Raw genomic sequence first — 72089 nt, forward strand, 5'->3', positions numbered from 1 at the left:
GAACCGCAAAGTTCGCAGCAGGCCCCATTGACTTCAATGGCAGGCAAACCTTAAAAACCTACAGGTCATATTTTCAGCCACAAAATACTTACTAGCTGTGCACACATAGTCCCACCACATGGCCACTGACATAACAAATGTATGAAGTGAATCTGAGATCGACAGCGACAAGCATTCTTTATTTATCTGTGAAATTTTGACAATTCAGGACTCAGTAGCACATGAAGGCAATAGAGGAGAGGAAAGGTCAGGGTAGGCTATGAAGAGGGTGCAGGAGATGATCACCAGCACCGTGATAGAGAGCACTGACACCAGCACCATGATATAGAGCACTGACACCAGCACCGAGAGAGAGAGAGCACTGACACCAGCACCGTGATACAGTGCGCTGACACCAACACCGTGATATAGAGCACTGACACCAGCACCGTGATAGAGAGCACTGACACCAGCACCGAGATAGAGAGCACTGAAATCAGCGCTGTGATATAGAGCACTGACACCAGCACCGTGATATAGAGCACTGCCACCAGCATCATGATATAGAGCACTGACACCAGCACCGTGAAAGAGAGCACTGACCCCAGCACCAAGATAGAGAGCACTGACACCAGCCCCGAGATAGAGAGCACTGACACCACCACCGTGATATAGAGCACTGACACCAGCACTGTGATAGAAAGCACTGACACCAGCACCGAGATAGAGAGCACCGGCACCAGCACCATGATAGAGTGCACTGACACCAGCACCGAGATAGAGAGCACTGACACCAGCACCGTGATATAGAGCACTTACGCCAGCACCGTGATATAGAGCACTGACACCAGAACCGAGATAGAGAGCATTGACACCAGCACCGTGATATAGAGCACTGACACCAGCACAGTGATAGAGAGCACTGACACCAGCACCGAGATCGAAAGCACTGACACCACACCAGCACCGAGATAGAGAGAGAGCACTGACACCAGCACCGAGATAAAGAGCACTGACAGCAGCACTGATACCAGCAACTCGCTGCTGGGCCCCAAAAATATGACACCGCTCAACCTCTTCAAACAGGAGGGTATGGGCATATAGTACGGTGTGCTTTTTTTGTACAAGGAAGTGAGCGAGAGGTAGAAAAAAGGTCTGTGTGCTCGATTAAATAAATCGTTTATAGAGATATACATGGTCTACTGGTCACATGTGTTGGATTCCCCCGAGATCCATGCCTCATTCATTTTTAGAAATGTGAGGTAGTCAACACTATCGTGAGCTAGGCGAGTGCGCTTATCGGTCATTGTGACAGAACCGATCCCACACTCTGCTTGAGTGCTTCCGTCTATATACCTCTTCCTAAGTCCTGGAAAACAAGTCCACTGGATCTGGCTATAGGAACCCCCAAGAGACTAGACGACACCAGTCTTGGAGGACATCAGGAATGACCTTTATTTGAGATCTCACACAAAATATATACAGCGGGTGACTAAAACCTAACTTAATTAGCATGAGCTAATTATCTAAATCAACACTCAGATTAGTTGACTGAGGGATAAGACTTTTCGGCTCCCGTCGAATTCAATTGCAGGTTAATTAGCACAAACAACAAAACAACAATAGGTAAAATACTCTTTAGAATCTGTGTCAAGCCAGACTAGACTCATTTACATTATACAATACAGACAGTCAGGATGGCTGGAGGTGATGATATTAGCATCTAAGAGTTTGTGTCCCAATAGTGTGATTTAGTCTATTGCTAACATGGCATTTACATATCAAGAGTCTGTATGTCTTGGGGGGGTGGGGGGGGGGGGGCCCGGACCTGAATCCAAGTAACACCACCTCAGGGGTCCCCAGGCATATAGCTCACAAAGAGCACTGTTCCCCCAAATGCGAGGGCCCATAATCACAAGGCAAGAGGCTCGCATTCAGTCCCCTCCAAGAGCCTCGATCCCAGCTAGGTCTGTCACATTTCTCCCCTTTCGGCAGGAGACTAACACAGGAGGAGACCCCAGACGGGTTGACTCCGAAGTTAGTCAGGGGATCCAGTCCTCTAATGCCGGTATCCACACAGTACCCCAGATAAAGTGTCCCAAACAGAGTATTCCTCACCCAGCCAACCTCTGCCTCTCTCAGAGAACATGCCTGACGCTGGGGAGAGGTGGGGACCGGTCCTTCCCCCTGGAGTCCCTTTAGCCGCAGGAGAGAAGACAGGGTGGTTGGGCTCAGTCCATCATACTGTTAGGCATCTGGGCCTACTGCCCAGAATCCCTGGGGTATACAGGTGGAGACTGAAGTCCACCCACCTTTACAGGAAATCTGTCCACTGTTTGTTGTGGGCAGAGGCCAGCAGCTCTCTGTTCCATTGCCAGCAGTTCAGCTGGGCGTAGGAGCTTCCCTACAACATCTGCTCCAGCTAACAGTTGGGGGGAGAGGCTGACTGCCCCAGCTCCCTGGAACTCCAAAGTTGTTGCCGGTGCTGGGCAGAGGTTGGTAGCACTCTGCCTGGTTTCCAGCACTTCTGCTGGTGTTCTGTTAGTGGAGACCACAGGCCCATTCACCGACACCAGATCAAGCTGCAGTTGTGAGGTGACGACTGCATCCTCTCCTTGGATCCTGATCTGCAGCTCGTGATAGACTGCCACCTCCTCACCCTGGGTCTCCTGAATTGCGGCAGGAGTGGGGCAGAGGTCTTGGACCCTTTGTCCAGTTGCCAGCACTTCTGCTGGGGGTTTGCAAGGTGGTTCCTCCTCTACAGAAACTTCTATTAACCACTACAATACAGGGCACTTTCGCCCCCTTCCTTCCCAGCCCAATTTTCAGCTTTCATCGCTCTAGCGCTTTCAGTGACAATTGCGTGGTCATGCTACACTGTACCCAAATACATTTTTTATCATTTTGTTCGCACAAATAGAGCTTTATTTTGGTGGTATTTATTCACGACTCTGTTTTTTATTTTATGCGATATAAGCGCAAAAAAATCGGAAATTTGGAAAAAAACTATATTTTCTTTTTTCTATTTTAAAGAAATCCAATAAAATCTAATTTTGTCATAAATTTAAGCCAAAATGTATTCTGCTACATGTTTTTGGTAAAAAAAATTCCGTTAAGTGTATAATAATTGGTTTGTGTGATCACAGACATATGTACGCAAATGATCATGTACATATGTGTGCAGGTGATCACGTACATATGTGTGCAGATAATCATTGAGACATGTGATTTTAGTGGGACATATGTGGGGGACATGTTTTTATTATTAGGGACATGTGTTTTTATTATTTGGGGACATGTATGTTTTGGGGACATGTGTGTTTTGTGGACATATGTGGGGACTGTGTTTATACTGTGTGGTGTGATGTGTGGTTACACTATGCTGGTGATCAGTGATTAAAAAGCTGTAAAAAACAGCTCATACTCACTGATCATCAGCTGGCTGCAGCGATCTGCTCTCCTCTCCTCAGCGATGACTTTTGTGTGAGGAGAGGAGCCGATTGCCTAGCAACCGGCTGTTTGTTTACATCACATGACGGACGTGTCCAATCACGGCCAATCACAGAGCCCTCCTGCTGATCTGAGATGCGCCGTGTCCGGGTGACACGAGCACATCGGGATCGCGCCGCTGCGCGGGCACGCGTGCGCGATCCCGCTCCTTCTGAAGTGGACGGCTCCCACCCAGCCGTATATATGTGCATTGGCCAGGTGGGAAGTGGTTAAATCCCCAGTCTCTGGAATTGCTAAAAGTGTGGGACAGAGGTCTTGGACCCTCTGTTCAGTTACCAGATCCTCAGCTGGAGAAGTTTGTTGTAACTCCATAGATGCTGCTGGCAGAAAATCACATGTCCCTGTCAGTGTTGTGGGAGATAGGCCGACTACCTCTTCTCTCAAGAAGGCCGAAGCCACTGTTGGTGCTGGGCAGAAGTTAGCAGAACAATCTCCGGAGTTTCCACTGCCGATTCTCTGGCATGCTGCTGAAAGTGTTCTAGCAGTTTCCTGTATGCCCTTTCCAGATGCTGTTCCTTCCTTAACAAATGGGCCAGATCAGGTTTAAGCTCTGAGACCCCTGCAAGACCGAGCATAGCCTCTCTATATTCTCACAGGTTCTCAAGGGTAGATTCCCCTTCATCGCCAAACACAAAACGATCTGTAAGGCTCTCCCACAGCAATCCAGGGCCTCCAAAGTCATAGCCCTCCGGAGAGCATTCTGTTGTCTCCCCTAAATATCCCTGCTCTGCGTGCCATTGCAGAGCCCGATAATGATTGTCCAGCTCTATCTCCTGCTGGACCAGCCTGTCCAACTCAGTCACCCATTGCTCCTGGGGCCGCTCTCCCAGGAATGCTATCCGCAATGCCAGTTAGTCACTGGCCCGTTGCTCTTGGGTTGGAAAGCACTTGCCCTGTTTTATACCAGCGAGCTGGAGGGCTCCAATCCATAGCTCCACCCAAATCCGCTGCCTGAGCTCCAGGTATTCATCCTCCGACACAGTCCTGGTGTATGCTGAAAGGACGATCCGCAGCAGCCCCGGGAACTCTGATGCCAGGTCCATATCTCCGCTGGGGTGACTTAAGTCTGCTATCCTGATCTTGGATCCCAGTGGAGGTTTGGATGTCCTAGACTGCAGGAAGCAACCCACTGCTTGCCACCAATGTGAAGGAACCGATCCCACACTCCGCTTGAGTGCTTCCGTCTATATACCACTTCCTAAGTCCTGGAACATAAGTCCACTGGATCTGGCTATAGGAACCCCCAAGAGACTAGACAACACCAGTCTTGGAGGACATCAGGAATGACCTTTATTTGAGATCTCACACAAAATATATACAGCGGGGTGACTAAAACCTAACTTAATTAGCATGAGCTAATGATCTAAATCAACACTCAGATTAGTTGACTGAGGGATAAGACTTCAATTGCAGGTTAATTAGCACATTGGCCTCTTCTTGCAGGCGCTGTTGTATTGGTGTCATGGTTATGCAATAGAGTTCATCTGCTTACCTGTCTCCATGTGTTCATTTCTAGAGACCAGCCAACCCTCACCTGACTGCTTTTATAATCCATCCTCTGGCATGGCTCCACCCTAGCTCCTATCAGAGAACCCTATATTAACCTGTGCACTGCAAGCCAATCCCGCTGATCAACCTTTGTGTTTTAGCTTCCTGTTACCTGCCGTGTGCTCTTCTACTGTTTTCCGTTACCGACTTTGGCGTGTCTTTGACTATCCCTGTTTGCCTGTGATCCTGACCTTTTGGCGTGTCCTCGACTATTCTTGTCTGCTTGTGGTCCCGACCTTGGCTTTGTCCCTCACCATCCCTATCCTCCTGTTGCCTACTGTGGGTGTGAGCTGGGGGACCCTGGGGGTCGCGACCTGGAGCCAGTTGCAACCAAGCCCATCCTCACCACTCGAGGCTCTGGTGAACACCTGCTGGCTCTAAGGCCGCGTACACACGCGCGGACTGTTCGCCCAACAGTTTCGGCAAACAGTCCGCTCAAAATTAGCATGGACGGACATGCCCACACACGACGAACGAACAGTTTGCTGAAACCGTGCGCGATGACGTGAACGGCACGTACGACGGGACGAAAAATACGACGTCCTATACACTGCATTATAGCTTTCGGCGTGAAAATCCTTTCTGAGCATGCGCGCAACTTTGTTTGACGAACAAGCCTACACACGGGCGGACTGTTCGCTCAAACAAGGTTTCAGCGGACAGTTTTTCGGAATTTCCGAAAAACCTTGTCCGTCCAACTGTCCGCTGAAACTGTCCACTGAAAGCCCACACACGAGCGGACTGTCCGCCCAAACACTGTTCAGCGGACAAAGTTGGGCGAACAGTCCGCGCGTGTGTACGCGGCCTTAGACTCCGCGTCCCAGGGAATCTTACGCTCTAACCCCGGTGGGATCCATCTTGGTGTTCTGGCGGCCCTGTCCCTATCCCCTTGATCCCTGTCCGCTGCAGTCAGCCGTAGGGTCCACAACCTTGCGGTGCACTCCTAATCCATACGGTGTGCATCTGTCACCTGGGCTCTAGGTGACCTGACAGTTTGATCAGCCATGGACCCGGCTGACGTGCAGCTTCCTGCAGTCGATCCTTTGCAGGGCATAGTTCGGAGACTTGAAACCCAGGAATCTAATCAGACTCAGGTGATGCGATTCCTTCAAGATCTGGCTTCCCGCATCGAGCAGCTACAGGCTTCCTTGGGGACCCCGAACCTGCAGCCTCAAGTACAGTTTGCGACTGCACCTTTCGCACCAGTCGCATCCACGCATTCATTAGTACTGCCAGCTCCGTCCCGTTTCTCTGGGGACTCCAAGGCCTGCAGGGGCTTCCTCAGCCAATGCACCATTCATTTTGAGCTCCAGCCTCAAAACTTTCTGTCTGATCGGGCAAAGGTAGCCTATATAATTTCCCTCCTCTCCGGTGAAGCTTTAGCCTGGGCTGCTCCCCTGTGGGAGAAAAATGATCCAGTGGTTTCCAGCCTGTCCAACTTCTTGAAGCTCTTTCTTAATATCTTCGAGGAGCCAGCTCCGGTTTCTTCTGCGGCTAGTGCCCTTTTACGCCTTCGCCAAGAATCTTGTTCAGTGGGACAATATGCACTTCAGTTCTGTATCCTTACAGCGGAATTGAGCTGGAACAATGAGGCCCTGGTCGCAACCTTTTTACATGGCCTCTCTGACCGAGTGATGAATTAGCAGGAAGAGCTATCCCCGCCGGTCTGGACGATGTAATTTCCTTATGCAATCAGATTGACATTCGCTTCCAGGAGAGGTCCTTCGAAAAAAGACGCCAGCACCCCCTAGGTCCTAGTCAGCCTGAGCTTTTTTCCCGTCACCCTGTGGAGCATCCTCTGTCTGCTGAGGAACCCATGCAGCTGGGCCGGACCAGACTAACCCCCGAAGAATGTGCTAGACGCAGAACTTTGGGCTTGTGTCTTTATTGTGGGGGCAAGGGTCATTTTCGTGACTCCTGCTCGCTTCGTCCGGGAAACGCTCGAGTCTAATACATTTGGAAGGTGGAGTATTGGACCCAGAAACATCACCTTCTCGTCTTCTTCTTCTGGTGTTCCTCCATGTAGGCACTTCTCCCCAATCGGTCCTAGTATATCTGGACTCCAGGGTTGCCGGCAATTTTATGCACTGGAGAACTGCTTCTTCTATGAAGCTTACCCTTTCTCCCCTCGCTACTCCACTGGTAGTCTCGGCAATTGATGGCACTGTGCTCCCAGGGGGCCCTATCCATTTCCAGACGCTACCTATTAGGATGTCGGTAGGGATACTCCACCAGGAGTGGATCTCCTTCCTCATCCTACCCAAGGCCTCTACTCCATTGTATTGGGCCTTCCTTGGCTACAGCTCCACTCGCCACATGTGGACTGGGTCTCTGGGCAGATCCTGGCTTGGGGTCCTTCGTGTTTCTCATCCTGTCTTCCCAAGGTGACCCCTAAGAGGAAACTTCCCATTGCTACCAAATCTGTATCGTCTGATCTTCCCGCGGCATACAGCGATTTCCGAGATGTGTTCTGCAAGAAGTCTGCTGAAGTGCTTCCTCCCCACAGATCTTTTGACTGTGCTATTGACCTTGTCCCTGGAGCAACCCTGCCCAGGGGTCGTACCTACCCTTTGTCCATTCCAGAGACCCATGCCATGTCTGAGTATGTCGCCGAGAATCTAGAGAGAGGTTTCATCCGGAAATCCTCATCGTCTGCAGGAGCAGGGTTCTTTTTCGTTGCCAAAAAGGATGGTACCCTCAGACCCTGCATCGACTATAGAGGTTTAAACGCTGTGACTATTAAAAACCGATACCCCTTACCTCTAATATCTGAGCTATTTGACAGGCTGAATGGGGGCTTCCATTTTCACTAAGTTGGATCTCAGAGGTGCATACAATCTCATTCGAATATGGGAAGGTGACGAATTGAAGACCGCGTTTAACACTAGGGACGGGCATTACGAATACCTGGTTATGCCTTTTGGTTTGTGTAATGCTCCAGCTGTGTTCCAGAACTTTGTCAATGAAATATTCAGGGATCTACTGTACCAGTTTGTTGTCATCTATCTGGATGATATTCTCACCTTTTCCAAAAATCTGTCTGCTCACAGAAACCATGTACGCACCGTACTTCAGCGCCTTAGAGAGAACAATCTCTATGCCAAGCTGGAGAAATGTTCCTTTGAATGTTCCGAGGTCCTGTTTCTGGGATGTTTTGTTTCTAGTGCGGGTCTTCGCATGGATCCCGGAAAGGTCTCAGCCATTACCAACTGGCCCCTTCCCGCTAGCCTCAAGGCCACACAGCTCTTTCTTGGCTTCACAAATTATTATAGGCAGTTCATAAGGAATTACTCTTCCATTGCTGCGCCTATTATCGCTTTGACCAAGAAGGGTGCGAATGCCAAGGACTGGCCTCCCGAGGCTGTCTCTGCGTTTCACGATCTGAAACAGGCCTTTGTCTCTGGACTCCTCTTGAGGAGACCAAATCCTGAGGACCCATTTTTTATTGAAGTAGACGCTTCTTCGATGGGGGTGGGAGCTGTGCTTCTTCAGGACTTTGAGAAGAAATGTCAACCATGTGCGTTCTTCTCCAAAAAAAATTCTCAGGCAGAGAGAAATTATGCCATTGGTGATCGGGAACTTCTCACAATTAAATTGGCGTTGGAGGAGTGGCGTCATCTCTTGGAAGGTTCCCCTCACTCCATAACGATCTTTACTGATCATAAGAATCTACAGTACCTACAGAATGCTAAACGTCTGAACCCCAGACAGGCCAGGTGGAGTCTCTTCTTTTCCCGTTTTAAATTCACGATTACCTACAAACCTGGTTCCTGCAACGGTCGAGCTGATGCGCTCTCTAGGTCATTTGACACTTTGGACGAGGAGTCCAACCCTGATCCTGAGCCGATCATTCCTACCTCATGCATTGTTGCCCATTCTACCACCCTGGAATCAAAAATTCCTCCTGGTAAGACCTTTGTTCCCACGGAGCTAAGAACTAAGATTCTTCGTTGGGGACATGATTCCAAGGTGGCAGGTCATGCTGGGTTCCTCCGAACCTACCTGCTCATCAGTCGTCACTACTGGTGGCCTAATCTCCGCTCGGATGTTAAAGACTATGTTAAGGCTTGTCACGTCTGTGCTCAGTCTAAATCTTCCACTCAAGCCCCTGCTGGTCTTCTCATGCCCTTGCCCATTCCTAAGGAGCCCTGGTCCCATATCGCCATGGATTTTATCACTGATCTTCCACTGTCGGAGAATAATACGGCCATTTGGGTAGTAATCGTTTGGTTCTCCAAGATGGCTCATTTTGTTCCTCTTCTTGGTCTCCCTTCTGCCCCTGCCTTGGTTCCCATTTTTGTACGAGAGATTTTCCGCCTTCATGGTGTTCCTTCTCATGTCGTTTCGGACAGGGGTGTGCAGTTTACTTCTCGTTTTTGGAGAGCCTTTTGAAAATCCCTCGACATTCCCTTGGATTTTACCTCTTCTTACCATCCCCAATCCAATGTCCAGACTGAGAGAGTTAATCAGGAGTTGGAGGTCTTTCTCCGTACCTTGGTCTCTGCCCATCATGATGATTGGGCATCACTATTACCGTGGGCTGAGTTCTCCCACAATAATCATGTCAACGTCAGTTCTCAGAAAACACCCTTTGTCACTGTTTATGGAAGACATCCTCAGCTTCCTCTTCCTATGACTTGTTCTTCTGACATTCCAGCTTTGCCTACTGTTCAGGAATCATTCAATTCCATGTGGGCTGACGTTCATGATTCCTTCCAGAAAGCTGCCAACAAATTCAAGAGTTTTGCTGACCGTCGCAGGCGTGAGCCACCTTCTCTTCAGCCAGGAGACAAAGTCTGGCTCTGCACCAGGAACATCAAACTCCAGGTTCCTTCTCTCAAATTTGCCCCAAGATTCATAGGTCCGTACACCATAATTTCTAAACTGAATCCAGTTTGTTTCAAGCTCCAGATTCCCAAAAGCCTCAAAATCTCTAATGCCTTGTACACACGATCAAACAATCGGGTGGAAAAGTCCGGCAAACTCAAGTCCGCCGGACAATCCCCCCGTGTGTAGCCTCCGGCATACTTTTTTCACCCCAAAGTACGGCGGACTTAGAAAGTAGTTTTGCACTCCAATCTTCCCGCCAGTCTCGCATTTCGCGGACAATCCGGCCGTGTGTATGCCAGTCCGCCGTACTTTTGAAATGAACGGACTTTTCCCGCCCTTTCATTTGAAGTTCCCCTCTAAACCTGGTCCCAGGCGGGGAAGGGGGAAGCCTCGTAAGGGGGGGTACTGTCATGGTTATGCAATAGAGTTCGTCTGCTTACCCGTCTCCATGTGTTCATTTCTAGAGACCAGCCGACCCTCACCTGACTGCTTTTATAATCCATCCTCTGGCATGGCTCCACCCTAGCTCCTATCAGAGAACCCTATATTAACCTGTGCACTGCAAGCCAATCCTGCTGATCAACCTTTGTATGTTAGCTTCCTGTTACCTGCCGTGTGCTCTTCTACTGTTTTCCGTTACCGACTTTGGCGTGTCTTTGACTATCCCTGTTTGCCTGTGATCCTGACCTTTTGGCGTGTCCCCGACTATTCTTGTCTGCTTGTGGCCCCGACCTTGGCTTTGTCCCTCACCATCCCTATCCTCCTGTTGCCTACTGTGGATGTGAGCTGGGGGACCCTGGGGGTCGCGACCTGTAGCCAGTTGCAGCCAAGCCCATCATCACCACTCGAGGCTCTGGTGAACACCTGCTGGCTCTTAGACCCCGCGTCCCAGGGAATCTTACGCTCTAACCCCAGTGAGATCCATCTTGGTGTTCTGGCAGCCCTGCCTCCCTATCCCCTTGATCCCCATCCGCAGAAGTCATCCGTAGGGTCCACAACCTTGCGGTGCACTCCTAATCCCTACGGTGTGCATCTGTCACCTGGGCTCTAGGTGACCTGACAATTGGTAGCCGCAACTCTTTCTCTGGGAGTGGGAATTCCTCCTCTGCCAGCGCACGCAAAAGCAGAATGCAGCATTTCTCTAAGCAAGGCCTGGAAGTGCTCCATTTTGACAGCCCTCTGTGACAGTGGTAACATTTCCGCCATTTTGTGTTTGCACCAAGGGTCTAAGTACATTGCCACCCAGTACTGGTCCTTGACCCTTATGCTTTTTATACGGGGGTCCCTGTTAAAACACTGGAGCATGAAGGCCCCCATTTGCACTAAACTGGAAGCAGTGTGGTGGCCTGGCTCCTGCTCATCATCCAGGATAATGTCGTCCTCCTCGTTCTCCTCTCCCCATCAATGCACAACCACAGGGATCCCAGAAATGTTTAAAGCATGCTCTTCTTGCTCCTTCTCATCTGCCCTGGCACCATCCTCCTCTGACTCCTCTTCAGACTCCTGTTGTTGACTTGTCTCAGATAGAGTAGCCCCCCTGGGAATTCATCCAGCATTGCGACTTCCGTATCTTCCTGCTCCTGCTCCTCTATGGCTTGATCAATGACACGACGCAATGCACGCTCCATAAAGAAGGCATAAGGTACAATGTCACTGATGGCGCCATGGCTGCGACTGACCAGTTTGGTGATCTCATCAAATGGGCGCAGAAGTCTGCATGCATCGCGCATGAGCAGCCATTGGCGCGGTGAAAAAAACCAAGCTCCCCAGAACCTGTTCTGCCGCAAAGTTCATGCAGGTAGATGTTAACTGCACGTTTCTGCTGGAGCAGCCTATCAAGCATATAGAAGGTTGAGTTCCATCGCATCGGGCAATCGCAAATAAGATGTATGACCGGCAGATTGTGTCGCTGCTGAATTTCAGCAAGGCGAGCCATGGCCGTGTAAGATCTTCTGAATTGGGCTGAGATTTTCCTTGCCTGCCGCACGATGTCCTGGACCCCAGGGTATTTGACAACGAATCGCTGCACGACCAAGTTTAAGATGTGTGCCATGCATGGCATGTGCGTAATTTTGCCCTGTTTCTTTTATAAAAGTTTTTATTATAAAGTAGCAAGATTATGGGTCAATACAATAGGCTTACAGTGGGATGTCGGTACAGGATGTTTCAGTTGAGTGCAATTCAAACAGAATTCCAGGTAACCATGTACACATTCCCTGGATCAGAACAGACCCTGGGTTTCACATATATGTAACACAAACACGGCCTGGAGTATGCCCAAAGCCTATAACGATCATATCTGGTGTAGTGGAAAGATGAAAAAAAAGGAGGGAAGGAAGGAGGGGGAAAGTTAAGGGACAAGAGGAGGTTGAAGGTAACAGTTAGTGTGGGGAGCCACAGAGGAATAGGGGGGTCTGGAAGCAAGAGATGGAAGTCAGAAAGAGGAGGGGGGGAATTGGAGGAGGGGGATGGTCCCACGGGGTGTGCCCCACCGAGCAGGTGATAGGATCGCACCGGGGGTTTCTTCCCGGAGATCAAGGCTGAATATATTAAAGAAATCAGACCAGGAGAGTGAGGCCTGGATCTGCAGATGCTCTCGAACGGTGACAACCGGTGTGGGGCATCCTGGGACTTGATGAGGCTTTGAAGGAAGTGATGAATCTGGAGATATCTAAAATACTCCCTTAAGGGTATATCATGAGACGAGCGCAAGGATGCAAATGGTAGTATTCTAGTAGGAGTAAGTAAGGAATGAACGTCTACAAAAGCATTGAGGGTCCACCATTTAAACTGTGCAGAGTTATCAAGACACGGGGGGGAAAAGGGGGCAACGAAGGAGTCGCAGCAGCGGGAGATGGGGAGAAGCCAACCCTGCCCAATACTTCACTGAGTCCCAAACTCTCGAAGTGTGGAGCATGCAGGGCCCGGTAATCATGGGGCGGTGTTTTGGCGGGAGCCAGGGTAAGGAGGAAATGGGGATGGGGTCCACGTTGAGTAGATCGATAGCCCACAAAGGGAGCTGGTACGTCTCGTGGAGATGAGAGAGGGGTGCTATGGTGGCTGCTATATAGTAGTCTCTGAGATTTGGGACTGCAAGGCCTCCATTCGCTCTCTTAGCGAACATGATTTGTCTGTTGATACGGGGGCGAGATGACCCCCAGATAAATTGTAGGACCCTACGCTGATGAATATTGAGGATATGTGAAGGAATCGGGATTGGGAGGACCCGAAAGTAATATAGTAACTTCGGGAGATATGCCATTCTGATGGCCAATATCCTCTCGAACCAAGAGAGGGGTAAAGATGACCACGATGTCAGCATATCCAATAAACGCTTGAACAGTGGTGGGTAGTTAGCCTGATACAGGGCCTGATATGTGGAGGTGATGCGAATTCCCAAATAGGGTAAGGAGGAGACCCATTGATAGGGGAAGGCCGCTTGCAAGTCCCTCAGTAGTTCCTGGGTCAAGTTGGTCGACAACGCCTTCGATTTCGACGGGTTAATCTGAAGCCCTGAGAGTGATGCAAAAGTCCGTAGTAGGGCGTGTAGATTGGGCAGGGAGGTTCTAGGGGAAGTGACAGAAAGGAGAATGTCGTAGACAAAAAAGGAGATCTTATGGGGAGAACCAGCTATTTCAATGCCCTTGATGTCGTGGTGCGTTGTTATCGCTTCCGCCAGGGGTTCCAGCGCCAGTACAAAAAGAAGGGGTGACAATGGGCATCCTTGGCGGGTCCCTCTTCGAATATCAAAGATGGGGGATTCAAACCCCTAATATTTCACTATTTTTCTGGGGGAGTCGTATAGAGCCGACATCCAGGACATAAACGGGGACCCGAAGCCAAAACGCTGCAGAACCGACATGAGGTAGGGCCATGACAAGGTATCAAAGGCCTTAGTCATATCGAGGGAGAGAAGCATAGATTCGAGAGAGCAAGTGTGAGCTAGGTGTTGGAGTTGCACAATACGGCAGATTGCGTCGCCAGCCTGTCTCTGGGGCACAAAACCAACCTGATCTTTTTTTATCAGACGAGGGAGAAACGAGTTTAGGCGTGTCGCCAAGATTTTTGTCAGAAGCTTCATATCGATATTGATAAGTGAGATAGGCCTGAAATTGGCACAAGATGAGTGATCACGATCAGGTTTCGGAATCATTACTACGTTTGCCGTCAGAAGATCCGGGGTAAAGGGACAGCCTCTCTTCACCGAGTTGTACATAGCCACCAGATGGGGCGTCACTACTGGTGCCAATTTTCTATAATATAGCGTGGTATAACCATTAGGCCCGGGTCGCTTGCCCACCTTAAGTTATTTTATAGCTTGTAAAACTTCTGAGGGTTGGATGTCCCTATCCATAAGGGTGACATGAGCCCCCGTCAAGGATGGGAGCAAGAGGCCTGCAAGAAAGTCCGCTGTTCTCTGGGTTGAGGCCCCCCCCCCCCGATGCCGTATACAGCTTCGCTAGGCGGAACCCAAACTCTTCTAGGACATGCTTTGGGTTCCCGGACAGGACGTTGTTGTGATCCCTCAGCGTAATTGGGGTTATTTTGGGGGCAAATGTTCGGAGTCTGTTGGCCAGCATGCGCGTTGGTTTATTTGCTCTCTGGTACCATCGCTGGCAGGACCAGCGGAGTACCCACTCGGCCCCCTCAGTGAGGCACAAGTCAAGCTCAGATCTGGTTTGTTCCAGTAGCTTGCGGTTGCTCGGGGTAGGAAACTGCTTGAACCTCTCGGATATCTCTGCCAATCGGGACTCAATCTCCCTTTGTTTTTTCTCTCTAGTTTTCTTCAGGACCGAGGCAAGGCCGATTATACGTCCGAGCAACACTGCTTTATAAGCCTCCCAGAGGACCACCGGCGAGGTCACTGAGCCCAGGTTTTCGCGAAAATAGTCCTCAGAGGCCTTAATAATCTCCTGTGTAATTTCTACATGGGAAAGGAGCGAGTCGTTCATGACCCAGGGGGAAAGTCGGGGTCTATCCAGGATAGAACGGCAGACAATCAAGGCAGGGTCATGGTCCGACCACGGTACGGCCAAGACTGAGGCCGTTTCCACCAGTGGTAGGTGTCGTCTAAGCATAAACATGTGGTCAATCCGTGAATGAACCTGGTGGGGGTGGGAATAATGGGTATAGTCTCTACCTTGTGGATGACATTCCCTCCATAGATCAACCAAGTCCAGAGACTGTAGGCGCGGTTGAATGAAGTGGTGCTCGTCGTCGGGCCGTTTTTCTCTGGCGGGTGTTTGTCTACTTTAGGGTTAAGAATTAGGTTGGAGTCTCCCGCCAGTAGAAGGGTGCCCTTGCCGTGGGAAGCCAGCAGCGCGCAGACATGGGTCAAAAAGGGTCCCAGGCTCACATTGGGGGCATAGTACGTCAGTATAGTCACTTCTGTGTCATGAATAGTTCCTTGAAGCAGTAAATATCTGCCGTCGGGATCAGCTATCTGTCTAGCGCAACTAAATGGAACTGATTTGCGCAACGCCACGAGAACCCCTCGCTGTTTAGTTGAGGAAATTGAGCATCAAAGTACTTAGGATGAGAGGTCTCAGAAAAGTGTGTCTCCTGTAAGCAAGCAATATCAATGTGTTGTCTGCGAAGGTACTTAAATACTTTAACTCTCTTGTGGGGGGAATTCATTCCCTGAACATTCAGGGACAACCATTTAATCATCATTGATAGAGTAACAGAAAAACGCTTACCTGGAGCCGAAGTTCACACCCCGTGCGCCCGGAGGAGAGAGGGAGAAAGGAAAGAAGTAAAGAGGGGGATAGAGAAGGGATAAAGAGCATCATTATAGCACGGATGGTAGAGACATGCAATGCTAGGTACCAATACTTATTACACAGCAAGATTGCTATCGGTCGTGGGATATAAAACCCACTACTCGGTTGGGAGTTGGCTCAGGCAGGAGTCCGAGCCAAGAACCAACACATGGGGGAGCGGTGGTCCGTCGGAAACCACCTGACTTAGCATTAACAATTATTGCAAATGTCAAAAAACATGACAACAGTGGCATAACTACATAAAACAAAAGCACGAACAGTAATAAGAATGAACAAAAAGAAAATAATACTGGCATAAGGAACATAGAGCCCGTAAGCTAAGGCCTGTAAGAAATTGCTTTGGTTAGACGGTAAGTCCCTGTTCCAAATAAAAAAAAAACAAGCAATCTGAAGTTAGTACCATCTGAATCCGGCCTTAAAGACACCTGGACAAGTGAAACAAAAAAAACAAAAATAAGAATAAGAAACCCCTGGGCCGGGCCGAGGTCCGTGCCCTGTGTGGAATTAAACTGTCCATGTATAGGCCCATAAAGTGAGAGCGTAAGAGCAGGAACATAGTCCCCGGGTGGCCACGGTGATAGACCCCCTGGACTAGTAATTCCCGGGTAGCAATGGGGAGTCCTGTTTCGTGAGGTCGAGAGTCATGAATTACAATCGCCCATTACCTCGGGGGCAAAATAGGAAAAAACAGCAAAAAAAAAAAAAGAGAGGGGGGGAATAACAAAAAAAGAGGGGGGGGTGATATACCTTGGGGAGCCTAAGGGGAGCATACAAATTTATATAAAAATACATATATACACTTCTAGAAGGGCAGTGGATAGACGTGAGACTATATGTGAAAAAAAATTGGGTAAGGCATTGGGAAAAAAAAAAAAGGGGGAAAGAAAAAACAAAAGAGAAAAGGGAGAAAAAAAAAAAGAAAAAAAGAAAAGAAATTGAGGATTGGGCTTTTGTTGCTGGGGGGGGGGGGGGGAAAGCAGTCACCCCCTGAGAAAAACCAACATTCATGGAAATGATGGGCTGTAGTAAACCGGAGTTGTAGGAAGCCCTAGTCCATCCAAGGTATAAAGGGGGGGCTCAGTGTGGCTTCCACTTGAGTCCTGAAAAAGAATACACGGGTACCCCATTCTTATTGCCTGGGCGTCCAAATTGCGGCAGACTCTCTCAGTACCAGCCTGCAGGACGCGTGTCGGCAGCGGTTAGAAAAAATGAAAGAAAAAAAAAAAGGGGGGCTGTCAAGCAAGTCAAAGCAAAGAGACGGGATCCTTTCTGACTTCTAGCGATGTCCAACCAAGGAGGCCTCTTGAAATTTCTAAACCTTGAGAGAACGAAGGGCTTGAGATCCATTCTGAGATGATTGTAAGGATCGCAGTGGGGCTCTGGAAGGGCCCGGGCAGGCCATAGCGGCCTCAGGCTGGGAGGGGGGAAGGTCAAACTGAAGTTCCTGGAATTGCCGTCGCAGGTCTGGCAGGGAAGAAGCATGAAACTGGCGTCCCAGGTGGTAAAAAGAAAGTTTAAAGGGGAATCCCCACCGATAGCGAATGTTCCTGGTTTGTAAGATTTGCAGATAGGGCTTCATATTTCGCTCTTAGCAATAGTGACCGGGGAAAGATCCGCAAATAGTTGAAGGGGGTTTCCTTGAAACAATATGTCTGGTAGTTCCCTGGCGGCTTGGAGGAGTCGCTCTTTGGTCCTGTAGAAGTGACATTTTATAATTACATCTCTGGGCGGACCCTCCCAGGGCTTGGGAGCGAGGGACCTGTGTATTCGATCGAATTCAAGGCGCTCGGTCGGGATATCGAGTGCGAGCTCCTGAAAGAATGCCGTTGCTATACCCTGAAGGTCTATAATGGTCTCCGGGAGGCCTCGGATGTGGAGGTTGCCCCTGCGGGCCCTGTTTTCAGAGTCCTCGAGTTTATCCTGTAGAACAAGGAGTTCCACGTTCAATTTTTCTTCCTCCTCCTCGTGACCTTCCAGCACCGTGGTCGTCAGGTCCATCCTCTCCTCCAGCTGATTTGTGCGGTGTCCCAGTTCCTTGAGACCTTTCACCAGTTTCGCAGATAATTCATGGGAAGCTGCTTTGATCTCATCCCTTACTATAGTGCGGAATTTCTGCAGCAGGGCGTCCGAGCCAGTGTCCACCGGGCTTGTTAGGTTTGATGGGAATTGTGACAGACTATCGTCCGAATGCTGAGTGGTGTCGTCAGGTTCTGGGGGTTCAGGCGCCATCTTGCCTTTCCCTTTCGCCTTCCCAGGGGCCGGAGATGTTTTCTGTTGTGATTTGTTGCGGGGACGGTTCCGGGGCGTATTATACATCCCCGCCGCTTGCTCAGTAGCGCACGGCCGGGGCAGTAGTGGCAATGAAATATAACTGGGTATGCCTTATATGTCAAGTGGTATTTTCCGACGCCGCTACACTAAGGGACTACACTGTCATCCTCCTAGCGTCTGCGCAAACAACCCCACACAAGTTTGTCAGTCACTCTCAGGGCCCTCCGGGGCCACTGACATACATTGGGTGCTGTAGGTAGCTAGAGGTTATTGGGGAGGGGGGCCTGGTCTCAGCCCAGGGAGCATAGGGTGCCTGCAGTGACGTGGAGGGTGTACCAAGATGGCCGCCTACCTCTGCTTCTGCTTCTCCTGGGCTTGCATCCTAGTAAGGTTGGGCTGTCACCTACGAGTTGGAGCATCAGGCCGCAGGGGTCCCCTTATGTCCGCGGCGAACCGATCACCGTGCTAGGTGCGCTGAGCGGCACTCCCGGGCGGAGGCTCCGGCCCCTCCGCAGGCCGCAAGATGGCGGCCGGGGCTCGAGTAGAAAAGTAGGCCGCAAGCCTGATCGCGGGGCCTGCGGGTAGAAATTGCGGCCAAAACACTCCAGGGACGTCCTGCTAGTGTTAGTTGACAGGGCTGAGACTACCGCCGGCCGAGAATCAGCCCGATGAGGGCGGATGGCGGTGGATAAAGATTTGGCCGGCGGAGCTCAGCTAGAACACGTCTTCCTCTCGCTGTGTCCGGCTACGCCCCCTCCAATTTTGCCCTGTTTCAATGCGCTAAACAGATTGGCACCATTGTCACACACCACTTTAAAGCCCCATACACACTATCAGATTTTCTACTGATTTTTTCCTTCAGATTTACCAAAACCATATAATATGAGGTCAAACCTTAGGAGTTTCAATGTGTATGCAATCAGGTAGGCCCTTGCACTACATGGTTTTGGTAAATCTGAAGACAAAAATCAGCAGAAAATCTGATAGTGTGTATGGGGCTTAACAAATGTCAAATTGAGTGGTGTTAGCCACTGGTCTGCCTGTGAACGCAAAGTTGAAAGGAGTGCAGGGCCAGTGTGGCTCTTGGATAGACGCAGCACAGCATGGCAACGTCTCACCTGGCATATCAAATAGGTTCTGGGGAGCTTGGGCGGCTGTCACGTACCTTACAGCGGAGTCAGACTGTTGAGGGTGGCCTCTTGCACGGTTCCTGTCTCCACACCCCTGGAGATGGGAACAGGGAGCGTGAAGACAGCCAAAGGGTGCAGGTGCCTGCAGATTGAAGTTGAAGGCCTGAAGATGCTGGGTCCTCACGGAGGAAGAGGTGCAGGTTGATCACCGGAGGAATACAGCGGAAGCCAAGCAGGTGTAAAGGAAACACTGCACGTCTGGAACAAGCAAGGTCAGCAACTGGCTGGCAACGAGGTACAGGAACGAGAGGCAGGTGCGTAGTCAAGGACGAGCAAGGGTCTGGTAATGTGCTGGCAGTGAGGTACAAAATCAGGAAGCAAGCCGAAGTAGAAAGTCCAAGCCGAGGTCAGTAATAGTCCAGGAAATAGTAAACCAGGAGTATCCAAGGAATAGGCGAACGTGCCGGGTGATCAGGAACAAGGTCACAGGAACCAACGACGATCAGGTGTCTCAGGAATAGCTGAAGACGATCCAGCACTGGTATCAGGCCAAGATCCCGTTTATATAGGGTGAGATGTGCCAGGATTGGTGGAAGTGGCCATGCGTGCGTGAGTACGTACATACGTTCGGTTGGCGTGGGTACGTCCACGTGTTCAGATTGGTGTGCGTCCGTTCGTTCTGGAACTCGTACGCCTCTGACGGGGACACTGCGCATGGCGCCTAGAATGAAAGTGAACGGCTGCTACACGGAGATGGACATTCACATGGTGAGTTCCCTGACAGCGGAAGAGACGCTAGCAGCGGAAAAGGAGGAGTCAGCCGAGGAGGAGAATGGAGTAGGAGGAGGAGAAGAAGAGCCAGGCCTGCGTGCAATCTGTGGCGGTAAAACCAAATCTACACAGGTGCCACAGGTTACATGCTTGAGGGCCGTCAGAAGGTTCACCTAGTGGGCAGTAAAAGTGATATACCTTCCCTGCCCGTGTTTGCTAGACCACATGTCTGTGGTCAGATGTATCTTGGCACCGACACTGTGTGCCAGAGATACATTCACTTGCCGTTGAACATGGCCATATAGCTCTGGGATGCCCTTCCATTGTGGTGTTCCAATGGCCACAAATTTTCAAAGGGCCTCTGAGTCCACCAGTTTATATGGCAGTAGTTGGCGGGCTATCAGTTCTGACAAGCCAGCCGTCAACCCTTGGGCAAGAGGGTTATCCGGTGTCATCATTTTTTTATGCTCAAATATTGGGCCCATGGAAGCACTGATAAAAGATTGCTGCAGTATAGGGTAGCAGTCAGCAGCAGTGCACCAGCACCCTTTATATTGTACACCTATACCAGTCCTTAAAAGGACCTTTGTGGACCTAGTAGCTAGTGATTTGCAGACAGTCCCTACACTGATAAAAGACTGCTGCAGAATAGGGCAGCAGTCAGCAGCAGTGCACCAGCACCCTATATACTGTACACCTATACCAGTCCTTAAAAGGACCTTTGTGGACCTAGTAGCTAGTGATTTGCAGACAGTCCCTACACTGATAAAAGACTGCTGCAGAATAGGGCAGCAGTCAGCAGCAGTGCACCAGCACCCTATATACTGTACACCTATGCCAGTCCTTAAAAGGACCTTTGTGGACCTAGTAGCTAGGGATTTGCAGACTGTCCCTCAGTCCCTACACTGATAAAAGACTGCTGCAGAATAGGGCAGCAGTCAGCAGCAGTGCACCAGCACCCTATATATTGTACACCCATACCAGTCCTTAAAAGGACCTTTGTGGACCTAGTAGCTAGTGATTTGCAGACAGTCCCTACATTGATAAAAGACTGCTGCAGAATAGGGCAGCAGTCAGCAGCAGTGCACCAGCACCCTATATACTGTACACCTATACCAGTCCTTAAAAGGACCTTTGTGGACCTAGTAGTAATAGCTAGCTAGTGACTAAACTGACTGTCCCTGCTCCACACAGCGTCCAGTCCCTACACTGACAAAAGACAGCTGCAATCACCAGCACAGCAGTACACTGAACCCTATATACTGTACTACACCTATACCAGTCCTTAAAATGACTTTTGTGGACCTAATAGCTAGTGATTTGTGTCACTACAGTCTCTTCCTGCTGCACACAGCATCCTGTCCCTACACTGACAAAAGACAGCTGCAACCACCAGCGCAGCAGTGCACTGAACCCTATATACTGTACTACACCTATACCAGTCCTTAAAAGGACTTTTGTGGACCTAATAGCTAGTGATTTGTGTCACTACAGTCTCTCCCTGCTGCACACAGCGTCCTGTCCCTACACTGACATAAGACAGAATGTAAAATGGCCGCCAGATCAGGTCTATTTATAAGGTAGGGGGAATGTCCAATTGTCCATGTGCTGAAATGACTCAATTGGCTGTCCTGTACCCCATGATAGAGGTGTCATCATGGGTCAAAGTTCTTTCACACATATGTCCGCCGGGCGAACAGCGGCAATAGTCTGCCGGTTTGGTGAATCACGAAAGCGAAAAATTCACCGCGAACCGACCACTGGGCGAACCGTTCGGCTATCACTTGTCATACTGACATATAATCACACACATACAGTATCTCACAAAAGTGAGTGCACCCCTCACATTTTTGTTTATGTTTTATTCTATCTTTTCATGTGACAACGCTGAAGAAATTACACTTTGCTACAATTTAAAGTAGTGAGTATACAGCTTGTATAACAGTGTACATTTGCTGTCCCCTCAAAATAACTCAACACACGGCCATTAATGTCTAAACTGCTGGCAACAAAAGTGAGTACACCCCAATGTCCAAAAATTTCCAAATCGTGTCCATATAGCCATTTTCTCTCCCCGATGTCATGTGACTCGTTAGTGTTATAAGGTCTCAGGTGTGAATGGGGAGCAGGTGTGTTAAATTTGGTGTTATCGCTCCCTCAACATGGCACCTCATGGCAAAGAACTCTCTGAGGATCTAAAAAAAAGGAATTGTTGCTCTGCATAAAGATGGCCTAGGCTATAAGAAGATTGCAGAGACCTTGAAACTGAGCTGTTTAACAGGACAGGTTCCACTTAGAACAGGCCTCGCCATGGTCGACCAAAGAAGTTGAGTGCACATGCTCAGCATCATATCCAGAGGTTGTCTTTGAGAAATGGATGTATGAGTGCTGCCAGCGTTGCTGCAGAGGTTGAGGGGTCAGCCTATCAGTGCTCAGACCATATGCCGCACGCTGCATCAAATTGGTCTGCGTGGCTGTCGTCCCAGACGGAAGCCTCTTCTAAAGATGTTTAAAACATATGTAAGGGATAAATATTGTATCCAAGAATAGGAAAAGGGGGGGGGCAGGGGATTTTTTTACGGTACACTATATAAAGAAACAGAGATTTCTTAAAAAAGAATTCATAGCTTTAATATTGGAAATATGTTAAAATTATTTTGGAAAAACCAAAATAGCAAAAATATAATAACAAATACACTTTTTATACAAAAGATTACATGACACAAAGTATAGGGGATCCTGAAAATGTTAGTTGCTGAGAATGATCATGTGTCCTCCCGACATGTTTCGCGTTTTTGCTTCTTCAGGGGAGTATGCAACTAACATGAACATAAACACAAAAAAAAAAAGGTTTAAGAATACAGAAAATACATTTATGCCATACAATTGGATACACATAAATTTCAGAACATTAAGTATGAAATTGGTCTCAATTCGCTCAGTCCAAGGAGGTACTATGCTTACCCAGGTGTAATCATTCCCGGCATCGCAACCCACAAGCCAATAGATGGTGAAATAGGTGGCAAGAATTGGGTGACAGGATCAAATGCTAAAAACAACCCAGCCCCACGCAGGGCATAGATGGAGGTAGACAAGCGCTACAAAGATCAAAAACAAAATCCAGAGATAATTACCAAGTTTACAAATCCAGCACAGGTATTGAAAAATGTTAATTTGTAACAAAAAGGGTAACTGATATCAATCCCTAAATTATAAGAGGGAATTGGGGCTAAAAAACAAGCCTCCATAGTAGAACATGAGATACTCATTATCAAAGGAATAAAACAATTGATTTTAATTACGCTTGATTGGTAGCTTGTAAAGAGTGGCTGCTGGGGGTATACTACCTATATACTGTTAAAGAAAGCGAAAGGAATAAAAATTATTTTTACCTGCAGTTAGAGTCAAAGATGGAAGAGTTAATTCCATATGATAATATTGGTGCAGTACAAATGCAACAGATTACAAAGAAAAAATCAATTGATTTAGTGTGGTATTTTGTAAATTACAGAGTGCAGCGGTATGCTGCCACTGCCAGGCTTGCTGAACCTACAAGCAAATAAAAAGAAGGATGAGTAGATATGGGTATAGAAAGATGAGAAACAGTGTTGTAACAGTATGAAGTTCAACTAAAAAAAGTATATTTACCAAAGGGAAAGTCAGCGTGGCGGTAGTATCTGTGCTGAACCTGCACTACAGATGAAGTGACAGCGCTGCCTTTTGTATCCCCCATCCATCGAGCCGGCGTCTGACGTCACCGGCTCGATGCGGACAGCCATAGGTGGAAGCAGTGAGCATGTGCAAAGCCTTCCAAGTCGGCATTTAAACTACCAACCCCATAATGCCTCAGTGCTGACACGAGGTTCATTTGGATACATGCTGATGGAGATAGGGCTATGCTAGCTCTCCGCCCTTAAAGGGGCGGGAAGACACAAGCCTGCATAGAGGGCAGATAAAACGACGATTGTCATGGCTTTTAACCCTTGAGGGGATTACATGCTCCCTTCCACCTCAAATCGGGAGCCGCCTGGGGATATGACCCAGCGGCGCCCTTGGGTGTCCATATGCCCTTGCATACTTGGAGCAAGGGAAGATAAAAAACAGAGGATCCGGTCCCAAATCACAAAATAGTAAGGCTTAGGAATGCGGTGTAGGGAAGGAGGGAAAAAGCAAAGCTCCTCAATGTGGGTGGGACTCAGAGAGCAACAGAGATCCCCAAGTGTGCAAACCATGAAACCCACCTTGGGCCAAGCGTAGCGAGACATTAAACGGTATATGTTACCTGTACAACATTAATAGTAATTAGGAATGACATTTTTTGATGTACAGAGATATTTTTAAATATAACATAAACATATCAATAAAGAAGAATAAAAATAAAAATAAAATAAAAAAATAATAAAAAACAAAAAGAAAACCAAATAAATTGGGGAGAGGGTAGGAGGAATGGAGGGAAGGGGGAAAGGATAAACAAAAAGGGGGAAAAAGGGATATCACTTCTCTCTCTTCATGCCAGGCTCCACGGGGGCTCACAGCTGAGGTATGAGGGTTCATGAAACAGAAAACAGAGATTAGCTATAGAAAAGATCTGTAGCTTATATTTTCATTGAAACCAGGGTATTTTGTGGCTTTTAGGATAAAGATCCACTTGGCTTCAGTTTGTAAGAGAAGCTTGTCCACTGAGCCACCTCTTGAGTTTAGAGGTATATGGGCCAGGGCTGAAAATCGTATCCAGTTGGGGTCAAAGGCATGATGGGTGCCTATGTGCCTGCTTATGGCTGTAATAATTTTTTTATTGAGAATGGGTTTGATGTGGTCTTTTATGCGGATAGAAAATAGTCTTTTGGTTTTACCCACGTAAAATCCTCCACAACGGCATTGGGCCAAATACACAACGCCTGGAGTGGAGCATGTAACGTGGAATTTCGAAACAAACAGGTTGCCATTTGGCAGTCTGATCTTTCGAGAATTATATATATAAGGACACATGTCACATTGCCCGCATGAATAAGTGCCTGGATGTTTAGGTTTAGTTTCATCTGAGGAGTCCTGAAAGTGACTTCTAACTAAGCTGTCCTTGAGTGATTGAGGTCTCATATAGGTAATTGATGGTACATCGTTTATGTACTGATTAACAATGGAGTCGGCTTTTAGAAGAGGCCAGAACTTATTAATTATAGCACGGAAAGAATGATGTTGGTTAGAGTATTTGGTAATTATACGTACTTTATTATCAAAATTTTTTTGTTTATTAGAGAAGAGAAGGGAAGTCCTATCTTTATTTTTTACTCTATTATATGATTTTTTCAGAGATACATGACTGTATCCACGTGCTCTGAGTCTATTATATAAGTCATTGGCTGCAATCTTAAAGTCAGAGTCAGTACTGCAATTACGTTTGGCCCTTAAATACTGGCTATAAGGGATGCTCTTAAGGAGAGGTTTTGGATGAAAGCTTGTCGCATGCAAGACTGTATTGCCTGCAGTGGGCTTTCTGTATAAGGCAGAATATACATGTCCAGTGGCATCAATTTTAATGGTTAAGTCCAAAAATTCAATAGAGTTTTGACTGTAATTCAACGTAAACTTTAAATTGAATGGATTCACAGAAAGTAAATTGAAAAAGAGCAACAAATCTGATTCTGATCCAGACCAAAAAAATAAAATATCATCAATGTACCTGTACCAGGCTGTGATGTTACTTAGAAAAGGGACGAGGTCTTCACGTGCGAAGGTATCTTTTTCCCACCCCCCCAGGTACAGGTTGGCATACGATGGGGCACATTTAGTCCCCATCGCAACCCCCTGCACCTGGAGGTAGTGGGATTGGTTAAATTGAAATACGTTGTGCTTCAAAATAAAATCCAATAGCTTCATAACAAATTCGTTGTAAGCAAAGAAGTTTGAGCCTCTTTCTTGCAAATAGGAGCGTATTATTTGTAAACCTTTGGTATGTGGTATAGCGTTGTACAAACATTCCACGTCGATGGAAACCAACCAGGACTGTGCCGGTAGGCTGATACCCTCGAGTATCTTTAGAAGATCGATGGTATCCTTTACATAGGAAAAAAGGGAAATGACGTGCGGTGTAAGGTGTTTATCTACAAGGCTACTTGCATTTTCTGTCAAACTATCACAGCTGGAGATGATGGGACGTCCCGGAGGGTCAGTTAGAGATTTGTGCACCTTCGGAAGGGCATAGAAAGTAGCAACTTTCGGATCTTTAGAGTTTAGAAAGTTCCATGTGCCTTTGTCTATAGTACCTGATTTGTATGCATTAAAGATAATCAGACGATATTGTGTGTCAAAATGAGAGATTAAAGACACAGAAATTGGTCGATACCAATCAGAGTTTTGAAGAATCTTATTACACATAGTAAGATATTGTGAGGTATTCATAATTACGATGTTTCCACCTTTATCCGCAGGTTTTATGACTATATTAGGATTAGTTTTAAGTTGTTTTAATGCCGTCAATTGATTATGCGTTAGATTATGTTTCTTGGTCAATGGAAAATGCGTCTGTTCGATTGCCTGGCAAACTTGTTGGGTAAAAGCCCAAATATTTGGATTTGTATTTAAGAGTGGAAAGTTTGTTGACTTAGGTTTGAACATTTCTAAAGGAGGGAAAGAAACTGACTGTACCGATAAACCAGTGGAAGAGATAGTCATCTCATCATCAGGGGGTACTTGGCCCTCTTCCCATAAATCCATCAAATTGGAGAGGGCTTGTTGATCAGCACTATTTACCTCATTGGTGAGTTCCGATGTATTTATTTGTACAGTAGGTTGATTGGGCTTATGGAAAAAGGTTCTAAATATCAGTTTTCGTGCAAATAGATGTATATCCTTTATCAGAGAGAATTTGTCCCAGCTTGAATCAGGGCAGAAGGTCAGTCCTAGTTTCAGAACATCGAGTTCATGACTCGTGAGCACGTAAGACGATAAGTTGACTATAGATAATTCATTCCCTGAATTGGATTCTGGGTTAGTAGAAGGAGATTGGGTTAGGTATTGGGTGGTTGAGGGGGTTCTTTCCCTAAAAAAATAGGGGCGATTCGGAGGTCCGCCGGTAGGGGAGCACCACTAGGTGAAATGATGATGTCATTGGTGTTGGTGATGGGTAGGGATGATGTCAAAGGAGCTGATTTAGTGAAGGAAGACGTGAGAGTGGTAGACATAGAAGTGTTACTGGAGGTGGAGATGGACAAGGATGTGTTACTGGGGGTGGGAGTGATGAGAGGTGGGGGTGGTGGTGGGTGGTGAAACATCATTAGAGGACGAACAGGGACATGGTTGGAAATAGGATGAGTTCGAGGTGGTAAAGGGGTACTGAGGTGTTGGTTGGGTGCTGCCATAGCGGCGCCCTCCGAATCGCTTTTTCTCCTCTTTGGGAGTCTGTCTCCAGATAAGTCACGATAAATTGTGGAATGATTGGATGGAAAAGAAGTTGATGAAACACTCGATCTAGTTTCATCATCATTATAGTCCCTCCTGTTGGAGGGGCGTGATGCTCTAAAGAATTTATTTTTATTTTTTCCATCTGTTGGCCATTTGTATGCCGAACCATTCGAGTAGGAATTGCTATCACGTGTAAGTTTATTTTGTTTTAAGCGTATTATCTCTAAGGTATAATTCTCAATGTGTTTGGATAATTCAGATTCCTTATGTTTAAATTTGGGAGTGGAGGTTATTTTAGCATATTCATCGTACCATTTTTTAATGGAATTATCTATCAGGTCGATATCATGCGAGTATTGGATGGCTAATAAAGTCATCATTGCTATCGAACACGTTTGTAGGTTTTCTTCCCACTTTTGCTTGATGAGATTGTCAATTTTATTTAAATTGGGGAATATTTGTATTCTAAGGCCAAAAGGCACAATTTGTTGATCAATGTATTTGTGAAAGAACTTTCTGTGCCAAAAAATTCTAACCTTACGTTCCAAGAGGCGTTGCAAATATTGCAGAGCTAGATCAAGATCCTTATCCGATGGTTCACTGTTCTTTTGGAGATCAGAAGCTTTGTTCATTAGGCCCTCCCAGGCCTCGCCGCTGAAAGCCGCCATGGACCCAGGGGAGAGAGAGAAGGAAACAAAGGGGAAAAGGGAAAGTTTGGGAGGAGAAGGGGGAAAGGGGAAATACAATTTTATTAATTAATAAAAATAAATACAAAAAATACCGAGGAACAAAGAAAATTTTTTTATCATCATTACATCATCAGCCCCAATTCCCTCTTATAATTTAGGGATTGATATCAGTTACCCTTTTTGTTACAAATTAACATTTTTCAATACCTGTGCTGGATTTGTAAACTTGGTACTTATCTCTGGATTTTGTTTTTGATCTTTGTAGCGCTTGTCTACCTCCATCTATGCCCTGCGTGGGGCTGGGTTGTTTTTAGCATTTGATCCTGTCACCCAATTCTTGCCACCTATTTCACCATCTATTGGCTTGTGGGTTGCGATGCCGGGAATGATTACACCTGGGTAAGCATAGTACCTCCTTGGACTGAGCGAATTGAGACCAATTTCATACTTAATGTTCTGAAATTTATGTGTATCCAATTGTATGGCATAAATGTATTTTCTGTATTCTTAAACCTTTTTTTTTTGTGTTTATGTTCATGTTAGTTGCATACTCCCCTGAAGAAGCAAAAACGCGAAACATGTCGGGAGGACACATGATCATTCTCAGCAACTAACATTTTCAGGATCCCCTATACTTTGTGTCATGTAATCTTTTGTATAAAAAGTGTATTTGTTATTATATTTTTGCTATTTTGGTTTTTCCAAAATAATTTTAACATATTTCCAATATTAAAGCTATGAATTCTTTTTTAAGAAATCTCTGTTTCTTTATATAGTGTACCGTAAAAAAATCCCCTGCCCCCCCCCCTTTTCCTATTCTTGGATACAATATTTATAGAATTATTAGGGGATGAGGTACCTTTAACAGTAATGTGTCTCTGGGATAGTGTGGACCAACTTATTTCTATTGTACTTATGCGTTTTAATACGCTTTTTGTCCTTAGGCCCACCTCCCTGTGACACGGCAACTCTCTGTAATGATGATAAAAAAATTTTCTTTGTTCCTCGGTATTTTTTGTATTTATTTTTATTAATTAATAAAATTGTATTTCCCCTTTCCCCCTTCTCCTCCCAAACTTTCCCTTTTCCCCTTTGTTTCCTTCTCTCTCTCCCCTGGGTCCATGGCGGCTTTCAGCGGCGAGGCCTGGGAGGGCCTAATGAACAAAGCTTCTGATCTCCAAAAGAACAGTGAACCATCGGATAAGGATCTTGATCTAGCTCTGCAATATTTGCAACGCCTCTTGGAACGTAAGGTTAGAATTTTTTGGCACAGAAAGTTCTTTCACAAATACATTGATCAACAAATTGTGCCTTTTGGCCTTAGAATACAAATATTCCCCAATTTAAATAAAATTGACAATCTCATCAAGCAAAAGTGGGAAGAAAACCTACAAACGTGTTCGATAGCAATGATGACTTTATTAGCCATCCAATACTCGCATGATATCGACCTGATAGATAATTCCATTAAAAAATGGTACGATGAATATGCTAAAATAACCTCCACTCCCAAATTTAAACGTAAGGAATCTGAATTATCCAAACACATTGAGAATTATACCTTAGAGATAATACGCTTAAAACAAAATAAACTTACACGTGATAGCAATTCCTACTCGAATGGTTCGGCATACAAATGGCCAACAGATGGAAAAAATAAAAATAAATTCTTTAGAGCATCACGCCCCTCCAACAGGAGGGACTATAATGATGATGAAACTAGATCGAGTGTTTCATCAACTTCTTTTCCATCCAATCATTCCACAATTTATCGTGACTTATCTGGAGACAGACTCCCAAAGAGGAGAAAAAGCGATTCGGAGGGCGCCGCTATGGCAGCACCCAACCAACACCTCAGTACCCCTTTACCACCTCGAACTCATCCTATTTCCAACCATGTCCCTGTTCGTCCTCTAATGATGTTTCACCACCCACCACCACCCCCACCTCTCATCACTCCCACCCCCAGTAACACATCCTTGTCCATCTCCACCTCCAGTAACACTTCTATGTCTACCACTCTCACGTCTTCCTTCACTAAATCAGCTCCTTTGACATCATCCCTACCCATCACCAACACCAATGACATCATCATTTCACCTAGTGGTGCTCCCCTACCGGCGGACCTCCGAATCGCCCCTATTTTTTTAGGGAAAGAACCCCCTCAACCACCCAATACCTAACCCAATCTCCTTCTACTAACCCAGAATCCAATTCAGGGAATGAATTATCTATAGTCAACTTATCGTCTTACGTGCTCACGAGTCATGAACTCGATGTTCTGAAACTAGGACTGACCTTCTGCCCTGATTCAAGCTCGGACAAATTCTCTCTGATAAAGGATATACATCTATTTGCACGAAAACTGATATTTAGAACCTTTTTCCATAAGCCCAATCAACCTACTGTACAAATAAATACATCGGAACTCACCAATGAGGTAAATAGTGCTGATCAACAAGCCCTCTCCAATTTGATGGATTTATGGGAAGAGGGCCAAGTACCCCCTGATGATGAGATGACTATCTCTTCCACTGGTTTATCGGTACAGTCAGTTTCTTTCCCTCCTTTAGAAATGTTCAAACCTAAGTCAACAAACTTTCCACTCTTAAATACAAATCCAAATATTTGGGCTTTTACCCAACAAGTTTGCCAGGCAATCGAACAGACGCATTTTCCATTGACCAAGAAACATAATCTAACGCATAATCAATTGACGGCATTAAAACAACTTAAAACTAATCCTAATATAGTCATAAAACCTGCGGATAAAGGTGGAAACATCGTAATTATGAATACCTCACAATATCTTACTATGTGTAATAAGATTCTTCAAAACTCTGATTGGTATCGACCAATTTCTGTGTCTTTAATCTCTCATTTTGACACACAATATCGTCTGATTATCTTTAATGCATACAAATCAGGTACTATAGACAAAGGCACATGGAACTTTCTAAACTCTAAAGATCCGAAAGTTGCTACTTTCTATGCCCTTCCGAAGGTGCACAAATCTCTAACTGACCCTCCGGGACGTCCCATCATCTCCAGCTGTGATAGTTTGACAGAAAATGCAAGTAGCCTTGTAGATAAACACCTTACACCGCACGTCATTTCCCTTTTTTCCTATGTAAAGGATACCATCGATCTTCTAAAGATACTCGAGGGTATCAGCCTACCGGCACAGTCCTGGTTGGTTTCCATCGACGTGGAATGTTTGTACAACGCTATACCACATACCAAAGGTTTACAAATAATACGCTCCTATTTGCAAGAAAGAGGCTCAAACTTCTTTGCTTACAACGAATTTGTTATGAAGCTATTGGATTTTATTTTGAAGCACAACGTATTTCAATTTAACCAATCCCACTACCTCCAGGTGCAGGGGGTTGCGATGGGGACTAAATGTGCCCCATCGTATGCCAACCTGTACCTGGGGGGGTGGGAAAAAGATACCTTCGCACGTGAAGACCTCGTCCCTTTTCTAAGTAACATCACAGCCTGGTACAGGTACATTGATGATATTTTATTTTTTTGGTCTGGATCAGAATCAGATTTGTTGCTCTTTTTCAATTTACTTTCTGTGAATCCATTCAATTTAAAGTTTACGTTGAATTACAGTCAAAACTCTATTGAATTTTTGGACTTAACCATTAAAATTGATGCCACTGGACATGTATATTCTGCCTTATACAGAAAGCCCACTGCAGGCAATACAGTCTTGCATGCGACAAGCTTTCATCCAAAACCTCTCCTTAAGAGCATCCCTTATAGCCAGTATTTAAGGGCCAAACGTAATTGCAGTACTGACTCTGACTTTAAGATTGCAGCCAATGACTTATATAATAGACTCAGAGCACGTGGATACAGTCATGTATCTCTGAAAAAATCATATAATAGAGTAAAAAATAAAGATAGGACTTCCCTTCTCTTCTCTAATAAACAAAAAAATTTTGATAATAAAGTACGTATAATTACCAAATACTCTAACCAACATCATTCTTTCCGTGCTATAATTAATAAGTTCTGGCCTCTTCTAAAAGCCGACTCCATTGTTAATCAGTACATAAACGATGTACCATCAATTACCTATATGAGACCTCAATCACTCAAGGACAGCTTAGTTAGAAGTCACTTTCAGGACTCCTCAGGTGAAACTAAACCTAAACATCCAGGCACTTATTCATGCGGGCAATGTGACATGTGTCCTTATATATATAATTCTCGAAAGATCAGACTGCCAAATGGCAACCTGTTTGTTTCGAAATTCCACGTTACATGCTCCACTCCAGGCGTTGTGTATTTGGCCCAATGCCGTTGTGGAGGATTTTACGTGGGTAAAACCAAAAGACTATTTTCTATCCGCATAAAAGACCACATCAAACCCATTCTCAATAAAAAAATTATTACAGCCATAAGCAGGCACATAGGCACCCATCATGCCTTTGACCCCAACTGGATACGATTTTCAGCCCTGGCCCATATACCTCTAAACTCAAGAGGTGGCTCAGTGGACAAGCTTCTCTTACAAACTGAAGCCAAGTGGATCTTTATCCTAAAAGCCACAAAATACCCTGGTTTCAATGAAAATATAAGCTACAGATCTTTTCTATAGCTAATCTCTGTTTTCTGTTTCATGAACCCTCATACCTCAGCTGTGAGCCCCCGTGGAGCCTGGCATGAAGAGAGAGAAGTGATATCCCTTTTTCCCCCTTTTTGTTTATCCTTTCCCCCTTCCCTCCATTCCTCCTACCCTCTCCCCAATTTATTTGGTTTTCTTTTTGTTTTTTATTATTTTTTTATTTTATTTTTATTTTTATTCTTCTTTATTGATATGTTTATGTTATATTTAAAAATATCTCTGTACATCAAAAAATGTCATTCCTAATTACTATTAATGTTGTACAGGTAACATATACCGTTTAATGTCTCGCTACGCTTGGCCCAAGGTGGGTTTCATGGTTTGCACACTTGGGGATCTCTGTTGCTCTCTATGAGTCCCACCCACATTGAGGAGCTTTGCTTTTTCCCTCCTTCCCTACACCGCATTCCTAAGCCTTACTATTTTGTGATTTGGGACCGGATCCTCTGTTTTTTATCTTCCCTTGCTCCAAGTATGCAAGGGCATATGGACACCCAAGGGCGCCGCTGGGTCATATCCCCAGGCGGCTCCCGATTTGAGGTGGAAGGGAGCATGTAATCCCCTCAAGGGTTAAAAGCCATGACAATCGTCGTTTTATCTGCCCTCTATGCAGGCTTGTGTCTTCCCGCCCCTTTAAGGGCGGAGAGCTAGCATAGCCCTATCTCCATCAGCATGTATCCAAATGAACCTCGTGTCAGCACTGAGGCATTATGGGGTTGGTAGTTTAAATGCCGACTTGGAAGGCTTTGCACATGCTCACTGCTTCCACCTATGGCTGTCCGCATCGAGCCGGTGACGTCAGACGCCGGCTCGATGGATGGGGGATACAAAAGGCAGCGCTGTCACTTCATCTGTAGTGCAGGTTCAGCACAGATACTACCGCCACGCTGACTTTCCCTTTGGTAAATATACTTTTTTTAGTTGAACTTCATACTGTTACAACACTGTTTCTCATCTTTCTATACCCATATCTACTCATCCTTCTTTTTATTTGCTTGTAGGTTCAGCAAGCCTGGCAGTGGCAGCATACCGCTGCACTCTGTAATTTACAAAATACCACACTAAATCAATTGATTTTTTCTTTGTAATCTGTTGCATTTGTACTGCACCAATATTATCATATGGAATTAACTCTTCCATCTTTGACTCTAACTGCAGGTAAAAATAATTTTTATTCCTTTCGCTTTCTTTAACAGTATATAGGTAGTATACCCCCAGCAGCCACTCTTTACAAGCTACCAATCAAGCGTAATTAAAATCAATTGTTTTATTCCTTTGATAATGAGTATCTCATGTTCTACTATGGAGGCTTGTTTTTTAGCCCCAATTCCCTCTTATAATTTAGGGATTGATATCAGTTACCCTTTTTGTTACAAATTAACATTTTTCAATACCTGTGCTGGATTTGTAAACTTGGTACTTATCTCTGGATTTTGTTTTTGATCTTTGTAGCGCTTGTCTACCTCCATCTATGCCCTGCGTGGGGCTGGGTTGTTTTTAGCATTTGATCCTGTCACCCAATTCTTGCCACCTATTTCACCATCTATTGGCTTGTGGGTTGCGATGCCGGGAATGATTACACCTGGGTAAGCATAGTACCTCCTTGGACTGAGCGAATTGAGACCAATTTCATACTTAATGTTCTGAAATTTATGTGTATCCAATTGTATGGCATAAATGTATTTTCTGTATTCTTAAACCTTTTTTTTTTTTGTGTTTATGTTCATGTTAGTTGCATACTCCCCTGAAGAAGCAAAAACGCGAAACATGTCGGGAGGACACATGATCATTCTCAGCAACTAACATTTTCAGGATCCCCTATACTTTGTGTCATGTAATCTTTTGTATAAAAAGTGTATTTGTTATTATATTTTTGCTATTTTGGTTTTTCCAAAATAATTTTAACATATTTCCAATATTAAAGCTATGAATTCTTTTTTAAGAAATCTCTGTTTCTTTATATAGTGTACCGTAAAAAAATCCCCTGCCCCCCCCCTTTTCCTATTCTTGGATACAATATTTATAGAATTATTAGGGGATGAGGTACCTTTAACAGTAATGTGTCTCTGGGATAGTGTGGACCAACTTATTTCTATTGTACTTATGCGTTTTAATACGCTTTTTGTCCTTAGGCCCACCTCCCTGTGACACGGCAACTCTCTGTAATGATGATAAAAAAAATTTCTTTGTTCCTCGGTATTTTTTGTATTTATTTTTATTAATTAATAAAATTGTATTTCCCCTTTCCCCCTTCTCCTCCCAAACTTTCCCTTTTCCCCTTTGTTTCCTTCTCTCTCTCCCCTGGGTCCATGGCGGCTTTCAGCGGCGAGGCCTGGGAGGGCCTAATGAACAAAGCTTCTGATCTCCAAAAGAACAGTGAACCATCGGATAAGGATCTTGATCTAGCTCTGCAATATTTGCAACGCCTCTTGGAACGTAAGGTTAGAATTTTTTGGCACAGAAAGTTCTTTCACAAATACATTGATCAACAAATTGTGCCTTTTGGCCTTAGAATACAAATATTCCCCAATTTAAATAAAATTGACAATCTCATCAAGCAAAAGTGGGAAGAAAACCTACAAACGTGTTGGATAGCAATGATGACTTTATTAGCCATCCAATACTCGCATGATATCGACCTGATAGATAATTCCATTAAAAAATGGTACGATGAATATGCTAAAATAACCTCCACTCCCAAATTTAAACGTAAGGAATCTGAATTATCCAAACACATTGAGAATTATACCTTAGAGATAATACGCTTAAAACAAAATAAACTTACACGTGATAGCAATTCCTACTCGAATGGTTCGGCATACAAATGGCCAACAGATGGAAAAAATAAAAATAAATTCTTTAGAGCATCACGCCCCTCCAACAGGAGGGACTATAATGATGATGAAACTAGATCGAGTGTTTCATCAACTTCTTTTCCATCCAATCATTCCACAATTTATCGTGACTTATCTGGAGACAGACTCCCAAAGAGGAGAAAAAGCGATTCGGAGGGCGCCGCTATGGCAGCACCCAACCAACACCTCAGTACCCCTTTACCACCTCGAACTCATCCTATTTCCAACCATGTCCCTGTTCGTCCTCTAATGATGTTTCACCACCCACCACCACCCCCACCTCTCATCACTCCCACCCCCAGTAACACATCCTTGTCCATCTCCACCTCCAGTAACACTTCTATGTCTACCACTCTCACGTCTTCCTTCACTAAATCAGCTCCTTTGACATCATCCCTACCCATCACCAACACCAATGACATCATCATTTCACCTAGTGGTGCTCCCCTACCGGCGGACCTCCGAATCGCCCCTATTTTTTTAGGGAAAGAACCCCCTCAACCACCCAATACCTAACCCAATCTCCTTCTACTAACCCAGAATCCAATTCAGGGAATGAATTATCTATAGTCAACTTATCGTCTTACGTGCTCACGAGTCATGAACTCGATGTTCTGAAACTAGGACTGATCTTCTGCCCTGATTCAAGCTCGGACAAATTCTCTCTGATAAAGGATATACATCTATTTGCACGAAAACTGATATTTAGAACCTTTTTCCATAAGCCCAATCAACCTACTGTACAAATAAATACATCGGAACTCACCAATGAGGTAAATAGTGCTGATCAACAAGCCCTCTCCAATTTGATGGATTTATGGGAAGAGGGCCAAGTACCCCCTGATGATGAGATGACTATCTCTTCCACTGGTTTATCGGTACAGTCAGTTTCTTTCCCTCCTTTAGAAATGTTCAAACCTAAGTCAACAAACTTTCCACTCTTAAATACAAATCCAAATATTTGGGCTTTTACCCAACAAGTTTGCCAGGCAATCGAACAGACGCATTTTCCATTGACCAAGAAACATAATCTAACGCATAATCAATTGACGGCATTAAAACAACTTAAAACTAATCCTAATATAGTCATAAAACCTGCGGATAAAGGTGGAAACATCGTAATTATGAATACCTCACAATATCTTACTATGTGTAATAAGATTCTTCAAAACTCTGATTGGTATCGACCAATTTCTGTGTCTTTAATCTCTCATTTTGACACACAATATCGTCTGATTATCTTTAATGCATACAAATCAGGTACTATAGACAAAGGCACATGGAACTTTCTAAACTCTAAAGATCCGAAAGTTGCTACTTTCTATGCCCTTCCGAAGGTGCACAAATCTCTAACTGACCCTCCGGGACGTCCCATCATCTCCAGCTGTGATAGTTTGACAGAAAATGCAAGTAGCCTTGTAGATAAACACCTTACACCGCACGTCATTTCCCTTTTTTCCTATGTAAAGGATACCATCGATCTTCTAAAGATACTCGAGGGTATCAGCCTACCGGCACAGTCCTGGTTGGTTTCCATCGACGTGGAATGTTTGTACAACGCTATACCACATACCAAAGGTTTACAAATAATACGCTCCTATTTGCAAGAAAGAGGCTCAAACTTCTTTGCTTACAACGAATTTGTTATGAAGCTATTGGATTTTATTTTGAAGCACAACGTATTTCAATTTAACCAATCCCACTACCTCCAGGTGCAGGGGGTTGCGATGGGGACTAAATGTGCCCCATCGTATGCCAACCTGTACCTGGGGGGGTGGGAAAAAGATACCTTCGCACGTGAAGACCTCGTCCCTTTTCTAAGTAACATCACAGCCTGGTACAGGTACATTGATGATATTTTATTTTTTTGGTCTGGATCAGAATCAGATTTGTTGCTCTTTTTCAATTTACTTTCTGTGAATCCATTCAATTTAAAGTTTACGTTGAATTACAGTCAAAACTCTATTGAATTTTTGGACTTAACCATTAAAATTGATGCCACTGGACATGTATATTCTGCCTTATACAGAAAGCCCACTGCAGGCAATACAGTCTTGCATGCGACAAGCTTTCATCCAAAACCTCTCCTTAAGAGCATCCCTTATAGCCAGTATTTAAGGGCCAAACGTAATTGCAGTACTGACTCTGACTTTAAGATTGCAGCCAATGACTTATATAATAGACTCAGAGCACGTGGATACAGTCATGTATCTCTGAAAAAATCATATAATAGAGTAAAAAATAAAGATAGGACTTCCCTTCTCTTCTCTAATAAACAAAAAAATTTTGATAATAAAGTACGTATAATTACCAAATACTCTAACCAACATCATTCTTTCCGTGCTATAATTAATAAGTTCTGGCCTCTTCTAAAAGCCGACTCCATTGTTAATCAGTACATAAACGATGTACCATCAATTACCTATATGAGACCTCAATCACTCAAGGACAGCTTAGTTAGAAGTCACTTTCAGGACTCCTCAGGTGAAACTAAACCTAAACATCCAGGCACTTATTCATGCGGGCAATGTGACATGTGTCCTTATATATATAATTCTCGAAAGATCAGACTGCCAAATGGCAACCTGTTTGTTTCGAAATTCCACGTTACATGCTCCACTCCAGGCGTTGTGTATTTGGCCCAATGCCGTTGTGGAGGATTTTACGTGGGTAAAACCAAAAGACTATTTTCTATCCGCATAAAAGACCACATCAAACCCATTCTCAATAAAAAAATTATTACAGCCATAAGCAGGCACATAGGCACCCATCATGCCTTTGACCCCAACTGGATACGATTTTCAGCCCTGGCCCATATACCTCTAAACTCAAGAGGTGGCTCAGTGGACAAGCTTCTCTTACAAACTGAAGCCAAGTGGATCTTTATCCTAAAAGCCACAAAATACCCTGGTTTCAATGAAAATATAAGCTACAGATCTTTTCTATAGCTAATCTCTGTTTTCTGTTTCATGAACCCTCATACCTCAGCTGTGAGCCCCCGTGGAGCCTGGCATGAAGAGAGAGAAGTGATATCCCTTTTTCCCCCTTTTTGTTTATCCTTTCCCCCTTCCCTCCATTCCTCCTACCCTCTCCCCAATTTATTTGGTTTTCTTTTTGTTTTTTATTATTTTTTTATTTTATTTTTATTTTTATTCTTCTTTATTGATATGTTTATGTTATATTTAAAAATATCTCTGTACATCAAAAAATGTCATTCCTAATTACTATTAATGTTGTACAGGTAACATATACCGTTTAATGTCTCGCTACGCTTGGCCCAAGGTGGGTTTCATGGTTTGCACACTTGGGGATCTCTGTTGCTCTCTATGAGTCCCACCCACATTGAGGAGCTTTGCTTTTTCCCTCCTTCCCTACACCGCATTCCTAAGCCTTACTATTTTGTGATTTGGGACCGGATCCTCTGTTTTTTATCTTCCCTTGCTCCAAGTATGCAAGGGCATATGGACACCCAAGGGCGCCGCTGGGTCATATCCCCAGGCGGCTCCCGATTTGAGGTGGAAGGGAGCATGTAATCCCCTCAAGGGTTAAAAGCCATGACAATCGTCGTTTTATCTGCCCTCTATGCAGGCTTGTGTCTTCCCGCCCCTTTAAGGGCGGAGAGCTAGCATAGCCCTATCTCCATCAGCATGTATCCAAATGAACCTCGTGTCAGCACTGAGGCATTATGGGGTTGGTAGTTTAAATGCCGACTTGGAAGGCTTTGCACATGCTCACTGCTTCCACCTATGGCTGTCCGCATCGAGCCGGTGACGTCAGACGCCGGCTCGATGGATGGGGGATACAAAAGGCAGCGCTGTCACTTCATCTGTAGTGCAGGTTCAGCACAGATACTACCGCCACGCTGACTTTCCCTTTGGTAAATATACTTTTTTTAGTTGAACTTCATACTGTTACAACACTGTTTCTCATCTTTCTATACCCATATCTACTCATCCTTCTTTTTATTTGCTTGTAGGTTCAGCAAGCCTGGCAGTGGCAGCATACCGCTGCACTCTGTAATTTACAAAATACCACACTAAATCAATTGATTTTTTCTTTGTAATCTGTTGCATTTGTACTGCACCAATATTATCATATGGAATTAACTCTTCCATCTTTGACTCTAACTGCAGGTAAAAATAACTTTTATTCCTTTCGCTTTCTTTAACAGTATATAGGTAGTATACCCCCAGCAGCCACTCTTTACAAGCTACCAATCAAGCGTAATTAAAATCAATTGTTTTATTCCTTTGATAATGAGTATCTCATGTTCTACTATGGAGGCTTGTTTTTTAGCCCCAATTCCCTCTTATAATTTAGGGATTGATATCAGTTACCCTTTTTGTTACAAATTAACATTTTTCAATACCTGTGCTGGATTTGTAAACTTGGTACTTATCTCTGGATTTTGTTTTTGATCTTTGTAGCGCTTGTCTACCTCCATCTATGCCCTGCGTGGGGCTGGGTTGTTTTTAGCATTTGATCCTGTCACCCAATTCTTGCCACCTATTTCACCATCTATTGGCTTGTGGGTTGCGATGCCGGGAATGATTACACCTGGGTAAGCATAGTACCTCCTTGGACTGAGTGAATTGAGACCAATTTCATACTTAATGTTCTGAAATTTATGTGTATCCAATTGTATGGCATAAATGTATTTTCTGTATTCTTAAACCTTTTTTTTTTGTGTTTATGTTCATGTTAGTTGCATACTCCCCTGAAGAAGCAAAAACGCGAAACATGTCGGGAGGACACATGATCATTCTCAGCAACTAACATTTTCAGGATCCCCTATACTTTGTGTCATGTAATCTTTTGTATAAAAAGTGTATTTGTTATTATATTTTTGCTATTTTGGTTTTTCCAAAATAATTTTAACATATTTCCAATATTAAAGCTATGAATTCTTTTTTAAGAAATCTCTGTTTCTTTATATAGTGTACCGTAAAAAAATCCCCTGCCCCCCCCCCTTTTCCTATTCTTGGATACAATATTTATAGAATTATTAGGGGATGAGGTACCTTTAACAGTAATGTGTCTCTGGGATAGTGTGGACCAACTTATTTCTATTATTCATATGTAAGGGATCTTCCCGGGGTAGGGTGTGTTTGGACACAGTTCACAGCAGACTTGGAATTTGATAAAGCAGATCTTGGCGTTTATTCGTGGTACAAACAGTCCAGCAAACAAAATATACAGCAACACCGTGCTTTCTAAGTACAACAAAAATAAAAGTCCTAGCCCGGCTGGGCGCTTACTAACAGGTTCTGCTCACCTATCTGACACTTACAAACACAGCGTCTTTCGCCTGGATATCGCAGGGTGAGTTTTAGCTCCAGCAGTGGCTGTGCTTGCAGCTTCCTTCAACACACAGATTGTTCATTCCCTGGCTGAGAAGCAATCACCTGCAGACCCTACAGAGCCTTTAGCTTCCCAGGCTAATTAGGATCCAAGCTCACCTGATCCCAAACCCAGAACTGGATCGGGGGATGTGGAATGACAGGTCCCTCTACCAAACCTACCTGCCATTCCATATAAACCCAGGCCCGGCAAAATTAAATAACAACTCAGCAGCATATCACTGCTGAGAAACTGATCCATCCTGGATTTACCATCTCACACTGTGTAGCAACCTAGGTGAGATGTACACCCCCTCGATCACTTCTCCAGTGACATGTCTACATATCCCCCCCCTCTTTTTCAGACCGGAGGGCTGAGCCTTTTGTCCCCACAGACAACTTACCCTTGACAATGCGTCAGCATTTGCCTGTAATTTCCCTGGCCTGTGTTCCACAGTGAAATTAAAGTTTTGTAGGGAGAGAAACCATCTAGTCACTCTTGCATTTCTCTCCTTGTTTAACTTCATCCATGTTAGGGGGGCATGGTCTGTCACCAACTTGAATTTCCTGCCTAGCAAGTAATACTTTAAAGATTCTAGGGCCCACTTCACTGCCAAACATTCTCGCTCCACAATGGCATAATTTTTCTCGGCCGGGGTTAGTTTTCTACTCAAGTACGTCACCGGATGCTCCTCACCATTCACTACTTGTGAGAGTACTGCACCTAAGCCTGTGCTAGAGGCATCTGTCTGGACCAGAAATTCTCGCCTGAAATCGGGGGTGACTAACACAGGTGGTTGGCACAAGGCAGACTTAAGGCTTTGGAAAGCCTCCTCGGCCTCTGGGGTCCACGTGACCATTGCTGTCTTTCCGCCCTTTGTCAAGTCAGTTAGCGGAGCAGCAACTGAGGCAAAGTTCGGCACAAATCTACGGTAATAACCCGTAATACCCAGGAAAGCTCTAACCTGTTTCCTTGTCAGGGGTCTAGGCCAATTCTGTATTGCCTCAATTTTATTTAGCTGTGGCCTAACCAATCCTCTTCCAACAATGTAGCCCAGATATTTGGCCTCTTCTAGGGCTAGAGCACACTTCTCGGCATTTATGGTCAACCCTGCATCACTTATGGCATCCAACACGGCCTGTACCTTACAGAGGTGACTTTCCCAATCAGGGCTAAAAATGACCACATCATCGAGGTAGGCGGCTGAGTAATCACGATGTGGTCGCAGAATCAAGTCCATCAACCTCTGGAAAGTTGCAGGCGCTCCATGTAACCCGAACGGCATCACTACATACTGGAATAGCCCATCAGGGGTGGAGAAAGCAGTTTTCTCTTTAGCCTCGTCAGAAAGTGGAATCTGCCAATAGCCCTTTGTGAGATCGAGGGTGGTTATGTACCTGGCGTTACCCAACTTCTCAATCAACTCATCTACCCTGGGCATAGGATACGCATCGAACTTGGAGATCTCATTCAACTTTCTGAAATCGTTACAGAACCTCCAAGTTCCATTGGGCTTTGGGATTAGCACAATTGGGCTGGACCATTCACTCTGTGACACCTCAATTACCCCCAGAGCAAGCATACGTTTTACCTCGGCAGATACGGCTTCCCTACGTGCCTCGGGTATCCTATAGGGCTTAAGGTTTACTCTGCTTCTAGGCTCAGTTTCAATGTGATGATGGATGAGGTGTGTACGCCCTGGGAGGTCAGAGAACTTGTTTTTGTTTTTCTGTAAAAATTCCTGAGCCTCCTGTTTCTGTGACACTGATAGAGTATCACCTACCTTGACTGGAGGGATTGGTTGTGACAAATTATTAACAGTATTTGTCGCCCCCAAGGATTCCCTGTCTTTCCAGGGCTTGATCAAGTTTATGTGATAAACTTGGAAAGGCTTCCTTCTACCTGGTTGGTGCACCTTGTAGTTCACCTCACTGATCTTTTCAACAATTTCATAAGGACCTTGCCACTTCGCCAAGAATTTACTCTCAACAGTGGGGACTAGTATAAGGACCCTATCGCCTGGGTTGAATGTCCTGATTCTTGCGGACCGGTTGTAAATTCTACTTTGGGCCTCTTGAGCTCTCTGGAGGTGTTCCCTTACCAGGGGCATTACAGTGGCTATACGGTCCTGCATTTGTGCTACATGCTCAATAACACTCTTGTATGGGGTGGACTCATTCTCCCATGTCTCTTTTGCAATGTCTAGTAGACCCCTAGGGTGATGACCATAGACCAACTCGAATGGTGAGAACCCTGTGGACGCTTGGGGCACCTCCCTAATAGCAAACATGAGGTAGGGTAATAAATGATCCCAGTCACGACCATCTTTTGCCACCACTTTCTTTAACATATGTTTCAAAGTTTTATTAAATCTCTCCACCAATCCGTCCGTCTGGGGGTGGTACACAGAGGTACGGATGTGTGAGATTTTAAATAGTCTGCATAATTCCTTCATTACTTTCGACATAAATGGCGTACCTTGGTCAGTTAGGATTTCTTTGGGGATCCCAGTCCTAGAGAACATATAAAACAACTCACGTGCAATTGTTTTAGATGCAGTGTTTCTTAAGGGTACAGCCTCAGGATAGCGGGTCGCATAATCCAGGACTACCAAAATATACTGGTGTCCTCTAGCTGACTTTACAATGGGACCCACTAAATCCATGGCAATACGCTCAAAAGGCACCTCTATAATAGGGAGCGAAACCAAAGGACTGCGAAAATGTGACACTGGGGCACTAACCTGACATGTGGGGCACGACTCACAGTATTTTTTAATGTCATCATATATGGCCGGCCAAAAAAACCTCTGGAGAACCCTCTCTCGCGTTTTGTCAGTCCCCAAGTGTCCCCCAAGAACATGGTTATGTGCCATGTCAAGCACCTGACGCCGGTACGGCTTAGGTACCAGAAGCTGTTCCACAATCTCATCCTTAACCTTATTGACTCTATAGAAAAGATCATTAGTCACCGAAAAATGTGGAAATCTTTTTTCAGCATCTGGTTCCTGAGGTACCCCGTTCATAACAGCAACCTGCTCTCTCGCATTTTTGAGAGTGGGGTCCTGTAATTGTGCAGTCCCAAAATTATCGCTAGACACCTCTAAGTCTAGTATATTTTGCTCAGTGGGAGGAGCCTCCTCCTCCCCAGCCAGGACCTGCAAAGGAAAACAATCATTTTCATCCTGCACACTTTTATCATTCACAGTGGACAAGGCAACCACCTTAGAGGTATCCTCACTCCTTTTGGGGATTTTTCTTTTTTCCCAGAGAGCCCAGAATAAAGGAAAATCGCGCCCCAATATTACATTATGCATGAGGTTTTTAACCACACCCACTTCATATTGTACTGTGCCTTGTTCAGTCCCGACTTTAGCCAGCACTATAGGGTACACTTTTGTATCACCATGTATACACACAACGCTCATATGCTTTTTAGACTCTAAGTCCCCAGTCACCAGGCTAGCATGCACCAAGGTTACAAGGCTTCCTGAGTCCATTAACGCTTTAACAGGAAAGTCATTGATTGTAATATCGCAGATTTGCGGTTCAGTCTCTAGTCCAGGAACTGCAGCATAAGATGGTTCCGCAAATAGCGACTGACGCCGGCTAGCGTCACATTCCATGGGTTCAGAGGTAAGAGGGCAATGGGCCGACACGTGTCCCGCCTCATGGCATCTCCAACACTGGATAGGGCCTGGTCTCTTTGGCAAGGAGTCTTTTCGAGAGCCCCTTAGCCACCCGGGACCATCACCAGTCTTTTGTCCCTGAGACACCACTTGAGCCCTTTTCCCCCCATCAGCACCCCTCCACACTCCCCCAATAGATGGAAGTCTCTTACCAGCTGACGGCACAGATCTGGCGCTCCGGGGAGGTGAAGATGCTGCAGGAACATCACGGAGGTAGTCCTCAGTCGCCTGGAACCTCTCCACAAGGTTGACAAGTTCGTTTGCATTCTTAGGATCACCTTGTCCCACCCAGCGTTGCAAGTCAGTAGGAAGGGCTCGGAGGTAGCGATCCATCACGACCTTCTCTAGGATTTGTGCAGGAGTAGAAGTGTCTGGCTCCAACCACTTTCTTGCCAAATGGATTAGGTCATACATCTGGGACCTCGCTGATTTGTCCAGACTGTAGCTCCAGTTGCGTACCCTCCGGGCACGGACTGCAGTAGTAACTCCTAGTCGGGCAAGTATCTCCTCTTTTAGCCGAGTATAGTCCTTAACCTCTTGCTCACTGAGGTCATAGTAGGCCTTTTGGGGTTCACCTGTTAAATAGGGCGCAATTACCTCTGCCCACTCAGCGGCTGGTAACTTCTCTCGCTCAGCCACGCGCTCAAATACTGTTAGATAGGCCTCAACATCGTCCTCAGCAGTCATCTTTTGCAGCGCTTTCTGCACAGTCCTTCTCCCAGAAAAAATCTCTGGAGCGGCTCCCATCACCACAGGCGCCTCTCGATTTGCTATCAGGTGCTCAATAAGTTGTTGTTGTGCAGCCATGGACTGTTCATGTCGTCTATTGGCCTCTATCTGAGCCTGCTGTTGTGCAGCGATCATCTGCTGTTGTTCAGCCATGGACTGTTCATGTCGTCTATTGGCCTCTGTCTGAGCCTGCTGTTGTTGCAAACTCACTTGCATAAACTGCTTCAGCATCTCCTCCATGTTGCTGGACTGTTCCTGGAGTGTCATTGCAGCTTTCACCCAAGACATAAGCAGCTGTAGCCAAGTCTGTCCACACCGTTGCCCCTAGCAACCGACTTTGCCCGCTACCTCCACCAATTGTAAGGGATCTTCCCGGGGTAGGGTGTGTTTGGACACAGTTCACAGCAGACTTGGAATTTGATAAAGCAGATCTTGGCGTTTATTCGTGGTACAAACAGTCCAGCAAACAAAATATACAGCAACACCGTGCTTTCTAAGTACAACAAAAATAAAAGTCCTAGCCCGGCTGGGCGCTTACTAACAGGTTCTGCTCACCTATCTGACACTTACAAACACAGCGTCTTTTGCCTGGATATCGCAGGGTGAGTTTTAGCTCCAGCAGTGGCTGTGCTTGCAGCTTCCTTCAACACACAGATTGTTCATTCCCTGGCTGAGAAGCAATCACCTGCAGACCCTACAGAGCCTTTAGCTTCCCAGGCTAATTAGGATCCAAGCTCACCTGATCCCAAACCCAGAACTGGATCGGGGGATGTGGAATGACAGGTCCCTCTACCAAACCTACCTGCCATTCCATATAAACCCAGGCCCGGCAAAATTAAATAACAACTCAGCAGCATATCGCTGCTGAGAAACTGATCCATCCTGGATTTACCATCTCACACTGTGTAGCAACCTAGGTGAGATGTACACCCCCTCGATCACTTCTCCAGTGACATGTCTACACATATAAATACAGTGCTTGCAAACATAAATATATGTGAAAAAGTTATATTTAAGATGAACCAACATAAAGCCCAAAACAAATCACTGAAGGTGCTCCAATCCAAAGTGAATGAATAAAAACTTCAGGTACACAACACCCCCTTAAGAGTCCCCACTCACCAGATCCACATGACCCCCAACTTTTCAGTCTGGAGGGTCAATTAAGGTTTGGTATGGATGTCTTTATGATGTGTGTGGAATATTTATTATTTTTGCGAGTGCTGTATTTATATGGCTTATGGTTTTCAAGTGATTAGCACTTTGTGTATAGCAGCTGCAATTGTTCTCACATTATTGATTTTACTTTTTTATATCATCAGCGCGAGTTTATATTTAGTTTATATATATTTTCCAAGTTTATCTCTCTTCTAAAGATGATGCACAAGAAAGCCTGCAAACAGTTTGCTGAAGACAAGCAGACTAAGAGCATGGGTTACTGGAACCATGTCCTGTGGTCTGATGAGACCAAGATAAACTTATTTGGTTCAGATGGTGTCAAGCATGTGTGGCAGTGACCAGATGAGGAGTACAAAGACAAGTGTGTCTTGCCTACAGTCAAGCATGTTGGTGGGAGTGTCATGGTCTGGGGCTGCATGAGTGCTGCCGGCACTGGGGAGCTACAGTTCATTGAGGGAACCATGAATGCCAACATGTACTGTGACATACTGAAGCAAAGCATGATTCATGCCCTTCAGAGACGATGATAATGTGACAATGATCCCAAACACACCTCCAAGACAACCACTTCCTTTGCTAAAGAAGCTGAAGGTAAAGGTGATGGACTGGCCAAGCATGTCTCCAGACATAAACCCTATTGAGCATCTGTGGGGCATCCTCAAACGGAAGGTGAAGGAGCGCAAGGTTTTTAACATCCACCAGCTCTGTGATGTCTTCATGGAGGAGTGGAAGAGGACTCCATTGGCAACCTGTGAAGCTCTGTAGAACTCCATGCCCAAGAGTGTTAAGGCAGTGCTGAAAAATAACGGTGGCCACACAAAATATTGATTCATGGGGCCCAATTTGGAAATTTTCACTTAGGGGTGTACTCACTATTGTTGCCAGCAGTTTAGACATTAATGGCCATGTGTTGAGTTATTTTGAGGGGACAGCAAATTTACACTGTTAAACAAGCTGAACACTCACTACTTTACATCGTAGCAAAGTGTAATTTCTTCAGTGATGTCACATGAAAAGATATAATAAAATATTTACAAAAATGTGAGGGGAGTACTCACTTTTGTGAAATACTGTAGGTTGGACTTGATGGACTTTTGTCTTTTTTCAACCTCACCTACTATGTAACTATAATTTCGTGCTATTATATTCGTTATGTTTCGCTAATTTGTTTTTGGATAATTTGTTATTTTTGAGGAGTATAGCTATTCCTTAAAACGAAACGATTTGTTTTATTGTTTACTTGTGGCATTTTTGGATAATTCATTACTTATGTATGTATATATATATATATATATATATATATATATATATATATATATATATATATATATATATATATATATATTGGTGATAACAATTCATAGTTTGGAAAGTCGTTTGTTTATTGAATCTATTAACACACACAATGACAATATCTCTTCACCTCTGCTCAAATACAATACAACACCCTTCTCACTCAGTTCTCAGGAATGCACTTTTGCCAGTAATCCAACCTCCAGGACAAAATGAATCAGCTGATTGGACTTTAAGATTTACTCCGAGTTGACCTTTTGTTTCATTAGACCTTTAACGAATTATCAAATCATGCCAAATTCATTCATTATTTTTGTTATCATTTCTTTCATATTAGTTGAAACTCGTTATTTTTTTCTTCAGACATTCTGATGCATCCGAAATATGCAAAATTCGGCCAAATTTCAATTAGTTACAAAACAAATTGCACATGTCTACTCTTGTCTCCCTCACAGTAAGAGGATGTTAGGTCCCATACATATTTTTCCCTTCTTCCCAGATATTGCATTCTAGGGAATGTAGATTGAAAGCTCTTTTTTTACCACAGTAGAGTCTCTCCTTTGGAAAACAATTCTCACAGTGCAGTACCATAGCTCCAAGCTGTCATCCTCATTTGGTCTAATCTATATAGTTGTATATAAAATGCACTTTATATCTTTCATAAGGTGTTTCCCAGTGCAAAACCTTTCATTCAATTTCCAAATTGCTGCATTTGTACATTTCAAAATCCAGTATAAAAGTATTGTGGGTTTAACTAATCATTATTTTTGTATAATTCTCCCTTAAGGGAGCGTGGCAGGGGTTGTGTCCTTTGCCTACATACAGGGGCGGACTGACAACACTCAGGGCCCCCAAAGCAAATAAAGCAAGAGCTCCCTGGCAAGCCCCACCCATGGCCTGTCCTTGACCCCACCCCCCCTTTTTTGCAAAAAGTACAACTTCTGCCCTTTTTTTTAATGAGACCTGGAGGGGGATCTCTCTCTAAAAGTGTCCGTTAGACAGTCTGTTAGAAAGAGTCCCCTCCATGCCCCATTATGCCCCGTACACACGAGCGGACTTTTCGACATCCAAACTCCGACGGACTGAGTCCGGCGGACTATCCGATCGTGTGTGGGCTGCAACGGACTTTAGCGAAGCTAAAGTCTGACGGACTTTAGAAATGAAGCATGCTTTAAATTTTCCCGACGGAACTCCGCCGGACCCGGTCCCCTTTGAAAAATCCGCTCGTGTGTGTGCTACTCCGACGGACTAAAACCGACGCTAGGGCAGCTATTGGCTACTGTCTAGGAACTTCCTACGTCGAATCCAGTCGTACGTCATCACGTTCGACTCCGTCGGAGTTTGGTGTGATGGTGTGTGGTCAAGTCCGTTCGGTCGAAAAGTCCGCCAGAACTCCGTCGGAACTCCGGCGGAACTCTGGCGGAACTCCTTTGGAGGTCTGTCAGACTTAATCCCTCTCGTGTGTACGGGGCATTAGAGTCTACAACAGAGTCCAATGGGACCTGGAGGGGGTGCCTCTTTCTAACAGAGTATACAGAGAACACCTTCATTCACTCTGGTCCTCATGGGACCCCCTCCTTGTGCCATGACTCTCACCCCTACCCCAATCTCTCACAAAGTAGAAATAAAATTGGCATTGTGTAGTGCTCCTCTTAACTTAAGTATGGGTACTGTAGCTGTGGCTGGTTCCCACGTCCTCTGTGGCTGGCTGGCTCCTGTGGGTGGCTCCCTGCTGTGGGTGGGTCACTGGTGTGGGTGGCTGGTTGGCTGGCACCCTGGCCCTGGTTTGGCTGGCTGGTGTATCCTCTCCTTTTCCAGGCACTGTTTGCTGCGGTGAGGGAGGGACTTGGAGGGACACGGCGGCCTTTGCCCTATCCGCAGGCCTAGTGCATGGAGGCCCTCTGAGAAACACATAATGACATTGTGTGGGTGTGTGCGGATCCACTCTGTGTCTATTTGAGAGTCTATGTTAGAAGTATCCCCCCTACATGCAGCGGGCACTATGTACAGGTGAGGAGGATGAAGGAACCTGGGAAGGAAAAATGTAAAGGTTTGTGGAAGGATGTTTAGGGACTGCGTAGTGGTTAAGTGGGCCATATATGGATTGAAATTAAGCCAATTTAGCAGAGAGAAGCCATAGTCGATATATGTTTGGGCTAGCTGGTTGTACACAAGTCAATCTATTAATCGTCTTGAGTACAACCAGCTTGTCAGGTTTTTCCCCAAAAAAATCAGTGCTGCCAGCTATATTTAGCAATAGGGATGGACGAACGGTTTCGCCCGGCGGTCGGTTGGCGGTGAATTTTGCGTGTTCGCGATTCCCCAAACCGGCAGACTATTGCTGCTGTTCGCCCGGCGGACATATGTGTTTACATTGTGAAAGAACTTTGACCCATGATGACACATCCATCATGGTGTACAGGACAGCCAATTGAGACCACAAAAGTCATTTTAAGGACTGGTATAGGTGTAGTACAGTATATAGGGTTCGGTGCACTGCTGTGCTGGTGATTGCAGCTGTCTTTTGTCAGTGTAGGGACAGGACGCTGTATGGAGCAGGGACAGTCAGTTTAATCACTAGCTAGCTATTACTACTAGGTCAACAAAGGTCCTTTTAAGGACTGGTATAGGTGTACAGTATATAGGGTGCTGGTGCACTGCTGCTGACTGCTGCCCTATTCTGCAGCAGTCTTTTATCAGTTTAGGGTCTGAGGGACAGTCTGCAAATCACTAGCTACTAGGTCCACAAAGGTCCTTTTAAGGACTGGTATAGGTGTACAATATATAGGGTGCTGGTGCACTGCTGTGCTGCAGATTACTGCTTGTTTCTGCAGCTGTCTTTTATCAGTGTAGGGACTGAGGGACAGTTTGCAAATCACTAGCTACTAGCTCCACAAAGGTCCTTTTAAGGACTGGTATAGCTGTACAATATATAGGGTTGTGGTGCAGGGCTGTGCTGCAGATTAATGCTAGTTTCTGCAGCAGTCTTTTATCAGTGTAGGGACTGAGGGACAGTCTGCAAATCACTAGCTACTAGGTCCACAATGGTCATTTTAAGGACTGGTATAGGTGTACAATATATAGGGTTGTGGTGCAGGGCTGTGCTGCTGACTGCTGCCCTATTCTTCAACAGTCTTTTATCAGTGTAGGGACTGAGGGACAGTCTGCAAATCACTAGCTACTAGGTCCACAAAGGTCCTTTTAAGGACTGGTATAGGTGTACAATATATAGGGTGCTGGTGCACTGCTGTGCTGCAGATTACTGCTCATTTCTGCAGCTGTCTTTTATCAGTGTAGGGACTGAGGGACAGTCTGCAAATCACTAGCTACTAGGTCCACAAAGGTCCTTCTAAGGACTGGTATAGGTATACAATATATAGGGTTGTGGTGCAGGGCTGTGCTGCAGATTAATTCTCGTTTCTGCCGTAGTCTTTTATCAGTGTAGGGACTGAGGGACAGTCTGCAAATCACTAGCTACTAGGTCCACAAAGGTCCTTTTAAGGACTGGTATAGGTGTACAATATATAGGGTTGTGGTGCACTGCTTCTGACTGCTGCCCGATTCTGCAGCTGTCTTTTATCAGTGTAGGGACTGAAGGACAGTCTGCAAATCACTAGCTACTAGGTCCACAAAAGTCCTTTTAAGGACTGGTATAGGTGTACTATTTGGTGTGCAGTATATAGTGGTGTAATACAAGTATAAAATACTTTCACATATAGAAAGCATAGTACAGTGCATTTCCACTGTGCAGACTGCTGAGCGGTTCTGCAGCGATACTACAAAGAGTGTCACGTACCTTACAGTGGAGTCAGACTGCTGAGGGTGGCCTCTCGCACGGTTCCGGTCTCCACGCCCCTGAGGATGGGGACAGGGAGCGTGAGGACACCAAAGGGTGCAGGTGCCTGAAGGTGGAAGTAGCAGACCTTGGAGATGCTGGGTCCTCACGGTAGAAGAGATGTTGACTGGTCACGTAGGTAGGCACCGGAAGATCAGCAGGTGTGCAGGAAGCACTGCGTGTCTGTAACAGGCAAGGTCGGCAACTGGCAGGCAATGCGGTACAATAACAGGAGGCAGGTGCGTAATCAGGAACAAGCAAGGGTCTGGCAACGTGCAAGCAAACGAGGTACAGATTCAGGAGACAAGCCAAAGTCAAAGTCCAAGCCGGGGTCAAAGGTAGTCCAGGAGATAGTAGCACAGGGAATCCAAAGGGCGGGTGTCAGGAACGGGTCACAGGAACAAGGATCACGGGAGCAAGGTCACAGGAGCAAGGTCACAGGAGCAAGGTCACAGGAGCAATGATCAGGTCTTACAGGAGTAGCTGAAGACGATCCAGCACTGATGTCAGGTCAGGATCCTGTTTATATAGAGGGGAGTGAGCCAGGATTGGTGGAAGTGGCCGTCCGTGCGTGAATACGTACATCCGTTCAGTTGGCGCGGGTGTCTTCGCGTGTTTGGATTGGCGTACGTCCACGTGTTCGGATTAGCATACGTCCGTTCGTCCTGGAATTCGTACGTCTCTGACGGGGACGCCGCGCATGACGCCTGGAACGAAGGGAAACTGTCGCTATACGGGGACGGGCATACGTATGGTGAGTTCCCTGACAGTGCCCCCCCCCTTAAGGGCAGCCTCCGGGTGCCCCTTAGAACCGACCTTTAAGAGCGATGAAAAGCCCGTATAAGCCTCTGGGCATGAAGATTTGCTTCGGGTTCCCAGGAATTTTCTTCAGGGCCAAAGCCTTTCCACTTAATCAAGTATTGGTTTTGTCCTTGACGCTTCCTGTAATCCAGAATGGCTTCGATTTCAAACTCCTCCTCCCCGTCTACCAATATAGCTTCTGGAGGGCTTAACTCCCGACCTGGAAAGGAATTAGGTACATCAGGCTTAAGTAGAGAAGTGTGAAATACAGGATGGATTTTAAATGAGCCGGTAAGTTCAAGTTCATAGGCTACTGAATTAATTTTCTTCTTAATTGGAAAAGGTCCCAAATATCTGGGTCCCAATTTTTTAGAGGGACACGCCAGTTTCAGGTTTGCAGTTGACAGCCACACACGATCACCGATTTTTAAATCCAATTCCCCCCTTCTCTTCCTGTCAAAAAAATTTTTATCGTCCTCCTGAGCCTTAGAGAGGGTTTCTTTAAGTACCTGATTGTTGATAACAAAGAAATTCAGCCTATCCTGGACGGCTGGTACAGGAGAATCCGGTATGGATGTTGGCAGGAAGGAGGGATGAAACCCATAGTTGGAGTAAAATGGTGACTGGTTTGTGGCGGAATGAGTAGAGTTGTTAAATGCAAATTCTGCCAAGGGTAGTAACGAAGCCCAATCCTCCTGAGAAAAAGAAGTGAAACAACGTAAATATTGTTCTAACGTTTGATTAGTGCGTTCAGTCTGCCCGTTTGTTTGGGGATGGTAGGCTGAAGAGAAATTTAACTTGATACCCAGAGCTTCACATAATGATTTCCAAAATTTTGACGTGAATTGGACTCCACGATCAGAGACAATATCACCGGGAATTCCATGGAGTCTGACAATTTCTTTAATGAATACTCTGGCTGTCTCGGTTGCAGATGGAGTTCCCTTCATGGGGATGAAATGTGCCATTTTGGAAAAGCGATCCACCACTACGAAGATAGAGGAGAATCCTTCAGAGGGGGGAAGCTCAACAATAAAGTCCATTGCGATCTTATCCCATGGTCTTTCAGGGATAGGTAATGGCCTCAACAATCCCCAAGCTTTATTTTTGCTGTTTTTATTCCAGAGGCAGGTTGAACAAGAGCTAACATAGTTCCTGCAGTCTTTCGCAAGGTTTGGCCACCAGAAATGCCTTTGAACTAAATTTATCGTCTTGTGACCCCCAAAGTGACCCGCCAGGGGATAGTCATGACAAGCCTGTAGAACGGAGGTGCGAAGATTTTGAGGAATGAATAGTTTACTTCCTCGCCAGAGAAGACCATCTTTTTCTTGGAGGTTAATATCTGGAGGGACTGATGCAACTTGAGACGACTGCCGAACCTGTGACAGAAAACTGGTTTGTGTTAATAGAAAGTTCCCGGCTTGCAAAATGGTGTCTGGAGGGGATGAGGCTTCGGTTTCAGAGAACATACGGGATAATGCGTCGGGTTTACTGTTCTTGGATCCTGGTCTGTAGGTTATGTGAAAATTAAAACGGGAGAAGAAGAGAGCCCATCTTGCCTGCCGGGGCCTGAGACGCTTAGCTGTTCTGAGATATTCCAAATTTTTATGATCTGTAAAAATTAATACTGGATGTGTTGCCCCCTCAAGTAGGTACCGCCATTCTTCTAAAGCCAATTTGATTGCCAGGAGTTCCCGATCTCCCACATCGTAGTTCTTTTCTGACGTATTTAGTTTTTTGGAAAAGAATGCTACAGGATGCATTAATGATTTAGGTCCTTGGCGTTGGGACAGGATGGCGCCTACAGCGTTCTCTGAAGCGTCCACTTCCAGAGTGTAAGGTAGAGCAGGATCAGGGTGTTTGAGTTTTGGGGCCGACGTGAATAGCCCTTTTAGTTTGTCGAACGCAGATTGGGCCTCGATGGACCATCGGAAGCGGTTTTGTTTGCTGGTGAGGTGCGTGATGGGAGCTATAACACTGGAAAAGTTTTTAATAAACTTTCTATAAAAATTAGAGAATCCAATGAAGCGCTGTACCCCTTTCTTATCAGTTGGAGGTGGCCAGGATAAAATGGCTGAAACCTTTTGAGGATCCATCTCTATTCCCTCCGTTGATATTACCAGACCCAGAAAGTGAATGGTCCGTCGCTCGAATTCGCACTTCTCGGCCTTGGCGTAGAGCCCATGTTGTCTTAACCTCAGGAGAACTTGTTTCACATGGTCACGATGGGTTTCTAGAGAGTCTGAAAATACCAAAATGTCATCTAAATAAACAATTACAAACAAATCCAAAAAGTCCCTGAAAATGTCATTAACAAAATGTTGAAAAGTAGCTGGTGCGTTGCAGAGTCCGAATGGCATGACCAGGTACTCAAAGTGGCCAAAACGTGTCCGAAAGGCCGTTTTCCATTCGTCCCCCTTACGGATTCTGATTAGATTATAGGCCCCTCGTAAATCCAGTTTCGTAAATATTTTGGCTGATCGAAGTCTCTGGAATAATTCTGGAATCAATGGAAGGGGGTAGCGATTTTTAATCGTCACTTTATTTAAATCCCTGTAATCCACACATGGGCGGAGCGAATGATCTTTCTTTTCAACGAAAAATATTCCAGCACCGGCTGGGGAAGAAGAATGTCGAATAAATCCTTTCTTGAGGTTCTCATTGATGTATTCTTTGAGGACCAGGAGTTCAGGTTCCGATAGAGGGAATATCCTCCCGAATGGAATTTCGGCTCCAGGTAGTAACTCGATTGGGCAATCGTAGACCCGATGAGGAGGGAGTGTGTCTGCCTTTCTTTTGTCAAACACGTCCAGGAATCTGTGGTATGTGACTGGGACCAACCTCTGGAGCTCAGATGTAGAACCCGAACAGGCAATGACCGGAACCAGGTGGTTTGAGGTCCTGACACAATTTTGGAGGCAGTAAGTGGATCGAAACACGACCTCACCGGTTATCCAGTTTATTTGGGGATTATGGGCTTGTAGCCATGGCATTCCTAAAATAATTGGGAAGAGTGGTGAAGAAATGACATCCAGGCAGATTAATTCTTGGTGATCGGATAGAATGTTGGCAAGTAGTGGCTGAGTCTCATGGGTAATAGGACCTGATCTGATGTTGGATCCATCTGCTAACCTTATAGAAAGTTGGCGTTGCTTGGGTACCAATGGAATGTTGTGTTGTAGAACGAGAGTATGGTCAATGAAGCAACTACAGGCGCCCGAATCAATTATAGCTTGGACCTGGAGTGTTCCTCCTGGAAGCTGTAAGGAGAAGGGAACAGCTATATGAATTGATTTTGTCAGAGGTAATGCATTGGATACAAGAGGTGAGTCTTTGAACTTGCGAATCTTATTTGGACATGTATTCGCATAGTGACCAGTTTCCCCGCAGTAAAGGCAAAGGTTATTCTGGCGCCGGCATAGCTTCTCTTCAGGAGACAATGGTGAGCGAAGTAGCCCTAATTGCATTGGCTCTGGAGCTTCGGAAATGGGAGCAGGTGTGGAAGCAGGAGGATAATTCGGAACCTTGGGTAACATCCAAGTGGGGCGAAACTGGCCAACTCTTTCAGACCTCCGTTCCCTAAGACGGCGGTCAATTTGGATCGATACCTGTATGAGGTCTTCCAAAGAACTGGGAACTTCGATACGGGCCAACTCGTCTTTTAATGATTCGGACAATCCGATGCGGAATTGGTAACGTAGGGCGGCGTCGTTCCATTGAGTGTCAGAACTCCACCGCCTAAAGTCCGTCACATAATCCTCTACAGGTCTGCGACCCTGTCGCAGGGCATGGAGACTGGCCTCAGCAGTTGTGGCACGCTGAGGATCGTCGTATAATTTAGCCATCTCATCCAGAAAAGAGTCCATGGTATCAAGTAAAGGGCTGGCCTGTTCCAAGAGGCGATGGGCCCAGGTCTGAGGTTCCCCCAGAAGCAAGGAGACGATGAACCCTACTTTTGTGCTTTCCAAGGAGAAGGTGCGAGGCTGTAGCAGGAAGTATAGTTGGCATGCATTACGAAAAGCACGGAATTTGCTGCGATCTCCGGAAAATCGCTCTGGAGTAGGAACTGGAGGCTCCGGGGATGGCACCACTATTGCAGGCATGGATGCTGGGGTTGCCGGACTGGCGGACCGAGATGCTGTAGCCCCTTGGGAGGCAGTAGTGTTTGGAGTTAATGTCTCCACCCTCTGCTCGAGTTGATGGTAACCATCCTGCAGGCCTTGAACTGCTTGGGTAAGGGCAGAGATTTGTTGGCACAGAGCTTCCAAAGGTGAGGCCCCCCTGTCTGACTCCATGTTTCTGGCTGGATCGTACTGTCACGTACCTTACAGTGGAGTCAGACTGCTGAGGGTGGCCTCTCGCACGGTTCCGGTCTCCACGCCCCTGAGGATGGGGACAGGGAGCGTGAGGACACGAAAGGGTGCAGGTGCCTGAAGGTGGAAGTAGCAGACCTTGGAGATGCTGGGTCCTCACGGTAGAAGAGATGTTGACTGGTCACGTAGGTAGGCACCGGAAGATCAGCAGGTGTGCAGGAAGCACTGCGTGTCTGTAACAGGCAAGGTCGGCAACTGGCAGGCAATGCGGTACAATAACAGGAGGCAGGTGCGTAATCAGGAACAAGCAAGGGTCTGGCAACGTGCAAGCAAACGAGGTACAGATTCAGGAGACAAGCCAAAGTCGAAGTCCAAGCCGGGGTCAAAGGTAGTCCAGGAGATAGTAGCACAGGGAATCCAAAGGGCGGGTGTCAGGAACGGGTCACAGGAACAAGGATCACGGGAGCAAGGTCACAGGAGCAAGGTCACAGGAGCAAGGTCACAGGAGCAATGATCAGGTCTTACAGGAGTAGCTGAAGACGATCCAGCACTGATGTCAGGTCAGGATCCTGTTTATATAGAGGGGAGTGAGCCAGGATTGGTGGAAGTGGCCGTCCGTGCGTGAATACGTACATCCGTTCAGTTGGCGCGGGTGTCTTCGCGTGTTCGGATTGGCGTACGTCCACGTGCTCGGATTAGCATACGTCCGTTCGTCCTGGAATTCGTACGCCTCTGACGGGGACACCGCGCATGACGCCTGGAACGAAGGGAAACTGTCGCTATACGGGGACGGGCATACGTATGGTGAGTTCCCTGACAAAGAGTGACAAATGCAATAAAAAAAAGTATTATAACTGGTGTGATTGTACCAGTGGTCCCCAAAAATGACAGATTGAAGCTGGGTGTTATATACCTTCTTCCACATACATACTGCACTTCTCTAGAGACCTTTGTCACATTAAAAAATGACAGGCAGAGGAAGAGGTAGGCCCTTCCTCAGGGATGGTAGGGGTAGGGCAGGAGCAACAGGCTTGAGCCAAAGTGGCAAATTGCAGAAGGTGCGTGCAATTACGTCAAAGGACGCACCAGACTTGGTTGAGTGACTCACTCAGCCTTACTCTTCTGCACCCTCCTCATCCTCTCGATCTGCACCCTCTTCTTCACTCTCTGCTATGTGCACCCCTAAAGACACTACCACCAACACCACCATATACCTTCCGCTTGAGTCACATGAATTATTTTCCGATCCATATCAAGACATTTCCGATGCGCAGCCACTCTTGGCATTGGATCAGGAAGAGGAGGTAGCAACAGTCAGTGCTCTCTATCATGGTGCTGGTGTCAGTGCTCTATATCACGGTGCTGGTGTCAGTGCACTCTATCACGGTGCTGGTGTTAGTGCTCTCTATCTCGGTGCTGGTGTCAGTGCTCTCTATCACGGTGCTGGTGTCAGTGCTCTATATCACGGTGCTGGTGTCAGTGCTCTCTATCTCGGTGCTGGTGTCAGTGCTCTATATCACGGTGCTGGTGTCAGTGCTCTATATCACGGTTCTGGTGTCAGTGCACTCTATCACGGTGCTGGTGTCAATACTCTCTATCTCGATGCTGGTGTCAGTGCTCTATATCACGGTGCTGGTGTCAGTGCTCTCTATCTTGGTGCTGGTGTCAGTGCTCTCTATCACAGTGCTGGTGTCAGTGCTCTATATCACAGTGCTGGTGTCAGTGCTCTCTATCTCGGTGCTGGTGTCAGTGCTCTCTATCACGGTGCTGGTGTCAGTGCTCTATATCAGGGTGCTGGTGTCAATGCTCTCTATCTCGGTGCTGGTGTCACTGCTCTCTATCTCGGTGCTGGTGTCAGTGCTCTATATCTCACGGTGCTGGTGTCAGTGCTCTCTATCTCGGTGCTGGTGTCAGTGCTCTCTATCATGGTGGTGGTGTCAGTGCTCTCTATCACGGTGCTGGTGATCATCTCCTGCACCCTCTTCATAGCCTACCCTGACCTTTCCTCTCCTCCATTGCCTTCATGCGCTACTGAGTCCTGAATTGTCAAAATTTCGTTGTCGATCCCAGATTCACTTCATACATGTGTTATGTCAGTGGCCATGTGGTGGGACTATGTGTGCACAGCTAGTAAGTATTTTGTGGTTGAAAATATGACCTGTAGGTTTTTAAGGTTCGCCTGCCATTGAAGTCAATGGGGCGCGCCGTGAACTTTGCAGTTCGTAAACTTTGCGGGTTAGCGAACTTTTGGCCGCGTTCGCAGTTCGCAAAACGTCCCGTCGGAAGTTCGTCCATCTCTAGTTAGCAACACTGATCATTGTATTCTGTGGGTAGTGAAGGCTTCCCACTGGCAGGACACAATAACACTATAGGAGTGATTCTCCTATCCACGGAACCATAAATGACAGAAGCCCCACATTTTGACCAGTGGCAGGGTAGGTCTCCAGTTAGCAATCTCTTTCAGTTTGGGGTTTCATGGCTGTCAAAGTAATTTTTTTTGTGATTGCAGATCTGCTGCAGAAAAGGTTGCTTTACAGAGTGAAATATATCTTAGGATGTGGCTGCCAGTAGATTTAGAGTTAGTTTTTGGCTGAAATTCTACTTTAGCCACTTGCCTACTGGGCACTTATACCCCCTTCCTAACCAGGCTGATTTTCAGCTTTCAGTGATCTCACTTAGGGTTGCCAACTGTCCGGGACTCACCCGGGCAGTACGGGTTTTTAATCCTCTGCCCGAGTTTCTGTCTGCCAGAGACCTGGACACATCAGTGGCAGCCCCGCAGCATCAATCGACCTCTCCCGTACTGTCGGCTTAGGGAAGGCGGAGCTTTAACTCACTGCACATGCTTCAACATCCCTGCCTCCACTCTTGATCCTCAAGCCTCCCCCATGTGCAGAGATTGGCTTCCCTGGTACAGTAAGTGAAAGGAAAAGTTTCAGCAGCGTGGAGAACACAGCCAGCAGTAGTAGCAGCAGCAGTGACAGCCTGTCCTGAGCTCCATTGGACATAGGAGCTGTGCAGGAGATTTCCTCCTCCTTCTCTGCTACTGTGAGTCACCCCCTCCCGAGGGCGTACCTAGAGCATTTGGCACCCAGGGCGGATTCTATACCTGGCACCCCCCAAATGTAAAACACCCTAACATGCTCCCTGCATACCTCTGCACCCCCAAAAAATTTTTTGTCACTTTGTACCCCCTCTCCACAACCGCACCTCTGGGCCCCTTTAAATTACACAGCCCCCTGCAGTTCTGGACCCTTTTACACTACACAACCACCCACAGGTCTGGACCCCTGTACATTATACAACCCTCCCCCCACAGCTCTGGACCCCTGCACATTACACAGTCTCCCCACCCCAGCTCTGGACCCCTGTATATTACACATTGCCCCCCTCCAGCTCTGGACCCCTGCACATTACACACAGCCCCACCCAGCTCTGGACCTCTGTACATTACACAGCCCCCCCAGCTCTGGCCCCCTGCATATTACACATTCCCCCAGCTCTGGACCCCTGTACATTACACAGCCCCCCCAGCTCTGGACCCCTGCATATTACACATTGCCCCCCCCAGCTCGGGAACCTGCACATTACACATTGCCCCCACCCCCAGTTCTGGACACCTGCACATTTCCACCCACCCCCCAGCTCTGGACCCCTGCATATTGCCCTATTTCCTACCTTACTGGCACCCTGCACCTTGTCGAAGCTAACCTCTCCCTGTCCTGGTTGTCACAGCGCTGCCGCTGCTGCCCGCCTTTACCCCCCCTAATGTGTGACACAGAAGTCCCTTCTCATCACCCCTCTGCAATCCTCACAGATGGGGATCTCCTATAACTGGAGGGGGAAGAGCGGTGAATTCATGGATTGGTGTCCCTTATTACCACTCTGCAGTCCTCCTAGCTGAGGGTCATTAACTAGAGGGAAGTTCCTATTTTCCTGGATGGTGATCCCCTTATATCACCCCCTGCAGGGCAGGGAGCATTGTTAGGTGTTCTAGGGACATAAATTACATCTAATTACTCGACTACCTATTACAATTTTGAAGACCCTGAAGCAGAAGGACAATGGAAACGCCCCCAAAATGACCCCATTTTGGAAAGCAAACACCCCAACATATATTCTATGAGGCATAATGACTCTTTTAAACATGTTATTATTTTCCACAAGCTTTTGGAAAATGTGGAAAGAAAATGAAAATGCAATTTACACATTTTTATGGCACTGACGAGCGCTGATGAGGATCCACTAATAGGGTGGCACTAATGAGCACTTACTAATGGGCACTGATGTGTACTATTGGGCACTAATAGGGCACTGTAGCGGCACTGTAGGTCACTGATGAGCACTGTAGTAGCACCGTAGGGCACTGATGAGCACGGTAGTGGCACTGAGGGCACAATAGGGCACTGATGGCAATGTAGGACACTGTAGTGGCACTGATGGCACTGTAGGGGCACTGATGTGTAGTGGCACTGATGAGCACTGTGATGGCTCTGATGGAACTGTAATGACTCTGATGGCACTGATGAGCTCTGTAATTGCTCTATGATGCCATTGTGATGGCTCTGATGGCACTGTGATGGCACTGATGGCACTCTGATGCAGCTGTCACACGCTGCTGCAGTGTCTCCCTCCTCACACACTGTAACGGTCATGACGCCAGTTTGTTGACATTTATTATATTGCAGCTTACCAATTCTTAGATGTAAAGGCTGCAACTATTTGTTTTTTAGGCTTTCTTCTATTTTCATCTAGTGATCTAGCCAACAATTCTGTTTTTTCAAAAGCACAAGCTCTCAAGCAGAATGTATCAGTTTGCATGGATGAGACAAACCATTTAACACTGGCAGGGGTGCTTATAATCAGCTTTTATTTATTCATGTAAAACCTTTATCCCACAAATGAAAAAAAAAACAATTGTAACTGATTATAAGTGTAAACTGGAGTTTGGATTGAATTTTTTTATGTATTTATCTCTGCTAATACATTTAACACTATCACCCTCCCAAACTGACAATGCTGCTGTTTACTGTGCCTCTTGAGCTCATTCATCCAGAGATGCGTCTCACTAATACAGAAGTATGTTAATGGCCAGTTTACCTGGTGAGGGAAAAAAGTCAGTGAAAATAAAGCTGATGCAGCCACCATATCCAATGATTGGTAAGCTGCAATATCGTTTTTATTTTTTGGTTTGAAACCCTAAGCTGTCTGACCAGTTGGAACTACAGAAGACGCCTTGGCTTTGGGTCAATTCCTGAGCAGTGACGACATTATAAATATGTTTTGGTGTCATATTCTCCACTGCTAGCTAGAGTACATCAAACCCATGTTGACTAGAATTTAAGTAATGTTTAAAATAGTTCAACCCTACTAACCTTTTGTTATATGACAAATGCTGTCCCTTGCACAAAGAGGGCTATTAATTACAAAGTATGCAGAAGTTGTTGCCCGTAAAGCCAATCAGATTCCCTGTTTAATCACTTGATTCAATAAAAAAATCATTACACTCTTTTCCTGTTTTTCCTTATATCTCTTGACCCTCCCTCCTAGATTGTAAACTCTAACTATCGGGGCTCTCCGATTCCTACTGTATTAAATTGTATTGTAAATGTACTGTCGACCCTCATGTTGTAAAGCACTGCATAAACTGTCGGCCAGGGGTGGACTGACCATTCGGGCACTCGGGCACTGCCCGAGGGCCCCATGCCACTAAGGGGCCCCATCAGGTTTGCCAGCCTCAATAAAACCAGGGACAGTACGTAAAAATCTGTGTTTTTTTAAAAATCCCAAGATTATAGCTGCCCTGCCTCTCCAGTACCTTTTCAGTGTGTGTATGTGTATTCTGTGAGTGTATATTGTGTGTCTGTGTGTGTATATACTGTATGTGTGTGTATATTGTGTGGCCCCATAATCTATAGCCTAGGGGCCCCATAATCTCCTATTGCCCGGGGGCCCCATAATCTTTTCCTATTGCCCGGGGACCCCATAATCTCCTATTGCCCGGGGGCCCCATGAGTTGTCAGTCCGCCTCTGCTGTCGGCGCTCTATAAATCCTGTACAATAATAATAATAATTAGGGGGAGGAATAGTGCCTCATCATTGGTATCAGTGGGAGGAATAGTGCCCCATCATTAGTGTCAGTGGGAATAATAGTGCCCCATTATTGGAGTCAGTGGGAATGATAGTGCCCCATTATTGGTGTCAGGGGGAATAATAGTGCTAAATTTTTGTTATTAGGGGGAGGAATAGTGATCCATTATTGGCGTCAGTTGAAGATATAGTTGCAAACATTGTAAAAAAAATTATAGGGACACTTTTTTGCCTGTAGGCAAAGTCTTATTATAATTAGAGGGTGGGACATTCGTTTGCAGGTGTGACATAGCGGAAAAAGAAAAATGCCATGCATAAAGTGCGCCGCTGCAGAAAATGTGCCTGGTTTAAGTGGAATATTGGGCGTGGCTTAAAGGGGTCGTGTCTCAAAGAGGTGTGATTATAGCCCAAGATGAACGAGGGATGGAAGGAGAAAGAGAAAGAAAGAGATAGGGAGGGAGGGAAGGAGGGAGAAGGAGAGAAGGAAGGAAAGAAAGAGGGATGGAGGAACAGCAGGCCCAGCTCCTACACTACAATAGAAATGTGTGTATTCCAGAAAGTTTAACAATCAGCAGATAAAGATACTCCACCCACTTGGTGTTAGCACTTCAATCAGGTCAGCCATCAGAAATTTTCAGGCCCCTTACATAGCTTTAGGCCTGGGCCCCACGGGGTCCAACCCCCAACATTCTCCAGGGCCCACCCCCTGGTCGCTCCACCAAATCCGATCACAGGCCATCCCACCAAGTCCTTTGGTGCACCCAATTTTATTTTAACACTCTTACACCTTTGGAGACTGGAGGGATGGATGGTGCATGGGTGGCGATGCGTTGTGGAGACCAGAGGGATGGATGGTGCTGAGCGTGGGTGGCAATGCGTTGTGGAGACTGGAGGGATGGATGGTGCTGGGCATGGGTGGGGATGCATTGTGGAGACTGGAGGGATGGATGGTGCTGGGCATGGGTGGTGATTCATTGTAGAGACTGGAGGGATGGATGGTTCTGGGCATGGGTGGCAATGCGTTGTGGAGACTGGAGGGATGGATGGTGCTGGGCATGGGTGGCAATGCATTGTGGAGGCTGGAGAGATGGATGGTGCTGGGCGTGGGTGGGGATGCGTTGTGGAGACTGAAGGGATGGATGGTGCTGGGCGTGGATGGTGATGCGTTGTGGAGACTGGAGGGATGGATGTTGCTGAGCGTGGGTGGGGATGCGTTTTGGAGACCGGAGGGATGGATGGTGCTGGGCATGAGTGGGGATGCATTGTGGAGACTGAAGGAATGGATGGTGCTGGGCGTGGGTGGCAACTCGTTGTGAAGACTGGAGGGAGGGAGTAGATGCTGGATGGGGTTGACGATGATTGAGTTGCATTGTGAAAATGGATGAGGATTACTCTGGGCAGGGAGTTACATAGTGAAGAGGCTTTCCAAAATGTACCCAGATGTGCTCATCTGCACCCAGAGTCTTCCATTTTCACAATGCAACTCAATTATACCAGCTTGTCAGCCTCAGGGTGTCCCATCCAAGAAGGAGATAAATAAAGTCCAAATAAAATATACAGACAGCTCCGGGGGCACAGTCAGCAGCACACATTAAAATTTTGGGACTTACTCTTCATGCTGTACTCTCGGATCTATCTGCATGCACCTGTTATTGCTGATTCAACAGGCACCATGGGCAAGCTGGCCACTCCCCCTGCTCCTGTGTCGGCCAATCACATTGCAAGCAAACCCAGCAGCAGCCAGCAGGCTCTGCCTCAGCAGGGAATGAATGAGGAGCGAGCGAGCGCTGGCCACGATCACCTGCTGCTGGGGATGTTGCCAGTCTGAAAGATGGCGCCGGCTGGTGCTCAGGTAGTGGGCTTGTTAAATGTCATTACTGTGTGCAGAATACTTAAAAAATGCTCTGCATAGCCACAGCTAGTGGGGGGGCACTTGGGAGGGGTAGGTGAAAGTGAAAGTAGGTGGTGGAGGCTTGTCTTGTTTATGCTTCTCTGCAGCGGCACGCAGTTTAGTGGCAGAGTTGGTACAAGATGAACTTCATGTTCTGCTGCAGGGGGGAGTGGGCCCTGACGGTCCAGGCCCCTTACATGAGTACTGCCTGTACTCCCGATGGCAGCCCTGGCTGCCAGCATTGCTGCAGACCTTGAAGGGGTGGGAGGTCGATACCGATCACCCTGCCCTACTGACACCATCCACTGCTTTACTGACTTTGTCCTCTGCCCTAATGACAAAGTCCACTGCTTTACTGACTGACACCAGCCTCTGCCCTACTGACACATCAACCTGACTGACACTATTCATTGCCCTACTGACACATCAACTGCTCTACTGACTGACACCATCCACTGCCCTACTGGCCCACAGTGGCGGCACCCCTCAATCCATGCACCTAGCCCCTAATCTACATGCAGGGCACAGGACACATGGATTCCAATAAGGTTGTTTTTTTCTTAACACATGATTAAACCCGGAGGCTTCAAAAAGGGTGGGCTAAGGGTAGAGCACTGCGTCCTGAGACCACCCAGTTGTGTGACAATAGCGAATCAATATATGCTATTGTCATCCTGATTCTGCTCCCGGCCAATCAGGAAGCAGGTCATGAGACCCGATTGGCTGAGCAGAGAAAAGACAGTATTGGCCACCGAGGAGGAGGAAACGCTGGGGAAGCCACCGTGAAGCCACAGAGGAGGAGATGCAGGAAGCTGCCCGCGACCTAGATGGGGTAAGTGCGGGGCTGGTGAGCGAATGGGCAAGCGAGCGAAGAGAGAGGGTGGTGTTACTGATCGGGGGGATGGCAAGTGGTTTGCCCCAACCCCCCAAAATGGAGCACCAGTCGCCACATCAACTGCTCTACTGACACATCCCCTGCTGTACTGACACTGCCCACTGCCCTACTGATACATCCACTGTTGTACTGACACATCCACTGCTGTACTGACACTGTCCACTGCCCTACTGGCACCATACATGTTTTATTACATTTTAAAATGTTTATTTACATTTATTTAAGAGTGTATGTATGTATGTGTGTGTGTGTGTATATATATATATATATATATATATATATATATATATATATATATATATATATATACATGTAGCACCCTAATGTTTAGGCAGGGTTGCGCCTAAATTTACCTGCAGGTGGATTTGCCTTGGCCAATTGTTAGGGGTCAATTGAGTTCACCCTAAGTCTGGAATCTGGCACTTCTCTCTTCTGCCGCTAGGTTGCTGGGTACCTAGTGACATTATATAAGACAAGGGCATTGCAAGGACAGATTAGATGTATATGGGGTATTTCAGCCAATGGGCAGGGGTTTTCTTAAATCTCTTGGTCAGCTGGGAGAACTTATATATTTAGGTGGAGTCAGGTGATCCGTGTTCTGTGCCACCTGGACGGCTGTCTGGGTGGACGTGTGTTGAGGTGCCCGGGCTGCTAGACCGGAGTTTGGGCCCATCCCAGGCACATCTGGCTGCTAGGATGTCTGAGGGCCTATACAGAAGCAAGAGAGCAGCGTAGGGTTGGGCTTGCAGCTTGAAGTCCAACCAGAAGTGATGGTTCTGCCGGCCGGACAACCTGTTGTGGTCAGAGGTAGAGGGAAAGCTGTCTCCACTAAGGGACCAAGCACCTTATTTACCAGGGACCACAGTAAGTAGCTGAAGCAAGTACGGGAGCAGTATTCTAACCAACCGTGGATGGTGAAGAATTGGGAAACTTCAGCAGGTGTCAAGCCAGGGACCCAACCAGTGGAGGTGATGCTTGCAGAGCAGCCTTGTGTGCCAAGCCAGGGACCAAGTAGGCCAGTTGGGTGACGCTTGAGGTGTATGTGGAGAGCCAAGCTAGGGACCCAGCAGGGAAGTGGGACTGATGCTTGAGGAAGATACTGAGTGTGAAGATTGGAAGAGCTCAGGGGGTCGAGTGGCAGTGGATCACAAAGTCTAGTGGAAGAGACGGGGGCTCAGGTTGAGCGAAGATCTACCAGAAGTGATTGTAGCGGAAGTAATATATTCTCTTTGCATTCAAGAAGCCTTGCCTTACAACCCACTCTATACAGAAGGATGTCAGCTGTCCCTGGCTCTTGAGGTTCTCATTAGACTAAAGTAGGCCTGAGACCTTGCTGCATACACACACATGCACATGTTGGAGCTTTGAGGTGTACACCCTAATGCAATAGGCTGTGCACACCTATGGCCGCAGAGCAGTATTCCAACATGATAATGACCCCAAACACACCTCTAAAACGATCATTGCCTTGCTAAATAAGCTGAGGGTAAAGGTGATGGACTGGTCAAGCATGTGTCTAGACTTAAACCCTATTGAGCATCTGTGGGGCATCTTCAAATGGAAGGTGGAGGAGTGCAAGGTCTCTAACATCCACCAGCTCTGTGATGTCTTCATGGAGGAGTGGAAGAGGACTCCAGTTGCAACCTGTGAAGCTCTGGGGAATTCCATGCCCACATGGGCTAAGGCAGTGCTAGACAATAATGGTCGCCACACAAAATATTGACACTTTGGGCCCAATTTGGTCATTTTCACTCAGAGGTGTACTCACTTTTGTTGCCAGCGGTTAATGGTGTGTTTGAGTTATGTCTGAGTTATTTTGAGGGGACAGCAAATTTACACTATTATACAAGCTGTACACTCACTACTTTACATTGTAGCAAAGTGTCATTTATTCAGTGTCGTCACTAGGGATGAGCCGAACACCCCCCGGTTCGGTTCGCACCAGAACTTTCGAATGGACCCCAAATTTGAACGAACTTTAGAACCCCATTGACGTCTATGGGACTCGAACGTTCGAAATTAAAAGTGCTAATTTTAACGGCTAATATGCAAGATACTGTCCTAAAAAGGGTTTGGGGACCTGGCTCTTGCCCCAGGGGACATGGGTCAATGCCTAAAATGTTTTTAAAAATGGCCGTTTTGGCGGGAGCACTGATTTTAATGATGATTAAAGTGAAAAAAAAAGTGAAATATTCCTTTAAATATGGTGCCTGGGGGGGGGGTGTCTGTAGTATGCCTGTGAAGTGCCACGTGTTTCCCGTGTTTAGAACAGTCCCTGCACAAAATGACATTAAACAGAAATAACATAATTGAAAACTGCTTGCGGTTTTAATATTATATCTGGTTCCTGCAATATGGTTGAAAACCATTGAGAAAAATGGCATGGGTAGCCCTCCCTGCCCATTATCAGCTCCTTTGGGTCTTGTACGCATATCAAGGGGAACCCTGTACCCATATTAAAAAAAGGAAATGCGTGTGGCCCCCAGGTTCTATATACTCAGAACAGCAGTATACAGGCGGTGCAAACAAGACAGGGACTGTGTAGGTTTGTTGTGTTAAGTTGAATCTGTTTGTAATTTTCAACTGGTACATTTTTAAAGTGTAGCTCCAGTCAAAAAAACTATTTTTAAGCTTTTTGGAAAACATAGGGAAGGGTTATCACCCCTGTATAATTTGTTTTGTCGTCCATCTTTTTTCATCTCACTTGCTGTTATCTCCTTCCGTTTGCAAGTAGGAGATGTTTGTAAGTTGGATGTTTGAAAGTAGGGGCCTGCCCTATATGCTCTGCAGAAATGGCGGAACAAGGTGTTGGTTTTGCCACAACATTGTAAGCCCTCAAAGTGACTCTTGCTGGGCGCTGGAGCGCCCTGCTGTGAACGATTATATGAAGAATTGTAATTACATGCCATTGTTGAACAGTGGTAGAAAAATTGACCTTTGGTGGTTGTGGTGCTGGTGCCACAACACTATAAGTCCTCACAGTTACTCTGGGTGGGCACAGGAACGGGCCCTCCTGTGAAATATTATATCAAGAATTGTAATTACATGTCCCTGTTAAACAGGGGCAGAAAAATTGGGCCTTAGGCACTGGTGCTGGTGCCACGACACTGCAACCTCTCCCATATACTCTAGTTTTATTGCAGGAATTAGCCCTGCTGCAAAGCATTGCATCAAAAATTGTACTTAAACGCCCCTGTTAAACAGGGGCAGAAAAATTGGGCCTTAGGCACTGGTGCTGGTGCCACCACACTGCAACCTCTCCCATATACTCTAGTTTTATTGCAGGAATTAGCCCTGCTGCAAAGCATTGCATCAAAAATTGTACTTAAACGCCCCTGTTAAACAGGGGCAGAAAAATTGGGCCTTAGGCACTGGTGCTGGTGCCACGACACTGCAACCTCTCCCATATACTCTAGTTTTATTGCAGGAATTAGCCCCGCTGCAAAGCATTGCATAAAAAATTGTACTTAAACACCCCTGTTAAACAGGGGCAGAAAAATTGGGCCTTAGGCACTGGTGCTGGTGCCACCACACTGCAACCTCTCCCATATACTCTAGTTTTATTGCAGGAATTAGCCCTGCTGCAAAGCATTGCATCAAAAATTGTACTTAAACGCCCCTGTTAAACAGGGGCAGAAAAATTGGGCCTTAGGCACTGGTGCTGGTGCCACCACACTGCAACCTCTCCCATATACTCTAGTTTTATTGCAGGAATTAGCCCTGCTGCAAAGCATTGCATCAAAAATTGTACTTAAACGCCCCTGTTAAACAGGGGCAGAAAAATTGGGCCTTAGGCACTGGTGCTGGTGCCACCACACTGCAACCTCTCCCATATACTCTAGTTTTATTGCAGGAATTAGCCCTGCTGCAAAGCATTGCATCAAAAATTGTACTTAAACGCCCCTGTTAAACAGGGGCAGAAAAATTGGGCCTTAGGCACTGGTGCTGGTGCCACCACACTGCAACCTCTCCCATATACTCTAGTTTTATTGCAGGAATTAGCCCTGCTGCAAAGAATTGCATCAAAAATTGTACTTAAACACCCCTGTTAAACAGGGGCAGAAAAATTGGGCTGATGGCATCACCCAGAACCAGAAATGTTCTTCCAACATATCAGCGGAGGAGGAAGAGGATAGACAATCAACATAACAGGACAGTCACTCAGCATCAGCATAGGCAGTCTTGAAGGGATGTGATATTTCAAAAAAAATTATTCGGTTACATCAGCTTCAGGTGCTTGGTAGCTGTGGGTGATCCAAGACTGATTCATCTTGATGAAGGTCAGTCGATCAACTGAGTCAGTGGACAGGCACACCCTGTGATCGCTAACAAAGCCACCAGCAGCACTGAAGGTGCGTTCCGAAAGAACGCTGGATGCAGGACAGGCCAGTAGCTCAATTGCATACTGTGCAAGCTCTGGCCAGTGATCCATCCTCAAGACCCAGTAAGCCAGAGGATTTTCGGTGGGAAAGGTGTCCAAGTCTGACCATGCCCCTAGGTATTCCTGCACCATGTAAATCAGACGCTGGCGATGGTTGCTGGAACCGATCATACCTTGGGGCTGCGGACTAAAAAATTGTCTGAAAGCATCAGTCAGACGGCCACCTTCTCCACCGCTCCTTCTGACCGATGCCTCAGCAACACGTTGTCCAGGACCAGGAGTTTGTAACCTCCCAGTCTCTGGGAACGCGTTGCACAGACCTTTCTGCAAGGCCTCCCGGAGATGTCTCATCCTCTGCTCCCTCTGCGATGGCAAGATAAGGTTGGCAACCTTACCCTTGTACCGTGGATCAAGGAGAGTGGCCAGCCAGTAATGGTCCCTCTCCTTGATCCGAAGAATACGAGGATCCTTCCGCAGGCTTTGCAGGATCAGGGAGGCCATGCAGCGTAGGTTAGCTGAGGCATTTGGTCCGGAGTCCTCTGGGTCACTAAGGGCAACATGATCCGCAGCTACCTCCTCCCAGCCACGTACAAGTCCACCTGTTTCTTGGGACTGTAAATCATCCCTACAAGACTGCTGCTGCTGATGCTGAGTGCCAGCCTCCACCTCCATGCTGACACAATCATCCTCCTCCTCCTCTTCCTCCTCCTCATCCACTTTCTGTGTGATGGGTGGCACAGCAGGAACACTGTCTGGATAAAGGGGGCCTTGAGAGGCAAGGAAGTCCTCCTCTTCCTGCCTCTGTTCTGCCTCAAGTGCCCTGTCCATTATTCCACGCAGCGTATGCTCCAAGAGGTGGACAAGAGGTACAGTGTCACTGATGCATGCACTGTCACTGCTCACCATCCTTGTGGCCTCCTCAAACAGTGACAGGACAGTGCATGCATCCCTGATCATGCCCCACTGGCGTGGTGAGAAAAAACCGAGCTCCCCTGACCCTGTCCTGGTGCCGTAGTCGCACAGGTACTCATTGATGGCCCTCTGCTGTGTGTGCAGCCGCTGCAGCATGGCCAACGTCGAGTTCCACCTGGTGGGCATGTCACATATAAGGCGGTTCTTGGGCAGGTTCAACTCCTTTTGGAGCTCAGCCAGCCGAGCACAGGCATTAAATGATCAGCGGAAATGCACACAGACTTTCCTGGTCTGCTTCAGGACATCCTGTAAGCCGGGGTACCTGCCCAAGAACCGCTGCACCACCAGGTTAAGGACGTGAGCTACACAGGGCACATGGGTCAGTTGTCCCTGTCGGAGGGCGGAGAGGAGGTTGGTGCCATTGTCGCAAACCACCATTCCTGGCTTAAGCTGGCGTGGCGTCAACCACCTCTCGGCCTGCCCCTGCAGAGCTGACAAAACATCCGCCCCAGTGTGGCTCCTGTCCCCCAAACAAACCAGCGCAAGCACGGCATGGCATAGTTTTGCCTGCGTACTTGCGTAGCCCCTGGAACGCCTACGGAGCACCGCTGGTTCTGAGGACAGAGCACTGGAAGAGGCCATGGAGGAAGAAGAAGAGGAGGGGGGGAGGAGAGAGGTGTGTCACAACCAATAGTAGCATTTTGGAGGCGTGGTGGCGGAACAACCTCCAACACTACTGCACCTTGTCCTGCATCCTTCCCAGCTGCCAGAAGAGTGACCCAATGGGCCGTGACGTCCCTGTCCATGCCTGCTGGACCATGAGTCAGCAGTAATATGCACCTTACCACTGACCGCCCTGTCCAGCGAAGCAAGGACATTGCCTTCCACATGCCGATAGAGAGCCGGAATCGCCTTCCGTGAGAAAAAGTGGCATTTGGGGACCTGCCACTGAGGAACCGCACATTGTACAAACTCACGGAAGGGTGCCGAGTCTACCAACTGAAAAGGCAGCAGTTGAAGTGCTAGCAATTTAGCCAAGCTCGCATTCAACCGCTGGGCATGTGGATGGCTGGGAGTGAACTTCTTTCGCCGGTCCAGCAGCTGGGGCAGGGACATTTGCCTGCTATAATCGGACGTGGGTGTACTGCTAGCAGAGTGCCCGGAAGCACTTGGCCGTGACACACCTAATTCTACACCTTCATTCCTCTCAGAGCAGGTTTCAGAGAGGACTGAAGGTCTAATGTGGTTGGAGATGCCAGCTGATGAGGAGCAAGGAGAGGTCCGCTTTGTTCTTTGGTGTGGGTCTTTGAGGTACGCTTGCCAACAAGCTGCA

The 72089-nt window shown here is 46.4% G+C and overlaps 6 long non-coding RNA genes across 6 annotated transcripts; 4 read left to right on the plus strand and 2 right to left on the minus strand.

The window, feature by feature from the left end:
- Positions 1-22437: 22437 nt before the first annotated feature.
- On the minus strand, positions 22438-27878 carry LOC143925529 (uncharacterized). Its single transcript, XR_013262028.1, has 2 exons — positions 27760-27878; positions 22438-22641 (listed from the first exon to the last, which is right to left on the minus strand). It is a non-coding gene; the product is annotated as an uncharacterized LOC143925529 (long non-coding RNA).
- On the minus strand, positions 22801-24011 carry LOC143925528 (uncharacterized). The gene is made up of 3 exons (XR_013262027.1): positions 23471-24011; positions 23215-23371; positions 22801-22920 (listed from the first exon to the last, which is right to left on the minus strand). It is a non-coding gene; the product is annotated as an uncharacterized LOC143925528 (long non-coding RNA).
- Positions 27879-29046: 1168 nt separating the features above from the next.
- Positions 29047-34490, plus strand: LOC143925531 (uncharacterized). The gene is made up of 2 exons (XR_013262030.1): positions 29047-29165; positions 34287-34490. It is a non-coding gene; the product is annotated as an uncharacterized LOC143925531 (long non-coding RNA).
- Positions 32851-34126, plus strand: LOC143925530 (uncharacterized). The gene is made up of 3 exons (XR_013262029.1): positions 32851-33456; positions 33556-33712; positions 34007-34126. It is a non-coding gene; the product is annotated as an uncharacterized LOC143925530 (long non-coding RNA).
- A 386-nt stretch (positions 34491-34876) lies between the features above and the next one.
- LOC143925534 (uncharacterized) lies at positions 34877-40318 on the plus strand. The gene is made up of 2 exons (XR_013262032.1): positions 34877-34995; positions 40115-40318. It is a non-coding gene; the product is annotated as an uncharacterized LOC143925534 (long non-coding RNA).
- Positions 38681-39956, plus strand: LOC143925533 (uncharacterized). Its single transcript, XR_013262031.1, has 3 exons — positions 38681-39286; positions 39386-39542; positions 39837-39956. It is a non-coding gene; the product is annotated as an uncharacterized LOC143925533 (long non-coding RNA).
- Positions 40319-72089: the final 31771 nt, after the last annotated feature.

This window comes from Lithobates pipiens, unplaced genomic scaffold (assembly GCF_037356315.1).
Source record: "Lithobates pipiens isolate NorthernLeopardFrog02 unplaced genomic scaffold, aLitPip1_a1.2 Scaffold_22, whole genome shotgun sequence".
Taxonomy (NCBI): Eukaryota; Metazoa; Chordata; class Amphibia; order Anura; family Ranidae; genus Lithobates; species Lithobates pipiens.